This window comes from Malania oleifera, chromosome 8 (assembly GCF_029873635.1).
Source record: "Malania oleifera isolate guangnan ecotype guangnan chromosome 8, ASM2987363v1, whole genome shotgun sequence".
NCBI lineage: Eukaryota > Viridiplantae > Streptophyta > Magnoliopsida > Santalales > Ximeniaceae > Malania > Malania oleifera.
In genome coordinates this window covers 17,995,924-18,068,012 of record NC_080424.1, presented here as the reverse complement: position 1 = coordinate 18,068,012, position 72,089 = coordinate 17,995,924, and the positions used below count along the sequence as shown (strand labels likewise).

General features: G+C 36.1%; 1 protein-coding gene across 1 annotated transcript; it reads left to right on the top strand.

Moving 5' to 3' along the window:
• Positions 1 to 37,515: 37,515 nt before the first annotated feature.
• LOC131161828 (ras-related protein Rab7) lies at positions 37,516 to 65,817 on the top strand. The gene is made up of 8 exons (XM_058117811.1): positions 37,516 to 37,749; positions 37,953 to 37,979; positions 38,361 to 38,460; positions 38,551 to 38,697; positions 52,493 to 52,573; positions 52,649 to 52,794; positions 65,421 to 65,493; positions 65,661 to 65,817. The coding sequence occupies exons 1-7, from the start codon at positions 37,697 to 37,699 to the stop codon at positions 65,482 to 65,484; spliced, it is 618 nt and encodes a 205-aa protein (XP_057973794.1). The 5' UTR covers positions 37,516 to 37,696; the 3' UTR covers positions 65,485 to 65,493; positions 65,661 to 65,817.
• Positions 65,818 to 72,089: the final 6,272 nt, after the last annotated feature.

Sequence of the window (72,089 nt, the reverse complement as noted above, 5' to 3'; positions counted from 1 at the left end):
ATGTGTACACCCGATAAAGAGGGTGACCAATCTGGTGGGCATATAATTTTCAAAGAACTAGGTAAAACCTTTAATGTTAATGCTTCTGAAGAACTGCAGGTAATTATTCCGATAACTTCCTATCACACATTAGTTCGTAAAGAAGCAAATTTCCTGGAAATGATGCTAAATAAAGACCCTTTCTTGTCAACACAAGAGGGTCGACTTGCACACATTTTGTTTGGAATTTTGACACGCATTAATTTATCTGGGGTTGATTTTCGTGCAGGTTTGAAGATTGATCGATTTTGGCGGCTCAAATTTGGAGAACCGCCATTGCAATTTATATACCTGCGGCCACCAGACGAAATTCCTCCAGAGCCTCCACCAAGACAATTGTGATGTTTTTCTTTTCATTCTTGTCCTTTTATTTTATCTTATTTTATTTTTAGATAGTTTTCAGGTCTATTTTCTCGTAGTTCGATCTTTGTTTTCCATTATTTCGACACTCAGGTACACCTTACTTTTCCCGTGCACAGTATTTTCTATTTCCCCTATGCTTTCACATTGGGGACAATGTTCCACTTTAGTTGGGGGGGATGAGCATTCGCATGTGACACTATGCACGTACACGTATTGGGTTTTAAAAACAAAAAATCAAAAAAAAAAAAAAATCAAAGAAAGAGAGAAAGAAAGGAGGAGCATTGAGGAATTACATTGCACTATGTCATGCTTAACACTTTGTATAACCTTCACATACTTGCGTATAACTTAAGAATGACACACTTGAGTCAATTATGCATAGTTTCTCTTTATATGACTTTATGACTCCATGAAGAATCGATTGGTAGTACATTCGTGTTAATTTGACTATATAATTTCTTGTATTTATACGGCATCTCACGAGGCTGAATAAACACATTCACGTGATTCATTACACTTAGGGTTTCCTGTGAGCACTGAGAGAGCACCCGTGGCGACTATGACACCTTTGTGAGATATTCTTGAGCTATTTATCGTCCTTTTGAGCGTTAATATCAAATCAGAGTTCATAGAACTTAATTCTCTTTTTCTGGATGATTCCTTGTACACTAGTCTTTATTTTTTATTTGCTAGCCTAGAGGTGACACCTAGTGGGGAGATAGAAACCTAGGTCTTGTAGCCTACTCAAGATGTGAAGGCTGAGCCACCCCTAGAGATAGACTTAATTCATGAACTCCTATTCGAGCTCAATTCCCATTGATTATTTGAAGATTACAAAAGAAGTGTAATATTGTCCTTATTGCTCAAGAAAAGACAGAAAATAAAGAATGAGCAGAAAAAAGAATAAGCAATACACATGCGCATGAAATGAAATGTCAATGCCGGCCCAAATACATATCACAAAAAGTCAAGGACGACACATATTTTCCACGTATAAAGATTCTTCAATCGGTTAATGCCTCAGATGTATTCACGACAAGTTTGTGAATGAGTTGATTTAGGGTGGTCTCAGTTGGATATGGCGAGTAGGTGAGAAGATGTTAGGGTGAAGGACCCGACACCTCATAGATAGGCTAGATCCTTTCAAGACTAGTTCACTCCATATACCTAGCGTTTGTTCCTTTTTAATATGTGGGATGTTTGATCGTGACATTCTTCCTCACATATGATGAGTGAACCCATTTTCTTTGAGTGTTCTTGAGGGTATACTAGTTAGGCCGAGTCAAAGCGACCGTTCTGTAGGTGTCCACTGGCATCCTAGGTGTACTGAGTCACACACATTACACACACCTCGAGAGTTTACCTGTTTATATTCGAACTTATATGATTGCATTAACTATGAATGTGCCACTGATTAACTTCATGTGAGTATAATGCTCTTAAATGACATATAAACGATGAAACTTGCATAGGTGACGTGCTTTGGAGTCGTGTGCATTGAACATGAACGAGCTTGTGTGAAATTCAGTTATGTTCTTGTATGTGAAGTGGTATAGTTATATCGCATGTGCATTGACTTCATGATCACCGGAGTATGTAGTTGTAGACACCACCCTAAGATTCATTCACGTCATTTTCTAGAGACTAGCAAAACGTTAGTTGGGGGGTGTAATTACGCACCGAAACTGCGTAATTGGACGTTTAACCTGGGCTTTACGATTTTTATTTTTAATTAAATGTCCAAAATTGTCCAATATTTTAATAAAGTGCCAAAATCATCATTATTGAACTTTATTGCACAATTTATGAAGTTTTGGTAATTTTTTGTCGCAGGAAAATTCCCGGGAACCAAAACCAACACCTATTCGTATTTCATGAATAATATTTCCGTCCGAGCTCCGATTGAGACGATTCAAATTTTTGGAGAAAGAGGAAAGGATCATCTACAACTTTAGTGTTTTGAGTTTTGTGAGATACAGGCTCCAGAAGAGCAAAATTTGTGACAAACAGAGAACACAAAAATACAATAATTCGGGTCAAGTTGCCGGGTCAAGTTGGTTGGATCCGGGTCCTAGGGCAGCTTATTTCCTCCTTTAAATTTCTTTCTTTTCTTCCCCCTATTTGGCAGGCAGCCCTGAGGGCTCTCCTCGCCTCTCTTCTTGCTGTTCTTCTTCTTCTTCTTCTTTGGTTTTTGTTTTTTTTTCTCTTTCAATTGCCGCTTTGCCTTTCTCTACTTCCCTTTCTTTCCTCCCTTGTTTTCTTTAATTTCTTGTAGCCTCTCTCGTTCCCAGTTCCACTCATCCCTGCTCCTCTTCTCTCTCCAATCTCTCATCCGCTTATTCTCACTCTCTCCCTCTCGGTTAATCTTTGTGTCTTTGCAACATCCGGCCAAACAGTGTGCACCAGCTCCGCCGCAGCAACACAGCAGTTCTCTGCTGTCCAAAAACAGCAACACAGCAGTTCTCCTCCTCCACAGCAAACCGCCAGCAGCCAGCAGCAGTCCCTGCTGCCTGCAGGTCCATCTCCACCCCCGACCAGCTGCTGCAACCCGAGTAACACCAGCAGCAACGGTCACAGTAACACAGCAGAAAGCTGCAGAATTGAAGAGCCCTTCTCGGCCAACACTAGCACCACCGAGAGCCACCACCATAGCAGTCTTCCTCAGCCGGAATTCCTCTGTTTCACAGCCAACTCCAGCAACACAGGACTCCTCCCGGCCATGCTCTATTTTCTCTTACTCTCTCTCTCTCTTTCTCATCTTCTTCTTCTTCTTCTTCTTCTTGTTTTTATTTATTTATTTACTCTATGTTAATTGTTATTTTGTCTTTACTCATTGGATTTTATTAAAGACTTGTTTTTTTATTTTTATTTTTTTCCTTTATCATTTAGTTAGATGCTCTTTCAATTATAGTTCTTTTTAGTATTAAAGTTTATTGATTTTATGTGTTTAATTAATGAAGTCTAAGATAAAAATAAAAAATATATATATAGAAAACTAAAATAAAATACAAAGTTTGTGTTTTTATTTCTTGTGTCATGTTATTGTTTAGGTTGATTGATATTTTAATTTTAATTCGCATTCTTGATTCGTGTTAAAGATTCGATTTTTATTACGCACGTATGTGTTGATTGAGTTTCCATAGTGTGTGTTTTAATCCCATGTTCTAGGTTACCATCTTTAATTAGTGCGTGTCCCAATGTTTCTTCAAGTAAACTAGGATTTCTATTCTTGTTTTCTTTTATGTAGTGCATGTTAATTTCAGGGTTTAAATTGCGTGTTATTTAATTTGTCAAAAGTGAAATTGAACAATCTTGAAATCCCAAATCTGAACTGAGTTCAGTACATTTTTAATTTCGATTGGAAGAACGTAAAATCTGAGATTAAAACGCATTCCCTGAGGAGACGATCTAGCCCTTGGGCTTAATATTACACGACGTAACTCCTATACTTGGGATAGCTTTCGAGCTGCTCATTTTTTGAGTGAGTCAATAACTCTGAACAACGATAACTATGGGTAAATACCTTATAAAATGAGGATAAATAAAGATAAATGAGGGTCTAAAATCATGTATTTTAGGGACTTATCACAACTCCTAACTTACACTTTGCTAGTCCTCGAGCAAAGCAAAATCTAAGAAAACTATCAAATCTTACCTACATCCTGTTTTGCGAGAGACACGATTGCATCTATCGTATGCAACAAGGCTTTAAACCCATAGGTTGATCCTAGTGGAAGAGTTCTAGTCTCATGAGGGTTTTCAGGGCAATACTCACAAACACCAATTTAGTAAATAAAAGATGGAAACACATGCAACATAATCATACCATTTTACATATAAAGATATAACCTTCTTACATACAGATTCCTTCATACACTACTCCATTATACACACACTTTGCAACATTTCAATTATGCAAAGCTCAAGACAACACAACTATCTCAAGACACCACTCATAGAAAATCAACCCATGATTATAATTCAGAGTTAATATTAGCATATAAATCCCAGTATGAATAGGCCACTTCACAATGCATGTGTAAGGTGTATGATTTGTCTCACTCAGAATGCTCTGGGGCACCTATAGAACAGTCATCTTGACTCAGCTTCACTGGTTTATTTCCTTAAAATTCGCTTAAGAGAATGGGTTCACTCTCATATGTGACGAAGAGTGTCATGATCAAACGTCCCACATATTTGAAGAACTAACACTAGAAATGTGGAGTGGACTAGTCTTATAAGAAAGGAATCCAGCCCTTATTGAGGTGTCTGGTCCTTCACCCTAACATCTTTTCACTTACTCGCCATATTTAATCAAGACTACCCTAGAAAAACTTATTCCTAGACTAAGCATGAATTCAGAAAATGCATTGGTTAGAAGATCCTTCATATGTGTAGAATTGTAGTGTCGTATCCTTAGCTTGACCTCTTTATCTTTGGTTAAAGCAGGTGTATATTTTTGTTTTCATTTTTTTTTCCTTTACTCATGTTTTTCTTGTGACAACCCGAATAAAAATGGAATTTGAATAATTAATAGGAAGAGAAATAGAAATAGAAACAGAAGGAGGTCGTAAGCTTTGTCGATGACATTGCATTTGAGGGATAAAAATAATTTTAAGAGATTTACCAGAGGACTCGTCGACGAACACAGTGGATTCGTCGACGAGCGTAGAAGAAAATTCGTCGACGAAGATTGAATTTCGTCGACGAAGAAATACCAAGAGAGGTTTTTGAGCCGCTTGAATTTCGTCGACAAAGACTGAATTTTGACGACAAAATTATGAAGAATTTGTACAAGAATGACGTGGCTTGTCGACGAATCTGATTCTATATATATGAAAAATATGATTTTTAACTTCATTCTTAAGCCATCTTCGCTCTCTTTTTTTCCTCTTCAGCTCTCTCTCTCTCTCTCTCTCTCTCTCTCTCTCTCTCTCTCTCTCTCTCTCTCTCTCATCAATTTTGGGCTATTTTTACACCATATCGACAATCCAAAATCACCACGACGCTCCTAGGAAAGTTCTCTCCAAATCTACAAAAGCGGATCATTGGTGAAAGCAAGTGGGAAATCATCCCTGAGTTGAGGTAAGGCTTTCTAAGCCAAATTTGGTCTTGCAATAGTTATAGGAAATAATGTACGCATGAAAATACTAAGGTTTAATACTGAAAATTTTCATTTTCAGGATATTGATCAGGAAATCCTATGGGGGTCAGGCTAGGATATTTTAGGGGTTTTCTCAGTAGCCAGGTAAGGGAATAAACTAAAACAGTTATTTTCCATGCAAATTATTATTAATTATGAGTAAATCTATTTTCAGAAAAACATATGTTATATTTGTTTATTACGAATGAAATGTACGATTGGGAAAATACTACTATGATAATTAAAATGTATATGTATATATGTGATGCCAGAAAATCACGATTTTAAAATATGAAGTATGACTTTTAACAGCACATGTGTGGCATGAATATTATTTTATGTGGAATGTATTATGATATGAAAGATTTTATGAACGAAGCATGTTTTCAGGTTTCATGAAAAGATGAGTTATGTTGGGATGATTTTGATGAATATATGATAAATGATTTATTTTCAAAATGTGTATACCTGAAATGATTCTGGCGTGAGGCCATGTAATTTATGTTATGTTCGGCACGAGGCCATAATTTATGTTATGTTCGGCACGAGGCCGTAATTATGTTATATTTGGCACGAGGCCGTAATTACTATATTTTCGACACGAGACCATAATGATGTTATATATGATCATGTATTATATGTTATCACAACCAAGATGTTAGTTTAGTTCAGTTCAGGGGCTCGATACCGTAGCTTATAGATCAGATGTTTATGATCAGATTAGTGCTACCAATCCATGAGGGGGTGGGAGATGGATAGTCGATGTGGCTTTCAATAGAGTGTGGACGTCCACCTAGCAGTCCGAACTAGGGTGTGGCGGGCCCATCGTACTTATAGACATATTTGACTCAGTAATGGTCGGCCAGCCATTTTCAAGTCCCGCCTTCGGGTTGCACAACCGGTTATGGGGGGTAATACATGACACCAGCTAGCTATTCATCCTAGGTATATTTTCAGTATTATCAATATAACAGATGTTTACATGCGGTACGATTTACTAGCTATTATGAAATCATATGATTATCCAGTATGTTATGTTAAATGTCTACAGATATGTGAAATGTACTGTATATGTATAATTACATTAAATATTCATGTTACCACACAGCTGTATTTAGTTTATTTTCCCTTACTAAAAAGTGTCTCACCCTCGAACATTAAATTTCAGGAAATCCAGAGAGATCGACCGGTCAAGGCCACCGTTGAGTGATTGGAGCTTCCCTACTAGACGGGTAAGCATTGAACTAGGATTAGGAGATTTTTGTTGTATGATCCTAGTGTCATTTTGATTTTTTGGAAGAACTCTGGTATTATGTTTCATGGTTGGATGATTGTGATTTTAGTTTTCTGCTGCTTAGGTTTCCGCTTTGATTGACAGGTGTCCCTGTTACCCACAGGTTCGAGTTGAACATTTATTTATTAGATTTTATTTTATATTAAGGAAAATTTAGGGTCGTTACATTTCTTCCTTTTTCATTTTCTTTCTTTACGTGGTCACCTAAGACAATCATCATATTCTTATATTGTCTTTATGTTTCCTATGGGAATGTAGCTCGAACAGGATTCCATGAAAAAAGTCGGTCTCTAAGGGTGGTTAAACCTTCATGTCTTGAGCAAGATACATGTCCTAGATTTATATCTCCCCATTTGATGTCACCTCTAGGCTAGCAAATACAAGAGCAAAGACTAGTTGACAAAGGAAATCCAGCAAAAGGAGGAAGGTTGAGTTTTATAAACTCAAAGTTTGACGTCAAAAACTCAAGAAATGAATGAATGAATGAATGACTCAACAATACCTCACAAGCCATCATAGTCACCATGGTTGTTCTCTTAGTGCTCTCAAAGAACCCTAAGTGCTACAAATCACTTGTAAGTGTGTTTTTAGCTCCATGAAGTACCATGTAAATACAAGAGTTTACATCGCAGTATTAACCCAAACAAACCACTAGCCAACTACCTAGAGAAATATCAAGTTGTCAACCATGCTATGCAAATTTTACACAACTAATTCTGTTGACTCTATGATTCCAATCTGATTTTGATAATGATAAATCATTTGGTATTTGATCTGTGCATTGAGTTTGTGAACAGAAACCATATTAAGCATGCACGGAAGAATAAATCTAGCCGAGGGACTTCGGTCGCCTGAACTTGGAACTTCGGTCACCTGAAGTTACGACTTTAGGAGCCTAAACTTCACTTCGGTTGCCTCAACTTGTGGGAAAACTTAAAAATCTAATTTTTATTAAAAGGACTCGCGAACTATTTCTTTGATCCAACGGTTAAGATCAATTCTAAGGGTAAGAAACTATATATAATGAATATCTAAACCCTAGTACGTTAGCCAAACACAAGAAAATCAACGTAAAGCGAAGAACACATCTTGTTGAAAAGAGAACTAAGAAACTTGAGCTATTTGATATACGATTGTCTGCTCTCTATCTTCTACACTTTGTCTTTGGGCAAATCAACTCAGAATATCAAAAGGGATCTCGATTATACATCTTGTGTTTCAACATGGATTGAGGTTTGATTTATACGTTTTTTTTTAATCTCATATCAACATCTATTTTGAATATCCTTAGAGAAGTTTGATGTTGAGTTTTTCACATTCATATAAAGATTGTTTTTGACAAAATCAATACTTGAGAAAATTTTTATTTGGGCATTGATTAAAGAGTGTTCACTCAAGTGTGCTCTTAGTTTAAGGCTAATATTTTGAATACATCTAAACTATTTGATTATATATCCTTAGCAGTGCATAACAATATATATATATATATATATCGAAGGATAGTTTCTAAAAATCAATATATATATATATATATATATATATATATTGAAGGATAGTTTCTGAAAATCAAATATTAAGTTTATTGATCTTTGGTATTCTCATCATATAGATATATAGATATATACTTTAAGTCAAATATTACCAAGATCACTTTGACTCTTAAGCAACCCCGAGGTGTGGTAGAAAATGTGGTAGTTAAGGTGAGAGATTTCCATTACCTTTTTGATTTCATCATCTTAGAAATGGAGACTTCCACAAACCCGATCCCTATCCTTTTGGGACAACTATTCCTAGCCACGACCAACACTTGCATTCAAAGTAGGATAGGGATTATGGACATCTCATGGGGCCATAAGAAACATAGGCTAAACATATTTAATGTTTCCCAACATTCACTTAACGTTGTCCAAGATGTGGACGAATACATGATTGATAAAATTGTTAGGGAAGCAACTCCTTCAATGCTATGGAAATACCCTTAGGATAGTACGCTTTAGCTTAACAGCCTTACCATTGCCGAATTTAAGGACCCTTTTGAGCAATTTATAACAAAACAAGAGTGGGTCCCCAATTTTGAACATAAGTTGGAGGTATGCAACCCCGGGTGTGCGGAAGAAAAGAGAGAAGCCACTACTACTTGGGAACCAGAATGAGTCCAAATTGAGTTTCAATGCGTCTGGCTGAAGACGGTGAACTTAACGCTTCTGGAGGTAACCCGATAGTTTCTCTTTTCTTTTTGAGTCCTTAGGGCAATTAGAGTAGACTAACTAGGTTTTAGAGTCTTTTGAGCAGGATTTAGGATAAGTTAGGGGTGCACCCAAGAGGGCGACCATCATAAATACGAGTGACCAAGTTTTTTCCTTGCACTCTGCTGAGACTTGAAATACCGAAAGACTCGACCAAGGCAGCGGCCAACACTATGCACTGGTGTGCCCTGGTCAGCAAAGTCAAACTCATTTAAAATCCTAGGTCATCCCTGACGTTTCAACTCCCTCCATTGTTACTTTTGGTAAATCCTCATCACTCACCTATAAACCCTAGTCGCATGTCTCTAACCTTTACCTTCGTTTACCTACGACCTGTCCAACCATCATGTCAAGCTCCAGCAAGCACCTTTTGCTCGCATCACTGCTCCATGACCCAGGGTTTCACCCCTTCTTTCTTATCATCTTTTCCCTTTCCCAAGTCACACACCCAATCGATGGAGTTATGCTCAGGAACCAAGATCAAGGTGAAGCACGGCTTGCCCTCTAACACTCCGGCTCGGACTCACCAAACCCAACTACCTCAATAGAGCGCCTCCTCTACACGACGGATAGAGCATTTAGGGCGGACTCCACGAATACCTCACATAGTCCCACCCATGCCTACTAATGTACCACCCACCACTCTAGGCCTAGTGATTTGAGACGCCCTGGTTTAACCACTCAGGAAGATCGTCCGAGCTATAGCCAACCATACTAACCCTAGCTGTTCTACTGATAATTCATTCCATATTTCAGATTCAGATTCGGCATCTAGAGAAGAATGACCCCCCTATCACAGCCCACTTTTGTTTTTGCCTTCCTGTTATATGCCCACACCATGCTTTTGTCAGATTTGTACTAACAGCTCATTTTTCTAATCTTTGTACCTCTTAACTGAAATGTACATGGTGATTTTGGAATGCAAATATCCTTTGTACTACAGTGTGTATCTAAGCTTAATCTTGCATTTGCTGGTTTCTGTGAATACTACTGATGTAGGTACACTACTTGGTTTTCACTCCATATGTCATGCACCCGGGTTCTCTCTTTCCACACTTCAGTGAGGACACTGATGTTCTAAATGGGAGGGGGTAGCATGGCACCTTGTTTGGACAAAATGGACAAATTTTCACGATTTTCACAATTTTTAGACATTCAAATTTTTTTTCTCAGTAAACAGTCTGTGCTTCATTACATGATAACAACTATTTTACCCTTTACATACACCTATATAACTTAGATGTTACACGCCTAGGCCCATCTATTATATGATTCTATTATGCTCACTAACAATGTAGTGAGCCAATTGTGCATGGTTTCACATTAAACGACCTAATGAACTGTCATGCCACTCCAAAAGGGTCAATTAGTGATTCATTTGTGTTAATATTGCTGTGTGAAATCTTGTATTCAATGGTACTTCATGAGACTTAAAAAAACACTTACACGTGATTTGTCACACTTAGGGTTCTTTGAGAGCATTGAAAGAACAACTATGGCGACTATAACACCTTGTGAGATACTATTGAGCCATTCATTCATTGCTCGAGTTTTTGACATCAAACTCTGAGTTTATAAAACTCAACTTTACTTTTTTTTTCTAGATACCCCTTATTAACTAGCCTTTATTCTTGCATTTTTTGGACTAGAGGTGACATCAAGTGGGGAGATATAAACTTAGGTCTTGTAGCTTACTCAAAACATGAAAATTGAGCCACCTTAGAGACAGATATACTTCATGGACTCCCTTCCAAGCTGAATTTCCCATTGGTGGTATGAAGATGACCAAGTGTATAATGATTGTCCTAGCTTACCAATAAATGAAAGCATAAGAAAAGAATGAGCAGAAGATTAAAAAAAAAACCTGCTCCAGATGCAAGCAAAATGGCAAACTAAGGACATGACACCATGTTCTTACAAGCATCAAGAATCTTCAAGCTGACCAATGCATCTACGGTGTTTATGTCAAGAATGTGAAAGGATTGATCTATGGTGGTCTTAATTGGGCATGGCGAGTAAGTGAGAAGATGTTAAGGTGAAGGACCCGACACCACGCAAATAGGCTGGATTCCACTCTTATGAGGCTAGTCCCTTCCATGCTTAACGTTAGTTCTTCAAAATATGTGGGATGTTTGATCATGACATTCTTCCTCATATATGAGGGGGAACCTCTTTTCTTGAGTGTTTTCCATTCTGAGGGCATACCAGTGAGGTTGAGTTAGGACAACTGTTCTGTAGGTGTCCAAAGGCACCCTGAGTGTTATAGATCATGCACCTTACACATGCCTTGTGATGTAATCTAGCAATGCTTGAAACTACATGGTAATATTGGCGCTGAATTGAAATTGCTGGTTGATCCCCTGAGAGTTGTATCTTTGGTATAATAGTTATGCAATGTTGAGACTTGCATAAATGAATTGCTGCAGAGTGTGTATAATGGAATCATGAATGAATAGGCCTACGTGTAACTGGGTCATACTTTTGTATGTGAAATGGTAAGGTTCTTGTTACATGCAAATATTTTCTAATATTCACTGAGCAGGTGTTTGTGGGAATCGCCCTGGAAACCCTCACGAGACTAGAACTCGTCCACTAGGATCAACTTAGGGGTTTAAAACCTGGTTGTATACGATAAATGCAATCGTATTTCCCATGAAAGAGGATATAGGTAGGATTTGGTAGTTTTCATAGATTTTGCTTTGCTCGAGGACTAGCAAAGTGTAAATTAGGGGTTGTGATGAGTCCCTAAAATATATGATTTTAGACCCTCATTCACCTTTATTTATCCTCATTTTATTATATATTTGTCTGGAGTTATCATTGTTCAGAACTATGCAAGGTTTGTTTGTCTTTTCAGGAAAAACATGTAATAACCCCAAAAATGGTTATACAAGATTAGTGGGGTGATTTCAAAAATAATAATAATAATAATAATAATAATAAGGAAATTAATTAAATTAAGAAATCTGAGGATTATGTGTGTGTGTGGGTGTGTGTGTGTATATATATATATATATATGTATAAATATACATAAGGATAAGTTATTGTGTGTGTGTATATATATATAAGTATATAATAATGGTAATAATGGATAAAGGTAAAAAAAATAATAATAAAGGAAGTGAGAATCTTACCTGAGAAGGAAACTGAGAGTTTCCCAGTTGTAGAGTCGTCATCTCTCTTTCTCTCACTCCTCGTTCTCTCTCCCTCTCTCCTCAGTTTCGTGACGAATTCTCGCCTAATCAAAAATCGGAAGATACCATTAAACTACATTCTCCGCTGCCGTCATTTTTACCAAAGCAGATTGGTGGTAGGAGCGGCGTAGGCATATCTCCTGGGGTAAGCTAATTTTTGCTTTTACCTCAATTTCTTGTAAAATATAAGCCCAATTGACGATCAGATACCACCACGAGAATATAGGGATGATTCTCTACAAGTTTAGTAGAGCAAATTTCTCATGGGGTCGTCGTGAGCATAACCCCAAATTTGGGATAAGGGGGTTATTAAGGGGTTTATTATTATTTAATTAGTATTAATTTAGAAATGCTAGAATGTTGAGCATCTGAAGTTGAAGTAGGATTTTTAAAATTTAGGGCCCGAGTGAGTACCACGGGTGTAATTTGGGGACCCCGCAGGTGTAATTTACGAAATTAAGTAGGGGTGTTAAATAATAGTTTAAATGTTAATTTGGGGTATATAGAGTCTAGGGAAGCTTAGTTGGGTATTATTACAGGGGAAATGAGTTAATTAATCTGGGAAAAATGTAAATTGCAGGATTTGAGTTTCGGGCACCAAGGGCGTAGGATTTGAGTCCTAACGAGACTCTCAGTAAGTTAGGTAAATGGAATAAATTATAGCGGTATTTTTAGAATTACTGTTTAAATTAATATGTGAAAATGAGTATATGGTATTTTGTCTAGAAATTATTATGATATAAATATTAGATAAATTGTGTGGCATTTGAGTAATATTAAATTGTGATATTTTGGAGTGAAATTAATATATTATGAATATCAGATGAAAATTGTGTGCCATATGACGTATATTAAAAAAAATGAAATATAATGATGAGTAATTTCTGAGAAAATATTGAAATGAGAAATTATTGATGTGATTAGTGGAAAATAATGAAATATGGTATTTATATGTGAGTAGAAATTATTTGCATGAAAAATGAGATTTTACGAATTACTGATATGAGTATTTTGAGAAATGTTGAAATACATGAAACACGATATATATATTATTATGAGATGATAAAATGTGCATAGAAAATGATAAGAACATTTATATTGAGATGAATTGAGATATACTTGTATGAGATTAATGATGTATATTGATATGGAAATATGAATACTGCAATATGAAATTGAAATGTGATTGATGAAATGTCAATACCGCATAATGATTGCAAGTATGTGGTAGTGAACCCTGATGGATGGTTATGGAAACCCTAATGATGGGTTGTGATATTGAGCACGATACCGTTGCTAGTGGTGTAGTGCAACCACACAGACTCTTGGAGCGTGTGGCGTGACAGTCAACTTAGCCATTTTGTAGAGTTGTTAGGCCCCCTGAGTCCGAATTAGGGCTATAGGTTGACCAGTCGTACTACAGACGCGATATGTGATATGATATTTTGATCTAACTGGGTCGACCAATCGCGGTTAGATCCAGCCTTCGGGTAGCACAACCTTGACCATGTGGGGAAGCATAGCATGAAAAGAAAGATCCTCAGGGTGGCCATGAGTTACAAACACGATGTTGGTATTTGATACCAAGGATACTCATGAGTTGGAAAGTAAAATGGAAATGGAAAGTGAAAGAATGACAACATGGGCTAAAATAAGAAATGAAAGAAATAATGGAAATTGAGTAGAGAATGGTAAAATTGAGAAATGGAACTGTGTGAGTTAATAACATAAATAATTGAGGCGAAGTAAAACTCTCCGTCTGAGGGCTTACTGAGTAAGGTGAGTGTCCTGATAGGTATCAAATGTGGCCATTCTTGGTAGCATAACGTGTTAAGGCAAAGGGAAGCTACCTGTATGGGCGGGTAATCTTCCCTATTCTCAAGAACTTCGCGGGTTAATATGTGTTGGAAATAATTGAATTTAAAAAATGATTTTAAAGTTTATAAAAGCTTGTGTTGTATATTGATATGATTATGAGAATATGTTTATCAGTGTATTTTTCTCAGATGAAATGTTGATTTAAAAAGTAAAGTGTGTTATAACTGAACTCATATGGCCACACACTGTAAACAATTTATTCCTTCTTACTGAGATGTGTCTCACCCAAATTATCTAAATTTTTCTAAGAATAGGGATAGGCTAGGTGATAGAGCTCCGTGATCATAGGGAGCTGGGACCTTGACACACAGGGTGAGTTTTTGGACTAGGGGAGGTGTAATTCCCCTAGAGTTGAGTTGTTTTTTAGTCTGTTATGGTGATATATATATATATATATATATGTATGTATGTATGTATGTATGTATGTTGATACTCTGGGTATTGTATTCTAACTGATATGTACATACTGTCTGTTGGCCTTACAAGGCTTAAAATCTTGTTATCTTATTTTGATGCTAACAAACAAGTGAAATTTAATATATTTGTGTGAGTAATGATATTTCAGGGCTCATATATGAGAAAGCAAGGTTAAAATGCTCACAAGGATCAAGTGACGCTTAAAATAGTAAAAGCATGGATTTAAAGATGATATATGAAACCTTGAAGAATATGAGGACATGAATGAGTTGTTGAAAGCCAAGGCATATTAAAGCCCAAAGATCCAAAGAAAGGCAAAGTGAGAAAGCTCAAAATATATGGAAGCTTGAAGAAAAGATGAACTCAATCCAAGGACAAAGCATGAAGACTCAAGAACTTAGAATGTTAATATCTTAGAAGTCTTTATGTAAGTGCTTTAATGTTTAAAATATCGTTTGAAATATTTTGAAGTTCTTAGGCTAGTTTCTTAGACCTAGATACCTTTTAAAATACCTGAAAAATGATTTTATAAGGTCAAAGATTATTTTAAAAAGGTCAGAATCATTTTTGGAATAAAAAACACCAAAAAGAGTTTTCCCAAATGCTGTCAATTTTTATACAGCCGCATTGAGGTGAATTTTTATCTATCAAAACTTATTATTTTAAAAAGTATTCAACATTAAATTTTTAGGATTTTCTCTTAGTTTTCTTTTGACACCAAGAACACCCAATTTGGAGTTATACGGAAAAAGTTATGGGCAGAACACTGAAACGGGGTCACTGCTATCAGTCGTTTGAACACTATTCAACAAGCAAATTTTTTAAATTCTAATATTTTAAAATATAGCCGTTTGAGCTCCAAACTTTCTAAAAAATTGGGAAACTCTCTAAGGAAACTTTTTCAATATGTAAACAAGTTTGAAAGCCTATAAATATATGGTTTTGCAAATCAAAATAGATCCAAGAATTGATAAATCTGCTTGTAAAGCTGAAAGCACTCCTGTTCTTCCAAAGCTCTCTTGTTCACTCATTGCAAAACTATTTTGCTGAGATATTCTGAGGTACTAATCCTTTCTCCTCTGAATTTCTACTGCTAATCCCCATCTAAGAAGGATATTGGTGAATTCTACACTTGAGCTTCATTGTATTTCATATTGATATTTTACATTCAAGTATATAATGCTGAAATAGTACTAACTTGCTCTTTAAGAGAGTATACTTGTACGCAAATCTTATCTTGCATTTCTTGTAGTTCTTTGACCTTCCAAGGATTGTTTAGATTATTGGCTAAGCAAGGGGATATTGCTTAGAGAGGCGGGCTCTAGTCTAAAGGAGTGATCGAACGAGGGAATATCGTTTGGAGAAGGCGGGCTTTAGCCTTAACCAAGAAGGTTGTAAAGGTTTGTTCCACCCTTCAACGGAATAGGTTTAGTGAATCCTTTGGTGGTTCGCTAAGGGCGAGGATGTAGGCTGGGTATAAGCCGAACCTCGTAAAAATCTTCGTCTCATTCTCTCTTTCCCTTACTCTTTATTTTCAGCATATTTAAATTGTGTGGATGGTTTATTTGATAATCATATATACTACGTAATATTTGGAAATCAAAAAAAATTAAGGTTTAATTTTGATTTGGGTTACGGAAACCGAAAGGGAGTACGTTGGTTACACCATATCTTGCGGAAACCTCATGGGAGTATGTTACTTGGTTAACATCCCAAAGATAAATTTACCAAGAGTTTATTTGAGTTCTAAATATTTGGAAAGAGTGATTTGATTCATCTATACAAGACTTTACATCAGCAAGCATAAATTCTCATTCACTACAGGGCTTGATTCAAATTTGGAAAATATAAACAAACAACCATCTTGAGTTGTTATATTACATAAGTGTTGTGTATTGGCTTGTTTGTTTACTTTATAATTTTAGTTGATTGTTTTGGTTGAATGATTGGATGTTTGTATCGTTAAAAATTAAGTAAAGAAACTAAGTTCTTGAGTGCTTAACAAATTAAAAAAATCTGTCACGAATTGGTTAAAAGAAATAAAATAAGTTTAAGAATTCTAAAAAGGAATTAAAATAAATTTTAAAAGCCAATTCACCCCCTTCCCCCTCTTGGGAAGCCATTCCTAATTTCACTGTCTTCTGTTGTTAGGTTGTATAATGAAATAAATTTTAACCTGGTACCCAATGTGGGTCGGGTCATTTGAATGGTAATAGGGTGGTTGATGTGGCCGATTTATGGATATTGTTGATGACGAGTAAATATTTATTTATTATTGTAAAAAAAATATTTATACGAAAATCGAAGTGTCACAAAACAGGTTAAAACCATGGAGTTAGGCATTACAAGAAGCCAAGGAGGATTTGGAGGATTCAAAACTCGAATTCAAACATTCAGCCAACCTCTAGAAGCTTCAGATCATATATATACAAGAAGATGATGTTCGACCATGTGGCGCGACCAGCGAACCACAGGGGCGACTTAGTCTTCCACTGCAAACTCCAAGGTTCAGACTGAGATCAGAATGCTGCAAGGTTCGTCCAAGTGCATAACCAAGTAACACCCTAGAGCAACCACGTTGAGATACTAAGATAGAATTGAAATTCAAGAGTACCGAGAGTCTCGACGAAGTGGTCAACCAAGAGACCTTTCAGGGCGACTATGTCAAGATACTGAGAATTCCTGAAGACAGAGATATTGCAAGTCTTGATCATCAAGTCAACCATCAAGACCCTGAAGAGCGACGAAGTCAAAGACATTGATAATTCAAATCCCCGACTTCCCACAAGATCCGACTAGGATGCGCACAAGAATGACAAAGGAGCGACTTGGTCGACAGCGACGATCTTCGGCGCAAGATTTGCTGTAACCTTTCCTAATTTGTAAAACAAACCTTGTGAACCCTAGGGCTTATAAGTATTCGCTACGAACAAGAGCTCTAGGTTCTTTTTTGGCCTCTCTTAGGTGAGTGACAGACCTAGGAAGTCATTGAGAGCCAAAATAGAATAAGAATAGAGTAGTTTTGGTTTGTGCATGGAGTGTCTGACGGCTTGTGACAACCAGCAGCGTTCATACAACAGCCGTGTATTTTAGGATCTCCTCTTGTACTTCAAGCGTTAGTGACAGATGTTTGGAATGATAAAGGGATGACCTTTTTACTCATGTTTTCATTTATTTCTTTCAATTTATTACTTTCCATTTACTTGTTGTGTATTTGATGAAAAGTTGCAGATAAGGATAAACACTATTATGTATCAGTCAGAGGGAAATTGTGACGACCTCAAAATTTACATCATTATATATATATTAACTGTTCTGATACCCCCTGCTATGGAACTCGAGCCTTGGAAGGCACTGGGGTAAATCTGAATATAAAATCATAACTATGCAGCGAAAACGTAATCCATACATCCATACACATCATACAATACCAAGAATCTATATTTCTAAACCATAACTATATAATACATCTCTCTTCAAAATATTTATCCCAAAATACAAAACCTTACACAAACTTACCCTCTAAACCAGGGTAACCAATATACTCTCTATCTGCGAGCCTGATCTGCTTGCCCAGCTGACTCATCTGAAAAATGTTAAAGTCATGGGGTGAGTCGACGCTCAGTAAGTGGAAATATATTATTACTAGTGTGTGACAACTAAATTAGGAATACTGTTTAAATAACAATTGAACTATAATATAGTAGTAAATTTGTAAAGCATATCTTTCTTTTCACAATTTAAAATATAATTATATTATCTGTATTTTCTAATTTTCATACTACTAATATCATACTATACTCATCAGATACTATAAAACTGTATACATATACATAATTGTGCTTTATCCGTAGAACTCTGTATGTCATGATTTAACCCTTCATGACAGGGTTGTGTGGCCCGTAGGCGGGACTTAATCTGGTCAGCCCTCCAGATAAGTCAATATACTCTACACTACCTCAGCGCGGCCAAACTGCATACTCTCCTAAGCGCGGGACTGGCTGCTACCCAGTCAAACCGGCCCCCTCAACCCAGCGAACTGGGAAGCTGCATACTCTCCGAGCACGGTTGACGGTACCCACACACTATCTAAGATATGTGGTTGCACGCTATCTATATCTAGAAATGGTACCATGCTCTGTATTCTTTATCTGTATCTGTCTGTAATCATTCCTCAGGGATCTGATACTATATATATACATATATACTTTTTTACTGTTTTCATTATGTTTCCAAAATTACCATAACGCTATCTTTTGTACTCTAAATACTGTAATCTCTGTATGCTGTATCTGTAGCATCTTGATGCTATCTCTGTATATCTGTCTGTATACTCTGTCTGTATACACTATATGTTATGGTAATAGGAAACATAACATACTATAAACACTATATATACTGTTCTGAATAAAGTTGTAATATACTAATCTGAGTAAAACTGTAATATACTATTCTAAATAAATATTTGTGATATACTGATCTGTATAAAACTATAATATACTGATTTGAGTAAAACTGTAATATACAGTTCTAGATAAAAATTTGTAATATATTGTCTATATCTGTATAATCAGTATAGTATGATACACAGTAAAAACTATATAAGTTCTTCATCACATAAATATCTACTCAAGCCACACAAGCATTTAAAACTCATATTCTATAAAACTGGGTAATAAGCTAGTATATTCATATATGTAAAATCTCTGATAACATTATAAAAATTCTTAGCATAGCATATTTCCCTTACCTTATCTCTAAAAAGCCCCTACTATACTTTAGCCCTATACCCGCAGGGTTCTCCACTCATCACCCTAAAAATCAAATCCCCAAGAACAAAACATCAGTATTTCTTCGTGTATTGTATTCCTCATAACTGAGGGAAAGACAGATACTGAATAAAATGCCTTACCCTGAGATTGGGACGAAATCCAAACCAACTCCACCAATGATCAGCTCCAGCAGACTTGCAGAGAACTTCGTCAGGAGCGTTGTGGTGGCTTCAAATAGTCGATCCGGTGTGAAACGGTACTGGAATCGAAGAGAAAAGGAGAGAGGGGCGTAGAGAGAGAAAAAGGGGGTTTCTTGTGCCAATTTTACATTAAAAAAATTCTGGATTTTCACTATTTATATAGCTAGATTCGTCAACGAGACACGTCACCTCGTCGACGAGTCCTTTAATAATTTCATCAAAGAACTTACTCCCTCGTCGACAAATTTTAGACTATCCAAAAACCCTACTCGGTATCTTTTCGTCGACGAGGCATGGCTTCGTCGACGAGGTCCCCTTATGCGCTCATCAATGAACTCCCTGTGTTCGTTGACGAGGTCCTGTGTGTTACTTTCGGGTTATTCCATCCAAAGTGCAATGTCGTCGATGAATGTGAAGCGTTCTTCGACGAAGCCTACTGCCTCCTTCTGTTTCCATTCCCCCCCCCCCCCTCTTCATTATTTAAAAACCATTATTTTTTGCGTTGTTATAGAAATAGTTGGCCACAGAACCACGGAGGTGTTCGTTATTGTTGAGATAGGATATACTCCGGTTCTTGATTGTAATTTGGACGGTCGGTGCACCCTTGCTACCCTATACCCTTGATCGCCCCTCTCCCACCTTGGCCCGCCTCAGGTTAGTACTTGTGTGGAAGTCTGGATGAGCATAGTTAGAAGCATGGTGTCTAGTGTCTGATTTGGACCACAGTATTGCTTTGTAGGAGTAGGGTAGCTTAGAAATTTACCTACTTTATAGTAGTATAGATTTATTTGCTTTTGTTTATATGCTTTTTGGTGGTTTTTAGACAATCACCATTGCAAAATACCATCTTTCACTTCTTTTTCATACAAGGAATTAATAAACTAAGTCGGAAGCGGTTTAATAACTGTTCTGCAAGTCCCTAAGGATCAACACCCGACTTACCCACTTTCTACTAAACTTGGGATAGTTAGACTTTATAAATATTATTTTTTTGATAGTTAAGGACTCAAGCCTTGGCGAGCCTACCAAATATGTTGATTTCTGTGAAGAGTATGAGTGGGTCAACAATTTGAAAACTCTGTTAAGCAAAGAATTTGACATAAAGGATTTAAGTGCAGCCAAGAAGATTCTTGGGATGGAAATTCGTAGGGACAAAGCTTCCAAGAGATTATGATTATCTCAACGTAGCTATGTTGAGAGGGTGTTGGAGAGGTTCAACATGGATAATGCAAAATCGGTGAGTACATCTTTGGCGAATCATTTTAGATTGTCTACAACTCAGCACTCGAAGACAGATAATGAAGTTCAAGACATGTCAAAGGTCCTATATACTAGTGTAGTGGGGTTCTTGATGTATGTTATGGTTTGTACAAGATCGGACTTGGCACAAGCTGTTAGTGTAGTGACCAAGTTTTTATTAAATCCAAGACGACAACCTCGGGATGTAGTCAAGTGGATTTTTGGATACTTGAGAGGTACTATAGACTATGACATCATGTTTGGTAGACAATAGGGTGATCTTTTAGTTATGAGATATGTGGATGCAAATTATTCTTGGGACTTGGATGACAAGAGGTCTACCACATGGTATGTATTCACTCTTATAGGGGGCTATTTGTTGGAGGTCCATGGTTCAGTCTCTAGTTGCACTATCTACTACTGAGTTAGAGTATATGGTAGTAGCTAAGACTATCAAAGAAGTTTTATGGCTTACAGGATTGGTCAAGGAGCTTGGTATTCAGCAAGTTGAAGTTAAGTTGCATTGTGATAGTCAAAGTGTCATTTATTTGGAAAAGAACCAGGTATATCATGTGAGGACCAAGCACATAGATGTGAGGTTTTACAAGATCAGGAAGCTAATTTCTTCTAGTGAACTATTTCTTAAGAAATTTCACACTTCTAAGAATGCAACAGATATGTTGACAAAGCCTGTTACCATAGAAAAGTTCATGGCACTGCTTGGACTTGATTAACATCTCTAGATTCTAAATGGGAAGCATCCCAACCTATTATCCCAAGTGGAGCACCGGGTAATGTTTTCTTTTCTCATAAGGGATGAAAATTTACCAAGGTGGAGATTGTTGTAGTATGTGACTCATATCAAGTGGAACACATGTGTAAAGAAAGCAAGCTAAAGAAAACAAGGAAGTTGGTTTAAAGAAAAACCGTCAACGATTTGATGGTTACATTGACAGTTACATCAATAGTTTCGGGGATAAGCCAAATTAGGAAAAGAAAAAAAAACCATCGAAGGTTTGCATAATACATCAACGGTTACATCGATGGTTTCAAGCAGAAGCTAATTAGGAAGAAAACTGTCGACAGTTTGATAAAACCGTCAATGGTTTCGTTCGACGTTGTTTTTGAAATTTAAATTGGGAAGATCAATAGGTTGGGGATACGAAGGCAAATCCTCTGCGGATTGACACAGGGGCATGTGAGGGATTCTCTAATACCTCTATATAACCAAGGTTAGTATAAATACAATGTTGTAACCCTGATTTTGATGGATAGTGAATTTCAGCCGCCACTTGCTCCCATGGACGTAAGCATTTTGACAAACCACGTTAAATCCTATGTGTGTGTTTTATTGCTTTCCTTATTCTCCCTATGATTGTGTTTTCGTATAATTCATCGTAATTGTTGCACCGATCATTTTTGCACATTTAATTACACAACAAATTGGTATAAGAGCCAATCACAACAGAAATTTATTTTGTCCAACATGGAAAAAGGAGGGAATATACATTCCCATTATGAAATTTGGGAAAAGTTATTTCTTGTCAATTCCTTGTTACAGATTCATAAGGGAAAAAAAATCATTGTTATTTACTTATGGTATCAACATAATTTTTTGTTTTGGTGTTAACTATCAAAATCTTCTGATATAACTACTTTGTTTTTAGGAATAGAGATTCTGTGAACTAAATATAACTTAAGTATTATTTTTACAGTTGCTTATACTTAATGAATTAATTGCAAAATACCAAATGCTAAGAGATTAATTGATCTTTTTGTTTAAAAAATGATTAAGTAAACCTATTGTCAATATGTGTAGAATTGGGAATATTTTAAACCTAATGTAAGCTTCTATCCAATTTATTTAAGGTGAGTAGTGGTGTGAATCAGAGTTGAGTTTAAGAATATGGTTGTTTGAGTTAAGATATTGTCTCAATGCAATCAATTATCTTTGAAATCATTACCTTTTCTTTCCATATTGAATCCACATGCACACTTTCATGGTAATTGCAACATGCACAACTTATATCTCAAGCATTTTACATGGCCAACTCCAAAAGAGAGTTCAGTTGCAATTAACTAGTGTAAGCCTATTTAGATTTAAAGAAGGATAAAAGAATGAATAAATTTCTCTCAAGTTCAATATTCTTCTTTAATTAGCATGAATAGCTTTCAAAAATTAATCATCCTATATTGTTCCTGAACTTGAGAAAGGTTTGCACAATCCAGATTTTCTTTTTCTTATATGTTGGAATGCAACAAGAATACAATAATTATGGTATGTGTTCTCCCCTTTCTAGTAAAGAAAAATACATAATCCTTCATCCAACATTTCTTTCTTTTGAATCCAACAAAAAGTCAACCAGAGAATATGCCTTAACATGTGTTATAGAGAATAAACAAAGTATACACTTGAACGAGAAAATTTGACTGATGTAGTTTCGATATCAATAGGATTCAATATCAAAATTTCCAACCAGCAACCACTTTCCTATGTACAAAAAAAGACAAAGATAATCAACTTTAACAAATTTAAAGTAATAAGGAAAGTCATTTAATAGTACATATTTCAAGAGATTGTATTTGGAAAAGGTCCAATCAAAATCAAGATAATTTATAGATTTCTTGGTGGAAATTCCATAATATATATCTTCTATTTGACTAGATAATTCAATTTTAAAATATAAGGGAACTACACTAAAGTAGTAGTGGAAACATATGAAAAAATATAAATCTATCTATAAAAATAAAAATATTACAAAACATTAATGCAATCATAAAGATAAAGCAAGTAGTAATACATTGAGCATATCATGTGCATTTTGCCATTCACAAGACACTCCAACAGTCATCTTATGGCCATCTCATGACTTGAGATTATTATTCCTACACTTATCTTATATTACTATAACAATATAACCAATAAAATTCAAGTACTTTCAACGGTTAACAAATCTTAATATTCCTTGGTAGAACAAAATTTGGTTCCTTTAAACTTTCCAAACACTCTTTTACTTCATGACTGACAATTTGGAGTAAGCTTTATACTCTTAGTGGAATAAAGCATTGCAAAAGTAATGACTTTGAAGCTACTATTTTTGTAAATCTTAGTTCGATCAAAATAGAGACTCATGTTCGATGGTTTCATCTGACACACAGTCTATTTGAGAGCTTGTGTAATAATGTAAGTTAGCTCATTTCCTTCAAATTAGAATGATTCTATATATTGGTTGTCCTCTTTTGCTCCAATTCTACTTTATTATCCCCACAATTTTTTGGGTTGCATCTATATACCATGTTTAGAAAGTTAGAAGCAATTTTCTTTTAGGTAGCACCTAAATATGCATACACGAAATAATTTATTGCATTTTTTTATGAAAAATGGAAATTCCTTGATGTTAAAAACTTTAGTTATTTCTTGGCTAAACTTTACTAATTGATCTCCCCTTGAGCTAATATAGCTTTCCTTTATTCTTCTTAAGAGAAAAAAAAATTAAAAACCTATCAACCAACTAAATATCTCTCCCTCTCTTTTGAGTACTAGTAGAGACTCATGTGATATATGAAATATTATTTCAAAGTACACATTCTACATGTTTCTCATTACAGTTACTTTCTAGTATCATTTTTTTTAGCATTATCCATAAGCTAAATAAAGTTTAAATGTTCAAGTAACCCTTTTTAATTACATAATTAAAAATATATATTTGTTACATTGATGCCCATTCTTGATTGGATGTCTTTTAATTTGGTTTTGTTCACATAAATTGGATAACCCATGATTATAAGAGAATAAAAGTTATTTCGTATAAATTTTAGCCCTTTTTTTTTTTTTTTTGGATACGCCGGATTTCCTGGGCTTACATGCCAGACTAATCCCACACCTATGCCAGCCATGCCCTCAACCAACACGTAGGAGGTAAATCGCAGATGTGTGTTGCAGGCGGCAGGGTTAAGGGTTAGAGACCAATTCTATGAGTTTAAGTAGGAATTTTAGCTTATCTTAAGATTTTTTGCTTTGAATAAGCCTTAGTTTGCTTCCAAAAACCCTTAACGAGGAAGCTCCTATGTCTATAAAGGACATTTTTGAAAATAGGGATAATTTTTATCAAAACTCTAACTCTCTTATTATAAATAAGAACCTAAGGGAGAAGGAAAGGGGAAACTCACGTTGATTATTGAGGGAACAAGAATTTATTTTTTGTAGGGTTTGGTAGTTAGAAAAATAAGGGGAAAGATGTTATTACTAGAGGGGATTACACATTTAATTACTCAGAGATTGACGTTCACTACCTAGTGGGAAGCACACATTCAAGGGGGCAAAAGGAATCATGTTGATCTTATAGGTCACGTCTGGTTTTAATTATGATAGATACTCATTGTATCTAATGGCTATTTGAGACTTTGTACAAGAACCTAGAATTGTCAAGATCAAGATGCACATAAAGCAAGTGAAGATTGAAGACCAAAATTCCACTTGTGTTGTAATATATAATTCATTCATTTGGTCTGTAATAGTAAATTAGGGTGTTTTCTTGTAATAATCACACACCCCACATGCATAGTCTAATAGGTAAGCTCGGAATTCAATCATAACTAAAAATGGACCTAGAAAAGACTTAAGCCACTCACCCTTGCACTTATTTGTGATAGGCACTTGAATAGGGTGAATGCGTATTGAAATAGGACCAAAATGCACAAGTTATGCACTTTCGGTCGACTGACCTACACAAGTCATTTTGCCCTTGGTCGACCAAATCCGATTTGGGTCAAATGGTTGACCGTAGTTCGGTCAATCGAGCCATGATAGGTCATTTGACCCTGGTCAACCGAAACACCTTGAAAGTCAACAATTTGACTTCCTGGTCGACTGAGACCTTTTTGAACTACACCAACCAGGTCGACCAAGTTCCCACGTATAGAAACCCTATGGTCTGGTCGACCAACCAGATAGTTCATTTTCACCCTAGTCGACCGAACCGCACTATTTGGAAAAATCGCCCTTCCTGGTCGACCAACCGTGAAGCTCAAAATTGGCCCGGTCAACTGAGCCATATGAACTTCGGTCGACCGAAAGTCTTTTGGTCGACCAGATCTCTCGAGTTGTTTTGTATTTCTTACCATGGTTAAATATTTTTAATAAGGTTAAAATAATTAAAACGTCTTTAATATTTTCAAATAATACTAGGCTTGTCCCCCACGGTCATAATTCATGGGGTGTCTATATATACCCCTTCATTTGGGAAAATTAGGCAAAGATTAGCCAATTTGATTAATAAATTCTCTCTCAAGCCAAATACTCCCTACTGCTCATACTCTCACTCAAACCACTCAAACTTACCTTCTTCAAGTTTCAATATCTTCTGTAAGTGTATTGAGTGTTTGTGCAAAGAGGTTTGCTCTCTCATTGTTGTGTGATTGAATCGATTTTTACGAGAGCAAAGCCTAAGTGTTCTTAAGGGGCTTTGCTCATAAGCCTATCCTAAGAAGACTTATATTGAACTTTCGAGTGTTGCATTTTCATTGCAATATCTTAGGAAGTTTGTATTTATTTTGGGTTGCAAAACGTTTTCAAAACTTACTCAAATATCTTGTGGGATTTACATTTACATATTAGTGATAAGATATTAGTGTTTGTGATATTGAACTTTGTTGCAATATTTATTCAAATACATATCATTTTGCTGAATACAAAGATTGCATATCTTTTGCAAACCAAGCATATACACTGTTTGCGTGATTGATATATTCTGCTCACTGAAATATTTGAAACTTGCGTGATATCTTTGTTTGAATACCTTGATTGAGAATATCCTAAAATACAAAGATTACTTGTTGACACTCTCATATACTCATTGCATATATAGCATATATATTTGAGAGTTGAAATATTATACCACACTGAGCTTACATATTATATCTTGTTGGTGGTGTATATGATTGCGCATAACTGAGTACAAATTTGTTTTACTTGAAAGCATAATCACTATACCATTTCATTTATTGAGCAAAACTGTTGTATTCTAGGCACATGCCTGAAGAGGGAGACTAGCCCTTTGAAATAGTCCCGGATTGGCTTAGACTCGGTTAAGAAAGTTAGGTGCGCCATCCTGTTAAGGCGTGTAGGTTGAGGTTAGCCCCGCTAATTGACCTGGTTGTAAAGGTTGAGGTTAACCTTGTGCTAATTGACCTAGTTATAATCAGTGCCGCTCCACTCTTAAGTGAGCCTTTAGTGGAATCTTCAGGTTTGGGAGCTAGACGTGGGGACGTAGGCACAGTTGGTCAAACCCCGATAACATATCGTGTGTCTTGTTTATATTTTCACAAGTTATTTACCGCACATGTATGGTATGGTGTGAATGATGCTCTTGATTTAAACTTCCGCACACTATATTTATTGGCACATTTGGAATTGCATGGAAAGACCCTAGGCTGTATTATACAGGTATCAGGGCCTCGTTGCACTTGACTTAAATGTTTTTGCAAAAAGATGGCAATTGCTCAATTTGGTGTCTCCCCATTCGGTAAGGGACAGTCACCTTCTAGTCCTCCATTGTTTTGTGGTATCAATTACATCACCTGTAAAATTAGGATGAGCATATTTATAAAATCAATGGATTGGATGGCCTAGCGAGTGATTGTTAATGAGATTCATATGCCCTTAAATGAAAATGATACTAGGTTAATGCATGCAAATTCATGTGCCATGGACTTATTATACTGTGCTTTAGATTCTAACATTCTACTTGAGTTTGTGGCATGTCATAGTGCACAGGAAATCTGTGATGAATTAGAAAATAAATATGGAGAATCCCATGAGAAGGAGATCGTAACTCCTCCAAATGCTCCAAGCTCAGTTGATCAGGAGGAGGTAAATCATGAGCTTAAAATCAACGAGGAGGCATATGATATTCACTCTAGTTCATTTGATGATTCTTGAGCTGAATGCTGTGTTGTGACACATGCTGAATCATCTATTAAACATTATGATAATTCTATTAATATTACATGTGATGATTCATCTGTTGATTCCTATAATATATTTTGTGATGAATCTTCATAGGTTTCTTGTGATGATGATGGTATGAATGCATGTAATGATTCATGTTTTTTTAAATTTGATAAATCCAATGATGAATCATTTGATGAGATGCCTTCATATGGAAAACTAGAAAATACTTCATTTAAAATGCATAGAATTCTAGTTGAGATATCAAAGAAGAAAATATTTTTGAAAAATGAAAATGAAAAGGTGGCAAAGCACTTAAAAGATTTGGAAGAATATCAAGCCACTCTAGAAAGGAGAAAAATTGAGAAGGTTTTGAAATTCATTTGCTTAGAAAGAAAAATTAAAAATTATTCTAAAATGTCTTTCAAATCCTCAAATGAGAGAGATAATCTAAACAAACCCTTCGGACTTAAAAATAAAATTCTTTTCAAAAAGGTTTCAGGTTGTTTGCATAAAACCAACAATCTAACCTCACTGAAAAAAAAATAGAATAAATAAACACAATCTTTTATGTATATTCAATATCTGCTTATTTTGCAAAATTATGTGGCACGTATGGTTTAATTACTTACTTAGAAGTGTCAGAGGCTTAGATAAGAAAATGAATTGGATTATCATGATGGTGAATCTCTCGGGATCTAAGGAAGATCGAATTCTAATTGAAATTATATTTTAGTTAATCTTTCCTTAGTTTCTAGGTTTAGGTTTAGGGGGATGTGATGACTATAAGATTGGGAAGTGGTTGTCGCTTAAAATGAAAATCTTAGTATACGCACTCACTAAACATGATCTTGTTGTACTAGGAACCCTTATCCATTTCCAAATGAACATGGCATCTATGCTTGGTACTTAATTCTAAATGCTTAACCCATGCCAACATGATCACAAAGTTAAGCAACTGTGGCCCATTGCACAAAATTGAGTATTAGGGTTCTATCTTATATCATATATCACTATACCCTAAACTCACTTTTGAATATGTAAAGCCTAAAATGCCTAATAAAATAGTTAGTCATTACTCTAGGCTTAAAGCACTATTGATCATAAATGACTAATATATATATATATATATGTGTGTATATATATATATATATATATATATATATATTGAGTGCTTCTCATAGCTATAACCAAATTAGAGACATCCACTAGGGGATTGGTCCCTTTTGAGTTGAATTGTAAAACCTTTTATTTTGGTTTAATAGCTTCACAGGAAATACTCACCAAACCATGATCATATTCAGTGGAGCTTCACTTATTCCTCGGTACGTATCCTTGCTCCTCTATATCATCATATCTGAAGGATACTCACCAATCACCAAAGAGCATTGTTCATGAAAAGTCACATACTCCTTTGTGCTCTTTGCCAAAATAGTTAGGACTCAAAGAAAAGTGCAGTCAAAGTGAGATTATCCTCTAACTTAGTCTCTAAGTTTAGAGGTTGTAGTAATTGCAAGACTGGGAAGTAATCTACGCTCAATATGTTAAATCTTGGTACGTGCCTCAATTGTGTAATATCTCTTCACCAAGAATCCCTAAGAATCATGTTAATGTGAAAATATATGTAACATATCAAATATGAACCCAAGGGAGAGCTTTGGATCAAAATGAAGCCAAATCGGAGAAATTTTACTATGCTCGGTCGATCGAGCATTGACTGAGTAAAGGCTCTCGGTCGACCGAATACCCCTTGACTTTGACCTTACGATCGATTGAACTTTAGTAAACCTCTCTCCACCCCGGTCGACCAAACATGTTAGTTTTCCCTTGGTCAACCGAACATAGGCACAATACTCCACCTTGGTCGACTGTCTATCTTAGTTCAAATTCTCCTCAGTCGACTGAACTGTGTCGATTCGTGAAGAATCTGAACCGTCGGTCAACCGTATCTGCTCCTAGTCGACCAAACTGCAATATACTTATATTCTTCCTACGTTCAAAGTTCATTTGTGCGAAAAATCTTGAGAGCTCTTTCACCATTCCCCCAAACATTACCAAAATAACTTAGACCAGTGCCTAACCTCCATCATCTAGTACTTATGGATCGAGTTGAAACCCATGGTTTAGCACACACTGAGGATGAATACTTCTTATCAAAACAACCCAAGGTCACAAACATACAAAAGTTTCATCCTAAGGAGGCAATATTGGGTAAGATCTTAGATTTGGAATTCATGAATCAGTATTTTGGGAATGTAATGAACACGTTTGAATATCAAGGCTGGAAAACTTTCGTTTCCTATCATCCTGGGGGTCACTACCCAACGTACGTTAGATTATTTTACGTAAATCTGGGTAATGATGAAAATGGGTACTTCTCCAGAGTATTAAGGACTGATGTTCACTTCGATGCACAGTATCTTTTAGATGTCCTTGATATAGATCGTGGATATTTTGAGTGCCCAAACATGGTAAATTCCTGGATTCACGAATAGGAATTTACGGTTACCACATTTGCAAACTTGACCTTGTCTGATTCAGGTACTGCCAGCCAAAACTATCCCCCACAGTATAGGCAGTTTACGTTAGAAGCCAAAGTAGTGCACCATTTGATCACTTATAATGTCTTGCCCAAGGCAGGTTCTAGAGTGCACGTATCTTTCCTAGATTGCTTTATTATGTGGTTTTTATTTGCTCGAAAGAAGTTAGATCTACCTAGTTTAATGATTTGATGGATGATGGCCAAAACGATTGGCCATAGAATTATCATACCATATGGGGGGTTCCTGAACAAGCTGTTTCGATCTATAGGAGTCACACGCACAAATGTGGCTTCACTGAAGAGAAGACGACATGCTGATATATTCTCTAGCGTCACCCTGAGACTTATAAGGTATGAGCTAGTTGGCAACATCTGGTTGCCTTCTAGGGGTGCATCCGCATAGGGAGAGGCCCTGCAGGAGCCACCACAGCCCGCGCAACCATCGAACGTGGATCTTATGGTAGCCATCACCAGTTTATCTGACTCATTTGGATAGTTTCGAGGATCAGTACAGTTAGACCTACGAGATCTAGCATCGTCATCCACTGCCCTTTGTGACGAGTTCCGAAAGTTCTCCATCTCTACTGCTAGTCGATTCACAGATTTAGAAAGGTCCATGGCAGTCATCTTCAGTGAGCTATACGATCGTATCAGGAGATGTAGGACGGGAGAGACCGGATGACCATGGATTTTGACTTCGATGTCGGTGACGGTGGCGATGGTGGTGGTGATGAAGGGGAGTTCTAGATTTAGGAGAGTAGCTTGCAGATCAGATTTGGTAGCTTTGATTCATTTTATTTTATATCATCTGGTCTATACCTATATATAAAACAACTTTTATTTTTGTTTTGTTTTATCATGACAATCACATTCACCACATGCACGTAGATACTATGATATGGTGATTGTGCTTTTGATTATGATATATATTTGCAGTACTTTGATTTGTATATGTTTGTGCTTAAATGACTATTCTATTGAATTGCATGCTTAGTATAGAAAGCCTCCTGCATGGCGGATGCAGTTGATGAGAATTTTCTATTGGTAGATTATAGGTTCTCACATGCCTTACTCTTAAGATACTGTTTGTTTGAGAATCTTTTTTGTGTAGGTAAATTTTGGAAAATGTCCTGTTTACAACCGGCAAGCTGCCGAATTTTCTGTAGACATTTGCCCAAATGATTGAAACATTTTTTTTTTTGTGTGCAAATGCAATTTAATCTTAAAATCTAAATATTTTACGCTTGGCTCTTTTGCGTTGAAATTTTAAATTCCTTGGAGCTGGTTGTGCGTATATATTTTAAGTACTTGAAAATTGGCAGTTTTTTATGGAATTGATTACAGCTTCAGACAAAATGCTGCCCATTTTTCAAACTTCTGCACCTTTTTTAGGGGGAGTCACTTAATATTACAATCATTAGCCCCTAAGAAACAAATATATAATCTTCACCGTATATTTGTAACACTTGGTATTAGGCCGACATGCTCTCATCATACTATACAGTGCGCAAATACATGCATGTTTTGGGATACCGAAAATGATTATGATAAAATTACCCTTAAAATCTTTTTGAGAGGATGAGTGAAACCAAATGAAAATTTAGACCTCATCTTCACGTAATCATCAGATATTTAAGTAGTCTTGAGTAAAATTTACAAGTCTAACTACACTAAAATTGTTGGTATTTCTCATTGGATTAGACTTAGTAAAATGCTTATTCCGCGTGTGCACATGTCTTATATCTATAGCATGATAATATTGAATGCAATGAATATTGATTATTCCTTGTGATGCACACCTCTTTTGTCCTCTTCGTGATCATATTGAAATTTTATTTGATTGTTGGACCATACTGATCTGTTTAAGTAGTTGTGGATAAACTGTTAGGAAATATTTAAACTCAAACAGGTTACACTTAGATAGGATTTATTTTGGAAAGTCCGATTTATAAACAACACTTTGCCGAAATTTTAAAAATCATTCCAAAATTCATAATGTATAGCTGTAATACTTACCCATTGCCTAGAGTGTTAACTTTTATGACCCTTTTTGCTGTTGCCAAAAGGGGGAGTTGGAAAGGGGCAAAAATATTGGGTAAAGTAAATTGACTAAAATAAAATGGATGCGTATTGATAGGGGGAGCCTTCTTAGGCTTAAACCCATACTTTTGCTGATCGTATTTGTCATCATCAAAAAGGGGGAGAATGTTGACCTTATAGGTCACGCCTGGTTTTGATTATGAAAAATACTCATTGTATCTAATGGGTGAATGAGACTTTGTGCAGGAACCTAAAATTGTCAAGATCAAGATGCACATAAAGCAAGTGAAGATTGAAGACCAAAATTCCACTTGTGTTGTAATATATAATTCATTCATTTGGTCTGTAATAGTAAATTAAAGTGTTTGCTTGTAATAATCATGCACCCCACGTGCATGGTTTAATAGGTAAGCTTAAAATTCAATCATAACTAAAATTGGACCTAAAAAAGACCTAAGACACTCACCCTTGCACTTATTTGTGATAGGCACTTGAATAGGGTGAATACGTATTGAAATAGGACCGAAATGCACAAGTTATGCACTTTTGGTCGACCGACCTACACAAGTCATTTTGCCTCCAGTCTACCGAACCCAATCTGGGTCAAACGGTTGACCACAGTTCGGTCGACCGAGCCATGACAATTCCTTTGACCTTGGTCGACCGAAACACCTGGAAGTCAACAGTTTGACTTCCTGGTCGACCGAATTCCCACGTGTGGGAATCCAACGGTCTAGTCGACCGACTAGATAGTTCATTTTCACCCTAGTCGACCGAACCGCACTATTTGGAAAAATCGCCCTTCCTGGTCAACCGACCCTGAAGCTCAAAATTGGCCTGATCGACCAAGCCATATGAACTTCGGTCAACCGAAAGTCTTCTGGTTGACCAGGTCTCTCGAGTTGTTTTGTATTTTTTACCATGGTTAAATATTTTTAATAAGGTTAAAATAATTAAAACGTCCTTAATCTTTTCTAATAATACTAGGCTTATCCCCCACGGTCATAATTCATGGGGTGTCTATATATACCCCTTCATTTGGGAAAATTAGGCAGAGATTAGACAATTTGATTAATAAATTCTCTCTCAAGCCAAATACTCCCTACTGCTCATACTCTCACTCAAACCACTCAAACTTACCTTCTTCAAGTTTCCATATCTTCTATAAGTGTATTGAGTGTTTGTGCAAAGAGGTTTGCTCTCTCATTGTTGTGTGATTGAATCGATTTTTACGAGAGCAAAGCCTAAGTGTTCTTAGGGGCTTTGCTCATAAGCCTATCCTAAAAAGACTTGTATTGAACTTCCAAGTGTTGTATTTTCATTGTAATATCTTAGGAAGTTTGTATTTGTTTTGGGTTTCAAAACGTTGTCAAAACTTACTCAAATATATTGTGGGATTTATATTGACATATTAGTGATAAGATATTTGTGTTTGTGATATTGATCTTTGTTGCAATATTTATTCAAATACATATCATTTTGCTGAATACAAAGATTGCATATCTTTTGCAAACCAAGCATATACACTGTTTGCGTGATTGATATATTCTGCTCATTGAAATATTTAAAACTTGCGTGATATCTTTGTTTGAGCACATTGATTGAGAATATCCTGAAATACAAAGATTGCTTGTTCACACTCTCATGCACTCATTACATAGATAGCAAAAATATTTGAGAGTTGAAATATTAGACCACACTGAGCTTACATATTATATCTTGTTGGTGGTGTATATGATTGCGCATAACTAGGTATATATCTGCTTTACTTGAACGCATAATCACTGTACCGTTTCATTTATTGAGTAAAACTATTATATCCCAGGCACGGGCCTGAAGAGGGAGACTAGCCCTTTGAAATAGTCTCGGATTGGCTTAGACCCATTTAGGAAAGTTAGGTGTGTCATCCTGTTAAGGCGTGTAGGTTGAGGTCAGCCCCACTAATTGACCTGGTTGTAAAGGTTAAGGTCAACCCTGTGCTAATTGATCTGGTTGTAATCGGTGTCGCTCCATCCTTAAGTGAGCCTTTAATGGAATCCTCGGGCTTACGAGTTAAAGGCGGGAACGTAGGCACAGTTGGCCGAACCCCGATAACATATCATGTGTCTTGTTTATATTTCAGCAAGTTATTTACCGCACATGTATGTTATGGTGTGAATGATGCGCTTGATTTAAACTTCCGCACACTATATTTATTGGTGCATTTGGAATTGCATGGAAAGACCCTAGGTTGTATTATACAGGTATTTCATTTAACTTAGAAGATAAATTTTAAAATTCCAATTCACCCCCCCCCTCTTGGGAATATACCAATTCTAACAAATCATATGTAGGAAAGTTAGATAAGGTTTCTTTTGGGTATTTTTATTGGCTTTCGAACTAGGCATCACAAGGTACGTTTTCATTCTCTCTATTCTTAAAATTTTGCAATGATTTGAGGATAAGCATACACATACTCATCTATTACATACACCTTCATCATATGAACATGGAATGAAAAGTACTCATCTTGATTATATTAGCATATAAACACCTATGTTGGATTCAAGCTAATGCATGTTGCAATTTCTTTCATGTCTTTATTATCTTTTCTTTTCTATTCTCTCTTCTATGTGTCAATTCCCATTTTGACCCATGAGGTATTGCTTAGGAGTAGGGGTGAGCAAACGGTCGGTTTGGTTAAATTCGGGTAATTAACCGAATTAACCGAAAAATTCGGTTAATATAAACCATTAACCGAACCGACCGAACCGAACCGACCCCGACCGAATTGCCCATTCGGGTAATTCGGTTAACCGATTTTAACCGAAATCATTTAAAATTAATTGTTAGAAATATAATACAATTATAAATTTTTTTTAAAACCAAATCCAACTTAATTAAATACCTTATTTATTAATTTTATTAATGAAAATAATATTTTACCATAGAACAAAGAATCCAAATAGGTTAATTAAACTCCTTAATGCACTTACATAAGCAAAATTTATATTCATAAATTATATTTAAAATCTAATTAATTAGTAATTCGGTTAATATGGTTAACCGAAATTTTTTTTACCCTTAACCAAACCGAAACCGATTAACCGAAATTTTGTAGAATTATAACCAAACCAGGATTTTTACCCGAACTGAACCGACCAATTTCGGCCGGTTAATTCGGTTAATTTGGTTTTCACCGAATTTTGCTCACCCCTACTTAGGAGTATTAATAGAGAGCTTAAAAAGGACTATTTTCAATGGAGAGGACCCTTCAAAGGACTCACACATCTTATTGGGTTTAATTGAGAGCTCAAGGAGTCTCAAGGGGTCTCTTTGAAACTTCGAAAAGGATTTTTGTAGTCCAAGGGGTCCATATTAAATTTTAAAAAGCTCCTTATAGTCTAAAGAGCCCTAAGATTAGAGTCTAATCTATAACGTGCATAAATCATTTTTATAGAAATATGCATAAATTGGGTACTTTTTTGAATTTTCGCACATGTTCAAAATCATTTTTAGTAGACTCATTATTAAAGTTAGTCATCCGCAATGCATATTTAATATTATTACATTTTAATTTTTATGTAATTAATTAATTTCATATTGTTTATTTTTAGTATTTAATTATTTATCTTTGTATGTGTCTTCTGAATTTAGTTTTTATTTACTATAATTTATTATAAACTGTAGTGATTTAGACTTGTGCTCGCCGTACTCGATATTGAGTTTGAGTCATTATTAAAGTTAGTCGTCGGTGATGCAAATTTAATATTATTATATTTACATTTATATAATTAATTCTTACAATTTTTTGCTATTTTCATACGTTAATTATAAAATTTATATATATAATTTTAAATTTACTTTTAATTTGCTATATAAAGATTCTCATAAGTAGTAGTGATTTACTTTTTATCTGCTATAAGTTACGGTTGTAGTCATTTTGACTTGCATAGTCTTGTATTAATCACCATTCTTAAATTTGGATCATTATTAAAGTTGTTTAACATTATTTCATTTGCACTTTTATTAATTAATCTTATATATTTTATTTTTTATTTTTTATAGTTTAATTAATTTCCTAGGTCTCTAAAAATTACTTTCTATCCATTATTAATTATCATATTTTTTTTGGCAAAAAATATAATCAAGAAATAATGAATTTTATTTAAATACAAAAATTGTACAAAAATATATTGAGTTTGCTATTCATTACTAGAAAGTAAAGTTTTTTTTTTTGTTATCGTGGTTAAATAAACACTTGAATTTTTTAAATTTCAATAAAACTATTTGTTTGTTGGGTTTAGTAGAATTGAAATCAAATTTCCAACCAAAATTCGATTAATTTGAGAAAAAAATTCAAACCTATGTCGAATCATATTGGATGTATGTTTGATTAGTTTGATACTCTGATGGATTGGATTGGATGGGATTGACTCTACTAAGACTACTTTGTTCATGAATCAACAAGCAGTTAACTGATTGGTTCAAATCTTACGACAAAACACTTTGTCAAATGGACCATTAATTTAACTTTCCTACTGCACCACTATTATTTTATAGTTCATTTGGCATCATCGAAAATAATTATTTCATTTTAGTCAATGCACCTGAATCCACAAGCAATTCTACACCTACTACTCTAAATTGCAATATTAGTTTGTGATTCTCAATAGAACATAGGAGAGATGTAGAAAAATCGTCAATCACAAATAATTTTCCAGCATGGAGCACCTCGTTACAATGCTGATGCTTCCACAATATTTTTTTACATAGTTGTTAAGAGCGACATAAACAAACCATGTTTGATCCGCGCTGAAACATATTTTACATCATGATACTCGAGTTAATTCTTACAGTACATCACATTATAAATATTCATTTTCACTATTCATGTGTTGACATCACATTTACCACTTCGGAGTCTCTTTAACTTTACGGGTAATATTTTTAACTACATAACTTCGGTAGTTAGATGCTCTTTTAAGAATTTATCATAATAAATTTGGCTTTTACAAGAGATTATTTTATTTTAAAATTTTAATTAGATAATCGAATATTAAAATAGAAATGAATTATTATTTTTTTTATAAAAAGTATAAATAATTTTTATTACAATTTTTTATCTCATTAATTACCAGTCGCAGTTACCTGACCGGGACGACAGTGAATGTTCCAAGCTGTTCTCTGTAATTTCAGACTTTTACAGAGAGTAAAACAGATCCAAATTGGCGCCCCTTTTCTCCTGCTCTGATTCTCTCGCTCTCTCTCTATCCATCCTGCTCTTTAAGACGGTTCGAGAAATCGTTGAAAAGAAAAGCTTTCGTCCCAATCCCATCATTGCTCGCATAAAGCAAAAGGGTGGGATTATTTGAAAGCTCGTAAGCTTTTTCTTTCGCCATGTCTCTGCGTCGGAGAACCTTGCTCAAGGTTATCGTTCTCGGCGACAGCGGGTACGCTTCCATCTCTCTCCCACTATTTTTTTTTTTAAATTTAGTTGAATCTTACTTTCAATGCGTATAATAGTTGTGTTATCAGCGCAAAATTGTAAGATTGCAGAGAACCATTTGCTTTTGTTTTTGATTTTCGGTTATAAGAAATTGCAAACTTGACTTCTTGCTTGTTATTCGTTTAATTTATTTGTTGTCAATGTCAGGGTCGGTAAAACTTCCTTGATGAATCAGTATCCTTGAGCTAATGAATTGATCCGTAAGATATGATGTTGTTGGATCCTTGGACATTGGTGTTTTAATTTTGTGTGCGTTCAAGGTCTGTGATCTTTGAAATTCTTATCTTTTCTAAAAATGTATTTTTTGACTAAATTGGGAGCTCCGTTTTTCAAATTATCAAATATTTTTCGCGTGCCTCTTAATTTGATTTGCTTTTGTTCCGTGATGCTGTCGTGTGGTGCACTTCTCCTGGATCCAAATGTACGTGGTAATTATTGATACCGACGTTTGCCTTTCACAAGATAAATTCACGCACCATGATTAATTACTTCATTTTTTTTTTTAAAGAAAATTATTTTGCATTAGTGCCGCTTGGCCCTTAACTATTTGTATAGGTATGTGCATAAAAAGTTCAGTCAACAATACAAAGCTACAATTGGTGCCGATTTTGTCACTAAGGAACTCCAAATTGATGACAGGCTCGTCACTCTACAAGTGAGTTGAATTCTCCAGGACTGTACTTATTCCAGAGGACTCTTAATGGGTGTTTTTATTTGCTAATAGACTGTACTTTTGCACTGGTAGATATGGGACACAGCTGGGCAGGAGAGGTTTCAGAGTCTTGGTGTTGCATTTTATAGAGGAGCAGATTGCTGCGTTCTAGCCTATGATGTCAATGTAATGAAATCATTTGATACTCTGGATACTTGGCACGAAGAGTTTCTCAAACAGGTTCAGTGTCATGATGCCTTTCTTGACTCCTTGTTTCCTCAGTGATTCGTCAGCTAGTCATTTGCCATATTATCATTGATTTGCTGGTCTACTTTTCCTACAATTTTTTTTTTGTGATTTATTTTTCTGAAAATAAAGGCTGAGGTAGGGATTAAATTGTACAGTGATTGTTGTTAGTTACAGCTTGGATTCAAATAATTTTGCTATCCTAAAACACCCAATCTATTGTGGGCTGTGAGTTTGTAAACTTTTATGGATCTATGTCAAATTTATATAATTTTGGCCTGAGCTACTTACATCCTTGATAATATTGATTCTTTGAAGATTTTTCCCCCCATCGACATCTGTCAATGATGAAGAGAAAGTCATTTGAATTATATTTCTGATGTTATATATAGGAACAGACTCAGCATGTTTCTTGATCAATTGTATTGTCGATGTAGCTGTGAAATTTTGATTCTGTAGTCTTATGGAGGATGAGGGTTATGCTCAACTGTGGGTTCTGCTCAACAATGCCATCAGCCTCAGCCCCTGCTGGAGCTTGAGATTCAATCAGGAATTGTAGTAGGAATTGAAGTAACAAAGGATAAGTGAACAGTTGAAGTATAACAGTAAAGTGATGCCAAACCAAACTGATTTATGTTACATTTGTTCAGCTTGCTTCTAGGATATTTGAATTTTGTGGGACAAGAGACTGAGAGCCTGAAGTCTCTAGAATAATTCCCAGTCATTAGAGCTAGACTGAGTGAGAAGCCCAACCTTATCCAAATGTAAACTGTGCAGGATTGACAAGGTTATGGGTTCATAAGTCGTCACTTGAGCGAGACCGAGGAAGCAACTCATCTCTGTCTGCGTGTATCCATGCAGGATTGACAAGGTTACAGGTTCACAACAGTGATAATTGGGAAATATGCACTGAAATTTTCAGTCAAACTGTGGCTTAGAATGTGGAATATTCATTTTTCAGAACTGACAAATGCTCTAAAATGTTTAGGTCCTTGTATATTTAAGAGAGGATTTTGAAGTTTTTCTAAATTTAAAATAACTTTTTTTTTTTCAAGTAGATCAATAATGGCTTAAAGAAAATTCTAATGCAATAATGCTCCATTTTTACTATAAAAAATGCATAAAAACATAAGTGACAAGTAAAATACTCAGGTGAAACTTTGGATTGTTGGATTTAGCATCGTGAAGTGAAATGCACTGTGTTTTGGAATATTTTTACCAAATTTGTAAGTTGCTAAGGATCATCATGATTATTAAACTGAACTGAAATGAATTGAGTTGCTAGGCCTGGATTGCCATTAATGAGCTCAGATTGATGTACTCTCCTCATAGATCATTGTACTCTAGAAAATGCCATGGTCAAAGATGGAAGAGGAGCCTATAGCAATTGTTGGTGAGTGGGGGAAGAATCAGGTTCAAGACCATCCAAAATCTGAATTCTTAAGTCTTCTTGTAGCTTCTTGAGGATGGCTCAATCAGTTGTAAAGGGCTGATACATATCCAATTGACCACATAGATGGACTCAAGCAGCATTGTATTCTGTAAGGGATTTAGAATCCTTTTACAGCTCAAAAAACTCTATAGAGTACAATAAGTACATCACAAACTCTCTTAATATTATTTGCAGTAGAGAAAACAAGTAAGAACCCTAGCTTGGTCTCATACTTCTTTTGTAGAGGTCAAATTCGATTTATGCTAGTTCCAGGTTCAACATTGTTCCATACTTCCATACTATGGTCATAATCTAAGGCATCACCTCGAAGTTTGGAGATTTCACATCTGGCTCAAATTCATTCCTTAATTTATCTTTCAATAATATACTACTCATCCATCTAAGCATTCTCATCTCGGTAACTTTTACTTTTTGGATATTCTGTTTCTTTGTTGCCCAACATTTTAATCCATATAGCATAGCTGGTCTTATAGCTGTCCTATAAAACTTTCCTTTTAATTTTAAGGGTATTCTACAATCACAGAGCACACTTGAAGCACTTCTCCATTTTACCTAACCTGCTTTAACTCTATGCATTACATCATCTTCAATTTCTCCTTCAGTTTGCATAAAGATCCAAGGTATCAAAATCTACAAGTGCTATTTATTTTTTCATCATTAAAGTTTAATTTTGTCTCCAATATTCCTCCTACCATTACTAAAATTACATTTCATATATTCTTTCTTATTTCTACTTATCCTAAAGCCTCTAGATTCCAAAGCTTCTCTCCATAATTCTAACACAACCTCTACTCCGCCCCTAGTTTCATCAATTAATACAATATCATCTGCAAACATCATACACCATGGAATCTCATTTTGAATACTTTTAGTCAGTTGGTCTATCACTAAAGCAAAAAGATAAGGGCTCAAAGCAGATCCTTGATGTACACCTATGATGATTGGAAATTCTCTAGTTTCTCCATATATAGTCTTTACACTAGTCATTACTCCATCATACATATCCTTAATGATATCAGTATACCTACTACATACACCTTTTTTTTCTAAAACCCACCATAGAACTTTCCTAGGTATCTTATCATTTGCTTTCTTTAAGTCAATAAATATCATATGCAAGTCCCTCTTCTTTTCCCTAAACTTTTCCATTAATCTTCTTAAAAGATATATAGCTTCTGTGGTAGATCTCCCAAACATAAAACCAAATTGATTTTTTGAGACCTTCGTTTCTAACCTTAATCTTTGCTCAACTACCCTTTCCCATAGTTTCATCGTATGACTCATAAGTTTAATTCCACGATAGTTATTACAATTTTGAATATCTCCTTTATTTTTGTGTATAGGTATTTAAGTGTTTTTCCTCCATTCATCTGACATTTTCTTAGTTTTTATAATTGTATTAAATAAATTAGTTAACCATATAATTCTGTTATCACCTAAGCATTTCCAAACTTTAATTGGGATATTATCTGGTCCTATAGTTTTCTCATTTTTCATCTTTTTTAGTGCAAACTTAACTTCGTTTACTCTAATTTTGCGAATAAATCTCATATTTTTAGTCTTTTCCTCATTTGACAACTCTAAGTTTAAGCCTTCTATTTGGTTTTCATTAAACAACTTACTAAAGTAACTTCGTCATCTTTCTTTAATGTCTTCGTCCTTAACTAAGGCAATATCATCCTCACTTTTTTATACATTTTATATTTCGTAAGTCCTTACTCTTCCTTTCTCTAGCTTTTGCAAGTTTAAATATATCTCTTTCCCCTTCTTTTGTATCTAATCTATCATACAAATTATTAAATGATCTATATTTAGCTTCACTAATGGCCTTTTTTGCATCTTTTCTCATTTCCTTATACTTTTCAAAGTTATATATGTTTCTACATTTTTGCCACGTTTTATACCAAATTTTTTTTGTTTTTACGGCTTTTTGTACATCTTTATCCCACCATCAACTTTCTTTGCTATTTGAGAATCTTCCCCTTGATTCACCTAAAATCTCTTCTGCTATCTTTGTAATAGAGCTAGCTAATCTGCTCGAAAGAGTATTTGTATCTATCCCATCCTCTATAGTCCAATGCCCATCATTGATAATTTTATCTTTAAATTTTATTATATTTTCTCCTTTTAGGTTCCACCACCTAGTTCTCTTACACTGGTTTATTTTATCATTTTTCTTCCATTTTTTAACACATATATCTAATACTAACACTCTCTGTTGTGTGGTTAGGCTTTCACCTGGAATAACTTTACAATCCTTGCATGATAAACGATGTACCCCTCCTAGTAAAAAAAATATATATTTGACTTCTATTTTGTCTACTTTTAAAGGTTATTAAGTGTTCTTCTCTCTTTTTAAAGCAAATATTCATTATACTAAAATCATATGACATAGCGAAGTCTAAGATCATCTCCCCAGGCTCATTTTTGTCTCCATATTCATATCCTCTATGTATCCTCTCATAATTTTTATTATCCCTTCCAACGTGTCCATTTAAATCTTCTCCTATAAATATTTTCTCAGTCCCTAGTATGCCTTGTATAATACTATCCATATCTTCCCAAAATTGTCTCTTAAGAATTTCTGCAAAGTCAACTTGAGGAGCATAAGCACTAATGATATTTATTATCTCTTGTCCTACTACCATCTTGATTTTTATAATTCTTTCCTCTACTCTATTTACATCAACAATGCTATCTTTAAAGTTTTTGTCAATAATAATTCCCACTCCATTCTCATGTTTTTCTTTTCCAATGTACCAAAGTGTAAACCTTGATTTATCAATTTCTCTAGCTTTCTCCCCCACCCACTTAGTTTCTTGAAAGCAAATTATATTAATTCTTCTTCTAATCATTGCGTCCACAATTTCTATGCTTTTACCCATAAGTGTCCCTATATTCCATGTTACTAATCTAATCCTAGTTTTTTGAACTAATGCATTTACCTGCCCACATCCAGAATGATGTAGGAATCCTCACATATTTGACATCGTACCTGGGTGTCACAAGCTAAGCTTGTTCAGGGCATTATGCTTGCCTGTGACCACTTATCTCATGTGCTTGGGATGGATTTCCATCACGTAAATACTAGTGTAGGGTTATTTTCTGCTAGTAGAGTCTTTGTAAGCCAAATAAGGCAGTATGACTCCTCAGTCACTTTGATGCTTCCTAGTGCCAGGATGATAATTACATAAAAACCTCTTTAGGGGAGGGTGAGTGTTCATCAGTCATTGTAAAACTCACTAGCAATTATCAACGTGCTTAGCCTACTTGCCTCCCCCACTAAGTACACCATTTCAACGGAGGATTTGTTAATGAATTACGTTTGCTTCAATGTTTACTACTTGCTCGCCACGACTTTCATGAATTGATTACTGTTTCTGCTGCTATCTGAATGAATGTTAATGAAAGTGCTTCGTGGATGAATGTTGGTAAACGATAGGTTGGCTAGTTAAACAAGAGTGCTTTAGCTAGCGCCGCACGGCCCTTCACAAGGGTGTGAAAATAGTCGGACCGTGACATTTGGTATCAGAGCCAAGTCGGTGACACTTGGTGAGAGCCCAAGGTTGAGTTGCTACGTGAATTCGATTGCCTTCGTTGTTGGATTTGGGAAGCTTTGGTAAGTGACCATGGCACCAAACACTACTGAGAGGATCAGCGTGCTGGAAGCACAGGTTGAGACAACAACCAACACTATGGCCGTGGAGGTGGCCCAGATGAGAGAACTTCTTGATGAGGTGATGGGATCACAAAAATGTCAAGCAGGTTTGATAGGCGACATGTTAGAGGACTTTCGCCACACAGTTGAAATTTTGCAATCGCGGATTGTAGATCTGGATGCAAAGATGAATGTGATGGTTCTTGCTATGGGGAACTCCAACACTTCGAGAGTTAGCAAGACCAAGGTGCCAGAACCCAGGACGTATGGGGGTGCCCGAGATGCCAAGGAGTTAGAGAACTTCTTGTTTGATGTGGAGTAGTACTTTTGCGTTGTGAGGATGGCCTCAGAACAGGTAAAGGTGGATACTGCGACCATGTACTTGATTGGCGATGCCAAATTGTGGTGGCGTACCAAGCACAGAGAAATTGAAAATGGAAGCTGTGTAATTGATAGTTGGGCAGACTTGAAGAGAGAGCTCAAGGCCTAATTCTTTCCTGAGAATGTTGAGTATAATGCAAGGAGAAAACTGAGAGATCTCAAGCATACGGGGTCGATTAGCGAATATGTGAAACAATTTTTTGCTTTAATGTTGGATATTCGGGATATGTCGGAGAAGGACAAGTTGTTCTATTTTCTTGAGGGGATGAAACTGTGGGCAAGAACTAAACTTCATAGGCAAAGGGTTCAAGACTTGTCAACTGCACAAGCGGTGCAGATCGTTTGACTGACTACGCTGGTGATGATACTGCCTCGTCCGAACGGTTTGGCGGAGAGGGAAATAGTGGAAAGTCTTTCAAGAATGGCAAATCCAAGAGTGGGGGAGCCGACTCTAAATCATCAACCTCAAAGGAAGCTTCGTCATCTCAAGGGTTCAACACACCCAATGGAAAGGGGAAGAGTAAAATTTCATGCTACTTGTGTAGTGGACCTCATAGAGTTTTTGAGTGCCCTCATAAAGCATCACTTAATGCTTTACAGGCTTCCATTGCAGAGTAGGCAGTGGAAGACGATGGGGAAGAGGATGATGCCCCGAGGGTGGGTTCAGTGCGGCTGGTGAACGCATTGGAAAAGCAAGCAAAAACACTGAAAGTTACACGAGCAAAAGGGTTAATGTTTGTGGACTTGAGAATAAATGGGAAGAGTACTCGCGCTATGGTTGATACGAGGGCTACTCATAATTTTGTTTCGCAGTTGGAAGCATGGAGACTCAACTTATCCTTAGAGAAGGATACAAGACGCATGAAAGCAGTTAACTCTGTAGCCCAGCCTACTCTGGGAGTAGCCAAGCAAGTGGTTGTAAAGCTTGGACAGTGGGAAGGTCATGCGAATTTCACAGCGGTGTCATTGGATGACTTTCCAGTCATTTTAGGAATGAAGTTCCTAAAGGGGACGAGGGTAGTGCTGATGCCTTCGGCTAGTTCCCTGTGTTTGATGGGAGATCACTCGTGCATGGCGCAAGTCGTTGCAACGAAAGGAGATGATGGGAAATCCCTTTCAACCATACACTCAATGAGGGATTGGGTCAGGGTGAGTAGACACGTCTAGCCACGGTGGTGGTAGACAAAGAAGTAGGCCAAGAGCTGGAGCCTACGACCATCCAAGCGGTGTTGGATGAGTATAAGGAGGTGTTGCCGAATAAACTACCTCACAATTTGCCTTCACGTTGGACTGTGGAGGATGAGATCGAGTTGTTATCAGGAGTGAAACCACCTGCTAAAAGGTCATGTTGGATTGCGCCTCGAGAGATAGTAAAGTTGGGGAAGCAACTTGATGAATTGGAAGCGGGATGTGTTCGCCCTTCCAAAACACCGTTGGGAGCATCGGTGTTGTTTTAGAGGAAACATGAAGAGCATCTACGGAAGGTGTTCGACAGGCTGAGGGGAAACAGTGTGGATGTGGAGAAGGAGAATTTCTCTTTCGCTCGGCGAAGCAACAAATTCCTTGGTCAAGTGGTTGAACAAGGTCGTATCCGGACGGGTATGGAGAAGGTAAGGATAATTCAAGAACAGAAGATCCCCAGGACAGTGAAGGAGTTGCGTTCCTTTCTTCGCCTTACTAAATACTGCAAGAAGTTCGTTAAGGGGTATTCGCGGAGAATGACTCCAATGACAGAATTACTGGGGAGGTATTATTGGCCGCACACGCGGGATGATGTGGTTGATTATACCAAAACTTGTCTCAGTTACCAACAAGACAAGGGGGAGCGGAAGAAGTATGGTACTTTCATGGCTGCACCAAAGTACTATTCGGCAGAGGAGACGACACAATGTTCCTTGTGACTATTGTGAAACATTGGGGTGTTCCCCAAGTTATTATTTGTGACGTAGACTTAATGTTCATTGACAACTTCTTGACAGAATTTTTCAGGATATTTAGGTCACATATTGACATCTCTTCGAGTTCTCACCAATAGATAGACGGACAGAAGAAGAGATTCAGAGAGCTACTGGATAAGTACTTGTGTCATTGTGTCAACGACAACCAGAAGAATGACGTGCAACTACTTGATGTGGCTCCATCATGTGGCAATGCCCAAAGGCGCTCAACAACCAACAAGAGCCCTTTTGAGCTTGTTACAGGCCAGCTGCCGTTGTTACCTCACATAGTGGGCGATTCGTACAGACGAAAGAGTCCTAGGGCGTACATCTTCACCAGTGAAGGGAGACAGAATGCAAAGTTTGCCCAAGCCTATCTGGAGAAAGCTTCTGAGAAGACGAAGAAGTGGGCAGATCAGGAGAGAAGACCGCAGTTTCATGTCAACCGCCTCAAGCCATTCAACGCCAACACCATCAATGTGAGCAGAAGTCAGTCAAACAGCGCAGAGTTGAAGGCAGTGCAATTTGACAGACATGAAGTTGAAGAGATCCTTGCAGATAGAAAGTTCATATCCTTAAGGAAGAAGCGGCAGAAGTTCCTAGTGAAGTGGAAGTGCCTTGATGACAAAGAAATCAGCTGGATTTTTGCGGAAGATTTGAAGCCATTCGTGGACAAAGTTGAAGTGTACCTACCGCCAAAAAGTCTACGAGGACGTCGACCGCATAAGTGGGGGAGAATGTCACGAGCTAAGCTTGTTCAGGGCATGCCTGTGACTGCTTATCTCGTGTGCTTGGGATGGGTTTCCATCATGTAAATACTAGTGTAGGGTTATTTTCTGCTAGTAGAGTCTTTGTAAGCCAAATAAGGCAGTATGACTCCTCGGTCACTTTGATGTTTCCTAGTGCCAGGATGATAATTACACAAAAACCTCTTTAGGGGAGGGTGAGTGTTCATCAGTCATTGTAAAACTCACTAGCAATTGTCAACGTACTTAGTCTACTTGCCTCCCCCGCTAAGTACACCATGTCAACGGAGGATTTGTTAATGAATTACGTTTGCTTCAATGTTTACTGCTTGCTTGCCACGGCTTTCATGAATTGATTACTATTTCCGCTGCTATTTGAATGAATGTTAACGAAAGTGCTTCGTGGATAAATGTTGGTAAGCGATAGGCTAGCTAGTTAAACAAGAGTTCTTTAGCTAGTGCCACACGGCCCTTCACAAGAGTGTGAAAATAGTCGGACCGTGACACTGGGCGCCGACATGGCGCTTCGCTTCGGGGCGACGACTTAGCCCACCCTCGCCCACTTTTCGCTACACCCGAGTGGAACAAGTGCAACGCATCACTCTGAATTACGGCTTATTCTTCAAACTTGAAGAAATTCCCAATGAAAATAGATGTAACTTGAACAGTTAGCACAAATCACTTGTAATTAAAGCACTATAAAACATATAGTACTTGTAGTGAAAATGTTAAATGCCGAAATAGACCATGGAAACAACAAGGATCCTTCAACCTAACAACGAAAGTGCTCATGTTGGAAGACCAAAACACTTCCAAATGTAATAAACAATTGAGCATGACGAATTTTGTTGGACCCATGTGACACAGGACCAACTCCAACAACTTTAATTCTCAATTCCAATTCAAATGAAATCTAACTCATGCGGGGGCCTTTTATAAGTTTACAATGCTTATAAGATCCTAACAAACTATGAAACCTAATTGAGACAAAATACTAGTATCCTAAATAATAATAACCTATAAAACCTTGAAGATATAATCTTAATATATAGGCTTAAAATGCTCGGTAGATAAGGAAACTGGTTAAGAAACCTAATTAAGATAGAATACTAGTTCCATAAATAATAACATCTTAGAATCTTTCTTCCTAAATAATAATATCCTAGAATCTTGAAGGAATCACCGTGGTAAGAATACTCTAAATAAAAGAAACGAAAATACAATATAAATTAGGAAACTAAAGTCTTGTCTGCATGCTGCATCATTCTCCCCAAATTAGAGATGATTTGACCTTGAATTTTAAAAATTCTAAGGATGAAGAACCCAAATTGTGACCATGCTTGAGTGAGACCAATGTAATATGCTGGCTGTAGATCGAATAGGACCATATAAGTGAACAGCCATGAAGGTACAATTGATAAATTCATTTAGGATGGTGAAGTTAATTGAGGATTGGGCTCCTTGTGGCATCCACTGTTTCCTGTGTTGGTTATTCAATCTCAGTTGTAGCATCCCCAGGTACACCTCTTCTTAAATGGGCTGAAAAGAAGGCCCTTCTTTCATTTTACAATAACCAGGCCAAATGATTGATTTAAGCAGGTGAAGCATAGAATCAACCTTGTTCATCCTAGAATCAAACATTTTGAAGGCCAAGTTAAAGCTCATGTTTTTTTTCCTATTCTGCCTCGTTTTTCTTTAAAAACAAAAAAAAAAAAACAAAAAAATTCTGCTGTCTGGCTGGTTTAGTGTGCTCTGGCTTGCCTGAACTGATTTAGGTTGGGTCCGACTGGATTGGTTCAGTGCAATGGAAGTGAACTGGTTGGTCTGAAACTAAATTTTTTTTCTTCATATGGGAGGGTTTCTTCTTTAAGTGAGAATAGGCATTACTAGAACTGGTTTTCTTCTTCTTCTTCAAACTGAAATAGCATTTGGATGAGTGCCTGCTAGGGTTTCAATGAGCCTTAACTGCCGCTGCTTTGACAAGCAGCAACAACAGTCATGATCGATGAAGAAGATGTGGTGAACTCCAGTGAGTGGTGATATCTTGATGATAAAATGACCTGTGAGAAGCACTACATCAAGGAGAAAGGATTCACTGGAGATGGTGTGGTTTGACAGGAACCTCTGTTGTGAAAGATGGATTGAGTGGAGATGGCAGAGGTATTGGTTGCGGTAGCACAACGATTTTAGATAAAATCACGAACCTTACAAGTTTAAGTGAAAACTTGCAGACAACCTTGTCATACACTGACATTCGTGGTGATTTGAGTTGAAATTGGAAAACCTTGATGTAAGACCAAGGTCCAACAACTTCAATTCTCAATTAGCAATCAAATAAAACCTATTACAGAAGCCCTTTATAGGCTTACAATGTTTGGAACACAAAGGAAACAAATTTAGAAACCTAATAAACCAAATTACTAGTTTCCTGAATGATAATAAACTGTATCTTGAAGATAAAATCCTAATATATATACTTACAATGCTTGGAAGATGAAAATTTTATTAAGAAACCTAATTAACGCAAAATACTAGTTTCCTAAATGATAGTACCGTAGAATCTTGCTTCCTAAATAATAATTTCGTAGAATTTGAAGATATGGCCCTGATAAACATACCCTACATAAAAGAAACGAAAATACAGCTAGTAGCTCTTGTTTGTGTGCTATATCACCATGTCTGTAACTGTACAGATATATGTATGGATTCTATTGAATATGGATGGTTCACATGGCAATGATGCTGGTGTGCTGATAATCATCCCCCTATCCCCAATGTTGTATGGCTTCCTATGGTCTTTGCTGAAAAGATCCAAGTCTTGAGGGGAGGGCGGGAGGGAGGGATGCTTGGCTACTAGATTCACCTCTCTCAATATTGAGTAATTTATCTTTAGAAGCAAGGTCTTAAACTCCAATTTCGACTAAAATTTTGAAACTTCAAAAGTATGGAAATTCTGATTTCGATGTCAATTTTGATTTTGATTTTTAAAAAGTGATAAAAATGAGTAGTAAAACATGGAATTCTTTTATGAAGTGTTAGAAATGGTTAATAGGCATAATAATGCAACTTTTGGAACTAGCATATTATAAATTAATTACATCAATGACATGTATGTTGTGTATGAGATGCAGTAACTGTAATATAAAACTGAAACATATTCAGTTAATATAAATGAAATTCATAAATTAGTTAAATATTATTTCTTATACAAATAAAGATAATTTAGGCATAAATGGTTACATAAGATGTTGCTATATATAAGTTTAAAATTTTTTGTATGATTTCAAAAGCCCTTGTAATAATTTTTGGTTTCAATAAGGTGAAAAAAGAAGAAGATAAAGTAAAAGGAATTCCACTTTGTGTTGAGACCTCACAATTTAATTCAAGGAAATTTTATTCTATAGTTAAATTTCGACGAATTGCGCTAAAATTTTGAGATTTTGATAAATTTTTTATGATTTTTTGAAATTTTGATGGAAATTTTGTGAGATGGAAATCGATTACCATTTCGACTCCAAGGATGATGAAAAGCCGAAATGTTAATGGAAATTTCTATAATTTCATGGAAATTTAAGGCCATGTTTAGAAGTGACTCAAAAGTTGGTGACTAGGATGGAAAAAGTTTATCCAGGTTTTCCCATTGTATTTTGCTTGGAGAGTCTCTATCGTAGATTTGCATTTGTATTAATTAAGAAAGCAATAAAAAGACTGATATACCCTCAACTATAATAAACTTCTAAGATTGGCTGCTTAGAATCACCTCTCTTTGGGCAATTTAGTAACTCAAAAGCTAGTGAATGGGATGGAAAAGTTGCTCCAGATTTTCCAATAGTTTTTTTGGCTCTCTCTCTCTCTCATCTAAATGACATCAGGAGGCATTCAACCATCCAAGGACTAGTTGATCATTATATTCCCCATTCTTACTAGGCTGGGTTGGGAACCTTCAATTCTGGATTTTAATGGTCTTGGATGGTGGGGCCATTGAGCCGTCAACAAATCTGTAAAAATCAGTAGCAGACTGAAGGGGAATCATTTGATGTCTCCAAAATGGGTACCCATTTGGATTGTGAAGTTAGTCTGAGCAGCTGGACATGGGGGTGTCTGGTGCCACATGAAAGGTGAGAAGAAGTTTGATTTCAGTGACAGGAGAGGGAAAAATGAGAGAGGTGGATTTGAAAACTCTAGAGCTATAATACCATGTCCAAGAACCCATTCACCCAACTGCTTAAGCTGTTAGGTGTGCCCCCCAAAAGGGTTTTTATTATCTCAATTTCCCTCCCTCCTGTCTCCAAAGCTCTTCTCCTCTCAATCCTTCATTATCTCAAAGTGGGGTTTATAGAAGACAGGCCTTGAACTGAGTGGTCTCCATCTCCCAACTCCATATTGGGAGCGGATGAGATTTTTGGGCTTGGCTGGCCCAACGGGGGGCCATGGAAGGGCCCATATTCAAAACAAAAAAGGTGGAGTTTGTTATGTAATGTAAGTGGGCTCAGAGAGGTAAAGACAGCCAAATGTGCCAAGGATGTTTTTCATTTGTATCTCTATTATTGAAAGACAAGCAAGTCTAATAAAGTATCTAGTAAATTACATTGATCAGTTGAAACATCTAATTGCTTAACATTGTTCAAGATTAATATGATGATGTAGGACCAAGGTCCTCACACTAGATGATATGAAACCCTAAATTCCAATTAAATTGAATTGCTGAAAACTTAGTGTCCCACTACAATAGATATAAATGGGGCTGCTTTCTTTAAAATAAAGAAACTTAATTCTACTAAGAAACAAATTCTTCTCCTAAGATACTTTCTTGAGATAAAAGTTGCAAATTAAAAGGAATTAAGTAAAATTTCATGAATTTCTCATGCCTAATAGATGCATATTAAGAGTTGGAATGACCCTCCTTCCATTGTGGGTTACGCTTGTGCTTGTAATGAGTCTATTTCTGTGCGGCATGAGCCCTCTTCAAAAGAGTTGGACTCAAACTAGAAGGGGAGGCAGGAACTGATAATGGATGACCATTCCAAAGCACATTACAAGCTGATTGTGACTGCAACACTCACATCGCAAAACCAATTGCAAGAAATTCTTCTGCTCAGCAGAAATCGTGTGGTACTTGCACGGCCAGGGTTGCCCAAGTAAAATGTCCCTAGCAAGACAACAAAATAGAAAATCAACTTGCCTAACTGTAAATAAATTCTCACATTATGAGAAGTAAATTCCTCAATATCTGAATGGATGAGATGTTAAAGAGATTCGATGAGATCAGATTTGAGGTCATGCATATCCAGAGGAGATGGTGGCATGGGATCGGCCAATGCCTGCGCTTGTGGAAGTGTCTTCTTATACTGTGTCACATGACTTATTAACACTTTCAGGCCCATGAAAAGCTGGCTCAAAGCTTTGTATTAATATGTAATAATCTCGTCTCTCCTAATTTTCTTGCTCCTTCATTATTTTACATTTCATGCTTTATAAGGGTAATTTTGTGATGTCCGTTTTTACTTGCATTATTCTTCAAATCGATCTGCTCTTCTCCAATTTATGTTCTAATCAGATGCTTCTAATTAACTGGAGTCAATATTAACTTGGTTTCTGTTCTCCATTGTCCCAGGCGAACCCCCCTGACCCCAAGACATTTCCATTTATATTGCTAGGGAACAAGATCGATATAGACGGTGGAAACAGCAGAGTCGTAAGGATATTCAATTTGCAACACCTTTCTAAAATTTGTGCTTGTTTTGATATGGTCCTAAACATCTTAGTACAGGTTTCTGAGAAGAAAGCAAAGGACTGGTGCGCTTCAAATGGGAACATGCCTTACTTTGAAACATCAGCAAAAGAGGATTATAATGTGGATGATGCATTCATCTGCATTGCAAAAACTGCTCTAGCCAGTGAGCATGAGCAAGACATGTAAGTGCCTTGAGGGCTAGCAAGGGTTAATACTTAAAATTGTCAATGCTTATCAATTTTTGAATGTTGTTGGTTGTCTGATGTTGAGCATGTGCTATGATAAAGCTTCTATTCATGTTGCATATTTGTTTTGCATAGTTGTATAGGAAATCAGGGTTGAATTAGTTAGAAGTAGTTAGTAGTTAAATCTATGCAGCAGATTGTGCTAGGAAAAGAGTGCATATACTCATGGAACCATTTGCCCTTTTCTCTTATATGTTTAGTTAAAGCAGTTAGTAGTTAAATCATGGTTATTTTTAAAAGATGGATTTTTTTCCCTTGCTAATTGATTCTTCAGTTGCCCTTCCTATCCTGCACAAATTGGTAATTTTACTAATGGGCTCAAATCATTATAGAAATTAACAATGTGTAAATTAAGTGAATGTGCTCATCTTCATGATGTACTTGTTAACGCTTGATATACATTGTTGGCCCACAGCCTAACTGCTTAAACTATTGGGTAAAGTGGTAATCTAACATGTTACTAGAGTTAATTACCAGGAGGTCCTAGGTTCTAGTCTTGTTGTCCACGTTTATTATGTAATGTTTAAAAAATTTATTGTATTCCCAATAATGGGTGTTATCTATCATGTATTTATCTCTCCACGTGCTGTCGGGCTACATGTGCGGGGGAGTGTTAAAGCTTGATATACATTGTTGGCCCACAACCTAATAGCTTAAGCTTTTAGTAAAAGTGGTAATTTAACAGTACTCATCTCCTCTTTCTACTCATTGTAGAGGGAATCTATCTAATAAGATTTTTGCTTGTTTAGAAGCCTCTAAAAGAGGAAATCTTAGGAGCTCCTGATTTTTGTGGAGGTTCATGCACTTTTTACTCCTCACTCCTGGTTAGATGTTAGAATTTGAAAGGGTTTTGTTCTGGTCGTCATAAAATCTCCTCTTGTAGTTGAACAAATACAAGTGAACAAATCTATCATAATAAAATGCATTAGAATATAGTGTATTATTCTTTAATAATGACTGAAACTACAATTTTAATGTGATGATTCTCCACTTTTACCAATAAGTCATAAAAATATGTTTCATGTGAAAAATATTAAATGAAAACTTTGGATTGCTAGATTTAGGGTTCCAAAATGAAAATTAATTTTTTTTCAGAATGCTTGCACCAGTTTGCAATTTTCTAAGGTTTTAGTGTTTTCTGGGAACTATGTGCGAAATGACGAGAATAGGTGTTTTTTTTTTTAATGCCAATTTAGTCCTCCAGCCTAGCTTTTGGATACAACTGTTTTCTTGTCTTGCTTTAGTATTTCTCTTAACTTGTTTTCTAGGGGCATTTCTTCGAGTGACTTGCAATGTGAATGGAGGATTTTCTTGATGTAAATTTGTTTTGGTTTTGTGGGATTCATTATGTGGGATTAAAATGAAAGCATGTAACTGCAAGCACATGAATTGTTTTTTACTATTTTGATTAAATGTAAAATGTGTTGTCATTTTTACTCTCTGAAATCTGATGCCAAATATCCATAATTTTTTGCTTTCTTCTTTTTTATGAGGCTATAATGGTGAATGTTTAATTTATATGGTTCAAGGTCTAGTTGGAAAAAATAATTAAATAAAAGAACTTGAAATTTTATGCCCTCACTATGTGAATATCTAATGTTTCTCTTGCCTCATCTTTTTTTTCAATGCAAACTAGATAGGGTGCTTAGCTTTTGAAGTGCCTAGTCTATTAATATACTTTTCAAGCAAAAACTGTTGTCATGTTTTTATTTGATTTATATTTGAATTTATAGGAATTAGCACAATTTACACCAAAGAGGGAGAAAAAAAGTTTCCATCATCCGCATGCTTTTTTCTTACTATGCTGCTTGTCAGGATTCAATATATTAATTGTTCAGTCCATGTTCGCATATGATGTATCTGTGCTTTTTAGGGGGGAGGGGTTGGTTTTGTAGTTCTTTTATTCTTTTGTTTTTATTATTTTTATTTTTTTTTGGGGGGGTTGGTTTTGTATAGGGATAAAAAAGATATAAAGATATGGGTAGGGGTATAATCATTCTAAGTCGCTGGAACCTTTTTAATGGGAAGTGGCACATTACGAACGGAGTAGTTTTTTGACCAATTGTCTTAGTTTGTAATATTGGATACTCAAAAGAATATGTGATATGGTGCACGCAAATTGTTATGTAAGATGAGGATGTTAGGAGCATGCATTTTTTCTTCTGGGGTGGTACAGCTTTAAAAGTTGATCATTTTGCTTTAAACAGAGATAAATGACAAGCATCTGGCACCAAAATAACAAATTTCTTCTTTTTGCCCGGTACTCTAAAAGCTGCTATTTTAGTGTGAAAAAATCAGATGTAAATTATATATATATATATATAAGCATCTAACATGTGAAATTTGCATAATATTTTTGTAACATTGCCAAGCTCTTATTAGCTCAAGGAAATGAAATATGGAATCATCTTTTGTAATTTATTGGTTCTTGACTTCTTCATAAGTATCCAAATTTGTTTGACAATTCCCCAATTTAGTGCAGAACATAAGGGTTTGAAAAGCATTTTGAGACTTTAGGTGAGGAGGTTGTAAAAAAAGTTATTGCTTTAAAATGGTTTTGATTAGTTGCATGCCTTATGCACCAAGGATTTGTCAAAAGCTGTGATTTTGTGTCTGCAGATGCTTGGCTTCTCAATAATAATAATAAAAAAAATTCTAACTTTTCCATTTCATTTGGAGTGAACACACTCCTTTTATTATTTTGCTTTATTTAATGCTATTGTAATTATGTTTCTTTTTTTTTTTTCTCCAAATTGTTTAATTTTCAATAATGGTTCTTGATTGAACCATCCTTTGCTTGTTTCCATATTTTCTATGCATAGTCTACGTATATTTATCCTGAATAATGAGACATCAATCACTCTTCTTTGTTCAACTTAGTTGGTTTAATCATAGAATGTCTGGTGAGCTGGTTGTGTATATCTTAAATTTCTTTGCAATTTTTCTGTCTTAATTAATTTGACACATTAAATAGAAGTGCTAGTAAACAAAGGTTTTTTATCCTATGCATTTTGTTCTCTTAACAAAGTATTGTTATATATGTTTTCTGTCCATTTTATTTGTTATAGTGCACATTGTTCTGTTCGTGTTTGTGCATCAATTTCAAGTTCATCACTTTGTTTCTTAGCACACTAGATGGGGTTGCATGTAAAGGGGATTATTGAATAGTCTGATATACATAGTTGGCCCCCCACCGGACTGCTTGACCTTTTGGGGTGGTGATCTAAAATGATATAAGAGCCACACTTGCCATGATGTCTCGGGTTCTATTCTTGTTATCTGCATTTATGATCTTGTTAAAAATTATCTTATTCCCTATAGTTGGTGTTATTCATTGTTTGCTTACCTCTTGTCACAAGCTGAATATTTCACACCTTGTGAAGGGCTGTGCAACACTAGCTAAAGCACTTTTGCTTAACTAGTCAACCAAAGATTATCGAAGTTTACCACAAGAACGCATTCACAGCAGTTGAATGAAAAGTAAGTGGAAGCGATAAACAATTCTTGATTGAAAATGGCTAGCAAGCCGTAATTATTGAAGCAACGTAATTCATTATGAACACCTCCGTAAGCAACGCATGTTTAGCAAGGGAGGCAAGTAGGCTAAACACGTTTACAAAAGCTAGTGAGTTTTACAAGATTGATGTACACTCACCTTCTCCTAAAAAGCTTTATATGCTATTTTAGCTATGGTACTAGAAAACATCAAATTGTCCAAGGAGTCACACTTCCACTTTATACTAAGGTTTACACATATTCAAAGCATAAAACCTATACTAATATTTACATGATGGTAATCTATCTCATGTACACAAGGCAAGTGGTCACAGACAAGCATATTGCCCTAAACAAGCTTAACTCGTGACATTCCCACTTATGCAGTCAACGTCATTGTAGAATTTGACACTAGGTACCCTTCAACTTTGTCCACGAATGTTTGCATGTCTTTTGCTGAATTGATTTCTTCATCTCCAAGACCTTCGTCTTCACTAAGAACTAGTATCGTTTTTTCCTTGATGATGTGAACTTTTTGTTTGCAAGGATGACTTGTACTTCTCTTTTGTCAAGATGCTTTGTGTTTAGCAGTTCTCTGGTTGATTGACTTCTGCTTGGATCTGCAATGTTAGCATTGAATGGCTTAAGGCCCCTGATGTAAAATATGGGATGCACTTTCATGCAAGCAAGAGGATCAACCTCGTTAAAGGCTTTCCCAACGTTAGCCAAGATGGGGACTGGTCCTTCATATTTGCAAAGTAGTATCTTATCTCGACCCCGTAGTGACCTGTTTTGTTTAGTATGGATCTTAACAAGCATCAAGTCACCCACATTGAAGGGCAATGGTCTTCTCCCTTGATTTTCCTGCTTCTTCATCCGCTAGAAGCTTTCTATGAGTAGGCTCAGGCAATTTTTGCATTCTATCTCCATTCTTTGCATGCTCTTGGACTCCATCCTGAATAACTTGCCCACATGTTGTAATGACTAATGACTCTCTCTTAGCAGTGTCTTCCTCAAATTTCTAGCTCGAGGCACAAAGAGCTAGTTATAATTTGTCATCTGCAATCCATCTTCTAACAAGAACTAGTGTGCTTTGCCCTCTTCCGCCAACTTGATGAGGTTTTGGGCAATTGGATCTTTGGCAAGGTTCTCCTTGATGCAACCCCGCATTGTCGTGTTAACCTTACTGTCAAGTGTATTACCATCTATAAGGCCGCAAGCTCGGCCCTTTGCTTAGTGCATTTGCGACTTGGTTCATCTACCCCATCTTATGCTCAATATGAAATCAAACTCCATCAGGAATTCTTGCCAACAACTTTGCTCGAATGATAAATTTGGTTGTGTGAATAAGTGACTAATAGCCGAGTAATCTGTTTTAACCACAAACTTCGACCCTAGTAGGTAATTCCTCCACGCACAAAGACAATTCTATGTACTTCCCCTCCACTTCATTAAGCTTTTGGCACTCATATGAAATAGGATGCCCATCCTATAACAAGACTCCTCCAAAGGCATAGTCTGATGCATCTGTCTGTACCTCAAAGGATTTCATGATGTTTGGAAAAACAAGTATCAGATCTTGCATCATGACATCCTTTAAGTTGTCAAAGGCTGCCTAACACTTCTCTATCTAGTTCCACCTATGATCCTTCTCTAGTAGTTCTGTCAAAAGAGCAATTCTCCTCGAGTAACCCTCCACAAACTTCCTATTATAGTTGGTAAGTCCAACAAAAGAAAGCAACTCTGTCATTGTCATTGGGATCTTCCGCTCTTGAATAACTCTCACATTCTTCATATCCATCTAGATATGACCTTGCTTGATCACATGACCAAGGAATTTGATGCTCCGTTGAGCAAAAGAGCACTTCTATCTCTTCACATGAAGAATTTTATCCTTCAGTATACCAAACACCTTCAGTAGATGCTTTTTATGTTCCTTTAGAGTGGATCTATAGACAATTATGTCATCTAGGTATGCCATGACAAACTTATTGTGGTACTCATGAAATTCTTGGTTCACTAAGGTGTAGAATGTTGTTTGGTGCATTTGTTAATCCCAAGGGCATTACCAAGAACTTGTATGCCCTATACCATGTAATGCAATTTGTCTTTGGGGCACATCCCCATATGCTATCTTCACCTGATATTATTGATTTCATACTCCACACCCCATCATGGAGGCAAGTTGTGTAGTAGTTTCTTTAACATCACAACTTTACACTCATCCAACACAACTTGGATGGCAACAAAAACTTGCTCTTGGCCTATTCTTCATCTACCACCAGCGTGGCAAGATATGTCTATTCACCTCTCCTCAATCCTTTCTTGAGCTACATGGCCTAAAAGAACTTCTCATCTTCTTCTTTCTTTGCAACGATTTGCACCATACAAAGTTGGTCTCCTATTACACAAAAGGAACTAGCAAACGACATTGGTATCGCCTTAGTCTCCCTTAAGATTCCATTCCAAGAGTCATTAGGACATCATCTAACCAATTGTGAACTTCGTATGGCCCACCCACTATTCAAGCTTCATAGTCACTTGCTTGGCTACTCCTAGAGTAAGTTGAGTTGTGGAGTTAACCACTTTCATGCTTCTTGAGTCCTTCTCTAAGTTCAAGTTGAGTCCACTTATGTTTGTGAAACAGAATCATGGGCAGCCCCATTACCAACCATAGCATGGATGCTCTTCCTATTGATCTGTAGATCGGCAAGCATTCGCACTTCCACTTGGTTACTTTTGGTTTTTCATTTGCCTCGCCAACGTGTTGACTAACCACATCGTACCCATCCTTGTGGTTTCTCCCTCATTCTCATCATCTTGGAGTTCCCCCTCCATAATGGAAGCTTATAAGGCATTGAGTGATGATTTGTGAGGACAATCTACAACTTTGTAAGGGCGTATTGAGACAATGAAGCTTCTTTTGAAGTTGATACCTTGGTGTTGACTTCCCCATTTTTTTGGTTTGCCCTTCTTGGAAGATTTTTCGTTTTTTCCACCCACACCACTCTCGTTGGACATTATGGAACTCTCTCTAGCGTAGTTAGTCAAGCGTTCATCAACATCCTTTGCGGCAAACAAGTCTTGAACTCTTTGTTGATGAAACTCCGTTCTTGCTTATCATTTTATCTAAAACCTTAAGTTGTTAGGTTGTGAGCCAACAATGTATATCAAACTTTAACACTTTCGCACATGTGCAACCCAATAGCATATAGAGAGATAAACAAGATAAATAGCATCCATTATAAGGAATAGAATAATTTTTAAACACCACAGAGTTAAACGTAGGCCCCAAGACTAAAACTCAGAAACTATTGGTAACCACCTCTAAAACCATGTTAGATTACCATTTTACCTAAAAGCTTAAGCTGTTAGGTTGTGAGCCAATAAAGAACAACTTGTCTTTCTCTGACATGTCTCGAATATCCAACACCAAACCAAAAAACTATTTCACAGACTCCCTGATTGAACCATTATGCTTAAGGTCTCTTAGTTTACGTCGAGCATTGTTCTCAACATTCTTAGGAACAAATTGGGCCTTGAGTTGTTTATTCAAATCTGCCCCAACAATCAACCACACAACGTCCATTCTCAATTTCGTCATACTTGGTACCTTGACAACTTAGCATCACCAAACAAGTACATTATTGCCATGGATGCTTTCACTTGTTCTGAGTAGGTCCATGTTGAATAAGAAGTTCTCTTACTCCTTTGTATCGTGGGCACCTAACTTGTTCTGAGTTTTGCTTCCAAGTGCAGAAGTGTCAAGTTGTATCAAGGATGAGTCCAGGATCGTATTCCACAGGGACCACTGAGTATCAAAGTATTTGTGAAAGTTTAGTGAAATCCTGTTGCTGTAAAATGTGGTTTGAAAATCTTTTTGGTCTTCTATGATTTTGAAAACAGTAAACAAAGTGGGAGATGCTTGAGTAAACTATCAAAATGAGACTGAAATTTTATCAATTTTCCAAAAATGTAAATCTAATAAAGCAACCAAAAACTAAACAAATTATCTGAAATAATTTTACCAAACACTCAGGTTATGGGTTCAATGTCTGTTTGCTTCCACCGTTTACTAATTCCCTAGGCCTTACTCCTCTTCTTGTTAGTCCAATCAAGGCATTAATAAGATGAAATTTTATTACTAAAGTTCGAGTAAATTTGCCACATCCGAACGGAAGAAAATAAAAACTCTCATTAAGCATCAACCGAATTTCATGTAAAAATTAGTTGATGAAAATTTTAGATTAAATTAAGGTTTCGATGTGCCTAACATCAACAACAAAACAAGAAATAAGAGTTAGCGATTTATCAACGATGCCTTCAATTTTCGGTTTTAACCAAATAAAAGTTTATCAATAATATCATAGGAGAACTAACAAACCATGGAACGCAAACGACATTGACCCACAACCCGAGTTACCGAACTTAGCCCCTCATGCTTGTAATCCCAATTTTTCGGGGCAAATTAATTCCACAATAAACCATTGCAACAATAAAATAAAATAAAAACAAATTAAAAGAACAATATTCTAGATGTATACTAAAACTAAAGAACTAATTAATCTAACATTCCAAACATTAGGCTAAATGCATACTAAATAACAAATTAATTCAACCTTGAAAGCATTCAAAATAACAAAATAAAAGAACAAGAATCTAATTAAACCATAGACTACTCAAATAATAAAGTAAGAAAAAAAAATACTCAATCTAATATTAAACCAAATACTATATTGAAACAACAATAAAAAAATATTAAATAAAAGAGAGAGAGAGAGGAAGAGAATAACTAATAATAAAATAAAACAAAGAAAAGAAAAGATGAAACAGAGAGAGAGAGAGAGAGAGAGAGATGATTTGTGGCTTTGCATGTGGCCTCCGGTGGAAGCTGCTGGTGGTGTTTCTCTGCTGAAGATGGTGGCTGGCCGGAGGTTCTGTGGAGGATTGCTAGTGAGATGGTGGCAGAGGGAAGCCGGGGCGGCTGTGGTGTGGTTGCTACAGAGGCTGGAGAGTTTGAAGGTGATGCTCTCGGGTGGTTGGGCTGTGCCTCGGAGGGTGGCCGAGAGGCAGCTGGCTGGTGCACGAGGTGGCTGCTGGTGGGAGTTCACGGCTGCTGCAGCTGGAGATGTGGCCTAGAGTTCGTGGGGTTGCAGAGACAAAGACTGGAACAGGGGATAGGGGAGAGAAACTAAGGGAGAGAGCTGAGAAGGAGAAAAAGAGAATGAAAGAGAGAGAGAGAGAGAGAGAGAGGGTGCGCCAAAGAAAAGAGGATTAAATAAGGGAGGGGGATGAAGCCCTAAACCCGTGACCCGCAGCTGGATCCACGCATGCATGGCCGGGTCACATCAAAATACTTTAATATATATATATATATATAGATATATTTATTTATATATTTTCATTTTTTCTCTCCGCAATCATGGCCAATTTTGACCTTCCTAGAGCCCATTTCTCTCGAAGCTCAAAACACGGAAGTTGTAGATAATCATCTCGTCTTTCTTAGGAAATTTGAATTATCTAGATCGGAGTTCGGACGGGAAAGTTATGCGCAAATTACGAAGTGATGCCGGTTTTGGCTCCCGGGAATTTTCTTGCGATAAAAAACTGCCAAAAATTCATAAATTGTTCAATAAAACTCATAAATTATAAATAAGGCACTTTGTTAAAATATTGGACGTAATTAGGCATTTAATTAAAAATAGAAGTCCTAATGCCCGGATTAAGATGTCTAATTACGCAGTTTTAGCGCGTAATTAGCACCCCCATACGTTCTAGGTTATAGCACCTTTTGTCCTCTACACTCCATAGCATTGGAGTTTCCCATAGCATGAGTCATCAGGTTCATCTTTGCAATCAGATCCACCATCTGAGCTTGTAATGTTTCTATTATGCGTGCAGGTCCTCTGACATCTCCACCATAGAACCTTATTGTTGTTTTTGTGATCTCTCTGAAGCATCAACACGTTCAACAAGTTTTGCCATCTCCATGGCCACATTGTTGGTTTTATCAGCCAGTGCCTCTAGCGCTTCAGTTCTCTTGGTATTGGTTGGCATGGTCTTTTACCAACGCTTAATACAATCCCACAAAACAAAGGTAACTAAATTCATATACCAGTTAACCAAGCTCTAATACCAATTATCATGGGTTGAATATTTCACACCTTGTGAAGGGTTGTGCAACACTAGGTAAAACAATCTTACTTAACTAGGTAGCCAAAGATTACCTTTACCACAAGAAAACATTTACAGCAGTTGAATAAAAATAAGCGGAAGAAGTCAGTAATTTATGAAAGCAAATGGCAAGCAAGCGGTAAACATTAAAGCAACGTAATTCATCAACAACATTTCCATAAGTAGCATGTATTTAGCGAGGAAGGCAAGTAGGCTAACCAATTTTACAAAAGCTAGTTAGTTTTACATGACTAACGAACAGTCGCCCTCCCCTAAAGAGCTTTATATGCTATTTTAGCTCTAGAACAAGGAAACATCAAATTGTTTGAGTGATACCAAATGTTAAGACTGTAGGGTTTTATCGTGGATAAATTGGGGAAATAGTAAGAGAAGGGAAAATAGTAAGAGAAAATAAGGTTTGACCACTTAAAGGGGATCTGCGTCCAAATTAGCCAAAGGCTATGAATTATGTTATTGCTTAGATGGAAAACCCCCGTAGGGTTACATATATATAGGATAGGGAAACTTGCTCCTATTAGGAATGTAAAATATCCCAATCCAAGTCCTTAATGGACTCAACCAATTGATTTGGGATCCTAACACATTAAATAAAAATCCCAACATTAAATAATCTTAACATTAAATAGAATTCATTGGGAATCATACTCCCACTTTACACTAAGGTTTACACATACTCAAAGCATAAATCCTATACTGCTATTTACATGATGGTAACCCATTCCACACACACAAGGGAAGCGGTCAAAGGCAAGCATAATGCCTTGAGCAAGGGTGACACCCCTCCACATGCAATTCGGCCACACATGCAAGGAAGTCTTCAAGCTTGACATACATTGTTGGCCCACAATCCAACAACTTAAGCTTTTAAGTAAGGTGGCAATCTAACTGCGTGTATGTGGTGTCCTTTGCCCTTTTATAATGTTGTGTGAGTGGCTAGTTCTTCATATGTATTGAGTTTCTCATTGTTAATTTCTGTGATTTTCTTTCTCCATGTTATGCCTTATGTTTACTAAAACTTGAATTTCTCTATAGAATGTCACGTGAATCTTGAAGCTGCTAATATTTCACTAATGGTCTCTGCCTTGTGTCGTACCTAGTAAATACTAAACAATACTCAGCATTACCCTTTCACCTTTAGCAATGTTGGTTGGGAGACAATAATACTTAAGGTGCATTATGTTTCCGCCACTAATTTTGTCTTTTTCTCCTCCAAATTATGCCCGAAGCTCCCATCAACTGACTTTTGAATTTCTTTTCAGGCTGTTGTTTGGATTTTGAACCGCAACACAATGTTATTAAGATTTTAGTGTTAGGCGATTGATGGTCCTAAAGTGATGAAAACTCTAATTTGATGAGTTGATTTGAGTAGAAAATAATGTAATTTGGGAAGTTCATTTGTGTAGCACGGAATGATCAGGGTAGATGTTGAAAAAGGTTTACCATAGCATTCATGTTGAACAAATAGTGTGGCATGCATCGTAGTGGTTCTTACTTTCGTAGGGAGTCTAGGGATATCAATGTGCAATCTATGGTTGTAAATTTGGCAGTAGGCAATAGTGGCAGGGATGCAACTCCTTTCTAATAATGGTAAGTTGTTTACCTTGTATGTTTTTCTCAGTAATTATGCATGGGCAATATTGCTTGCCCAAAGCAAATGGTATTGTGGTACTTGATTTCTGATTGAGTAGAGATGCTATATAAATTTGTTGAATTGAAGAAGACAATTATACTTAATGTCAACTTCTTCAAGTAATTGAAGGTGTATATACGTCCTTGGTCAATATAGATTTTCAATTATGAATTTTTTACAATTTGTTTTGATTTTAGTGTTCTTGTAATTCTGGGTTTTCCATACGGTTGTACTTGTTATTCACTGGAAAATTTTTGGCTTTTATTCTTTCAGTTTTAACCATGTTTGAATTTGTTCACTAAGCCAAAATTGAAAATTATGTCATTAAGAGGGTCAGAACTCATTTTTGGATATTCTAGGACTCATCTAAGTCTCAGCGGGCATGTTGGACATCTTTTTACAGCAGTAACTTAAAAGAGTTTATCTTTGGAACAAGTTAGTGGGCATGCCTTCAGTGATTTCTCGGAGAGTTGATACTTGATGGTTTTTTGTAATTCTACTTGAACTTGGTTGATACCAGAAATCATTTTTTGTGATAACATTGTGTATATAGTCGCATTGCTAATTTGTCTAAAACTCTTATTTAACTTTTTTTTCTATGCACCCAAAATATGATCATTTGGTTTTAATGTAATACTGGTCCAATATGGTTTTTTGTAGACTTGGGAGTAATCTGTTTTTTACCTTGCCACTTGAAGACATGGGTTGTTGAATTTATTACATATGGAGCACTTAATATTTCAATCATTGACTGCAGCTGCATTTTATGGCACTTATATGGACATATTAACTTTATACTTCCAACTTGTTTGATAAATAAAGCACTCTTCTAAGTTCAATGAATTGATCTTATTTCCATGGATCTACAGTTTAGGATTGCGATTAATTGCATCAATGTATTTGTTTGAACGGTGAAGAAGTATGTCCCATGTTTTGCGCTCACCTAGTCCTTCAACCATTTGAGTGCAAATCTTTTATAGATTTTTTTTCTTCCTTTGGTGTTTTTTAAACTACTTTCTAGAGAGCTTCCATGTTATGGTGTACTAGAGTTCTTGCTTTTTTCCTTTAAAATTGTTTCTCCTTGTTTATAGGTGATAATGATGAACTTAATGCTTCCTTCAGATTTTTATGTTCTTTCTAGTCAGAATTTAATGATCCTTCAACATTTTTCTGATGTTGGATTATCCTGCAGATCCTAGTGTGAACTTTTCTTTTACATCTTTTTTAAATTGCTGTCCTATAGATATTTTCAAGGCATACCTGAGGGTGTGGCTGAATCTGAGCAGAGAGGTGGCTGTGCGTGCTGATTTCAGATGGTATGGGATTTGAGACTCATCTCCAACTCAATGGTTGTCTTATTAATGTTATATTATTATTGTTATTATTTGAGAGAGAGAGAGAGAGAGAGAGAGAGAGAGAGAGAGAGAGAGAGAGAGAGGGTTTGTTAGAGGTAGTGATTCATAATTAATTTTTTTTGTACCAGGGGTGTGCTACATCAAGATGGGTTTGAGATTTTGATCTATTGCCATTCTAGGAGTAGTCTCTTTTTTGTTAGCTTTTGTAGAAACTCATACTAGATTGATTTACTGTAACTTGCTTAGAAATTTGATCAGCAATTGAATGATCTTATGGTGGTGAAATTTGCCCTCTTCTAACCCTATTTCTTTACATCCCTTTTCCTTTCTCTTGTGAGATTTTGTATGGCTGTAGATGGTAGGAAGAAAAAGGGATCAAAAGAAAAAAAAAAAAAAGGAACTGGAAGGAAAATTTACTGTCTATTATTTTGATAATTTATAGGATATGTGTAGTCTGTATTTTGCTTCTGAGATATTCTCGTATTTGATAATCACACCGTTATATTTCCTGTTACAAAGGTTTTCTCTAACTCTTTAATAGTGTACTTAAAAACGCTGGACTTTCTAATTACAAATAATTATTTATCTACAACTACAATTAAGTCATTAAATTTAATGAATTTGGGTTAGGTACATGAGTGATTAAATAGTTTTTGAACAATATTGTTTGTATGTATCTAACAAAAGAAAATTGGTGTGTAAATTAAAAATAAAAATAAACTCGATGCGACGCCAATGCAACACCAATTCAATATTGTTCTCATTTGTAGGCTCCCTCTGTAAAATATAAAGTCAAAGCAATCCCAAAATTATTCAAGTTTCTTGCCCAAAAAAGGTTTTAGGCTTATTTTCTTAATTTAATATCAAAATTTTCCTAGGTATAAATGTGATGTTTTCAATATTGTATGTTATGTTTAGTAAAAAAAAAAATTACAAAGGTGAAGGAGATTAAAGGAAAGTATGGAAAATGGAAGGTAAAAAATTTTGATGCCATCTCTCTCCATCCATTCTCTCTCACTTCCAATTTTTTTTTTTTTTTAAATTTGGAAAAATAGAGGAATTAATTTTCTAGGCTAAAGAAAAACCCTTTTGTTTTCTTACTTATTTCCTATTATCTACGGCATGAAACAAAAAAAACAAAACAAAAAAAGGATTTTTCACTCATTACTTTTTCTTCTCTTTGCTCTTCCATCCACTCTCTCCTATGAATCACAAGGCATGGCTTGGAAGATGTGTCGCTTGTAATTTATTTTTTTATACTAAGTTTTACCTTGGTCTTTTTTAGGGTTTGCACTCACAAATTTCATGTTAGTAATCAAACAAAAGAAATTGTATAAAACATTAAATTTTTATTAACTCAAAATATGCGTGCAAAATCTTAAAGTGCATATTCTTTGCTAGGGAAGAAATGTTCCTTTTCAATCTCTCTACAAAAGTCAATTGAAGGTTAAGACAAATTGATCTCCAAAGTGCTTCAACATATACTTAAGAGAAGACTTGAAATCTTGACCTAAATTTCATAGGTGACATGCCACATGCATGTATGAAAAAATAAATGTCATTTTTTTTTCAACAAAAAAGCAAGTAATTCTTATTTCTTTTTCATTTTTTGTAACATTTTTTTAGTATGTGTAATATATAGACACAATCATAGTGACCAATATATGTTTGGGTATGATAGTCATGGGGAGCATTGCTTTGATAATGGGCATTACTTCTTATTAAATAGCAAAATTAAGGTAAGTTGCTTAAACTTGTTGCATGGAGTCCTAATTGTTGGAGCACTTGAAATTTAATCTAGGTAGTTTTTCTAACGTTCTTTGAGCTTAAGAGAATATGTGTATAGTTCCTGGTCATACCAATCATTTTCTACTTGTTAGAGTCTAATTTTTTATTAGAATGGTTGATTGCTTCCACAGGACAGCTTACACTAGTTGTTAGAGTAAAAAGTAAACCGTTAAAGTCTCCAAAAAGTAAGACCGCTTGACTACTCACTAGGAACCACTCAAGATTTCTACATAGGTCAGTTGACCTACCATCAGGGGGTGGTCAATTGCATACGCATTGTGCCTAGATTGGTTGACTGCCCCTCTGGGCCAGTTGTCCACCCTAGAAAGGTAGTCCGGCTCAATTTTGTGTATTTTTTGGTTTGAGTACATATATGCCAAGACTTGAATATTCTAAGAGATACACAATTTTAAATTCATTACAATTAAGAGAAATAAATACACATAATAAAACAAAAATAACAACTTCAAGTTCTCTCGATTCTTCAACCCTTAATGGCTTGAACATGTTGAATGGAAAATTTAAACACAAATATATTAGTGTAAAATAGTTTGTTATCACTAAAACCAAATTAAAGAAACCTTGGGGGCTAACACTAGTGTCACTACATGTCGACATAACAACTAATTAGGCAAGTTTTTTTAATTTCTTTTTCTATAGTCAAAACTTGCTTCAAATTTACGAAGTCATGCAAAGCAACTATTATAGGTCTGTTGTCAAAGAAGAGGAGTTACCTATTTATTGACATTGTCAGAAGGGTGTGAAATCGAGGAGTAATGCCTAAAGGTTTTATTTAATATCATGAATTTTAGGTTTTAGAATTGAATTCGTAAATTTGGTGTAAACCCAATACAATTTTTATATTTTGTCCAAATTCATACAAATTCAAATCCAACGTCTGAACTCCAATCCTCCAAACATGGGACAAGTGTGTTATAATCTAATCTTAGATCATAATTAAATTAAAGAAGAAGAAGGAGGAGGTAAGAAAATAAAGAGAACAAATCATGATTCAATTGTTACTTCAACCATGCAAATAATCTCCTACCTTTCCCTATTTATAAGTGCAAGTTTACAACTTGATTAAGAACACACCATGACAACCTCAATTAATGCAACTACTAAGTAAACCAATTTTCTCAATAAAACAATTGAAGGGAATACAAGAGTTAGACACAATCAAAATGACATCAACCTAGCCTCTATTCTCAACATCAAAGACCCCCATATTCTACCTTCAATTCATAGCATTCCCCTCCCTTTAGCCACATCTTTGTCCCAAGGGATGGAAGTGAGAGCATTAAAACATTATAATGTGGAAATGGGATATTTCTAGTTATCATAAAATCTTGCTTTGTAATTCAACAAATCCATGTGAATAAATATGTCATCATAACATGCATTAAAATGGAGTATATTCATCTTCGTAATGATTGAATATAGAGTTACATTTTGATAATTATCCACTTTTACTAATAAAAATTTGCCACATGAAAAATATTGAATTACAACTTTCAAATTTCTAGAATGAAAATATAATGTTTTCGAAATGCTTGAACCAATGAAATTGGGTAAGGTGTTAGTGTTCTCTAGTGGCTACGCCAAATGAAAAGAATGGATGTTGTTTGTTTATGGTGTGTGACTCTTATACTTTGGATTTCATAAACAAAGTAGGAAGAAAAACATAAAGGGGTAGCACAACGGAGACTCGACGAGTGCCCTATGCTTGTCGACGAGTAGATCCCGAGAGCAGAAAAATTTCAGAGATCCTGAGATAGCGAGAGCAGAAAATGGGCTCATCTACGAATGCCCTATTCTCATCGACGAGTGGCCTTCTATGGATCGTCAACAAATCCCCTATACTCGTCGACGAATGCGCCTGGACTACGAACAGTTTTTTGAATTTTGAATTTGAACATTGGGGTGGTTGGGTAATCGCAGGGAAACCTCTGAGGGACTATTATATATGTAATTTTGGGCGTGTATTAACAATGAGAGTAATCATTTAAGAAGTGTATTGTGTACTTTGTGATTTCCTTAGTGAAATTCTTGTTTCATTGCTTCAATGGATGTAGGCTTTTCTGAACCACGTAAATCTTGTTGTTCTTGTTGTTTATCACTTTTTGGTTGTGTTTCATTTACTTGTTGTATATATTCCGTTGTGCATCTTAATTATTCGATCCATATCACAATAATTTGGTATTAAATCGATTGTTGTTATGGCATTGGGATCGTCTTCTGCAAGATTTGACATCGTCAAATTTGATGGAACCGAGAATTTTGGTTTATGGCAGAGGAGAGTGAAAGACATTCTTGTACAACAAGGAATGGGAAAGGCTTTACTTGGTGTTCAACCGGATGGAATGGATGAGGCAACATGGGGAGAATTGCAAGCAAAGGCCGCTTCTACAATATGCTTGTATTTGGCCGACGAAGTACTCTATCGGGTGATGAAGGAGGATTCTCTAGCGGCTACATGGCGAAAGTTAGAGAGCCAGTACATGTCCAAATCTCTCAATAATAAACTTTTTCTTAACCAACATTTGTATTGGCTTAAGATAGTTGAAGGATCAAACTTAGATCAACATATAAATGCTTTCAATCAAATTATTACTGATTTGATGAGAGTTGATGTTAAGTTTGATGAGGATGACAAAGCTTTGATGTTGTTAAACTCTTTGCCCTCAAATCATACCTATGAAAATCTTGTGACCACTCTTACATAGGAAAAATAAACTCTTGATCTAGAAGAGGTAACAAATGCTTTGCTAAATTTTCATCAAAGATTGAAAATATGTGATGAAAGAGAAGGACTTATGGTAAAGGGTAATAATGAGAGAGGCAAGGGAAAATCTAAACATGGATCAAGTCAAAAATCCCGAAATCAATCCAAGAAGAAGAAAGAAATTCGGTGTTATAAATGTGGTAAAGAGGGGCATGTGAAACTAGAGTGTCCGGATTGGAAAAAAGGAAATTCTGAGAAACATGAGGGTACTTCAAAATTTGTGAATGTTGTTCAAGAAGGAGGTTCAGCGTGTAGTGATGGTGATGTTCTATCAGTTTCAGCGAGATTGGATAATCTAACGGACTCTTGGATACTTGACTCGACATGTTCTTATCACATGACTCTGTACAAAGGGTTCAGCACTTATAGGTTAGTGAATTTTGGATCAGTTCTTATGGGTAATGACGCTTCTTGTAAGATCATTTACATAGGAAATATAAAAATCAAAATGTTTGATGGTGTTGTAGAAACGTTGTGTAATGTAAGACATATGCCAGAGTTGATGAAGAGTTTGATATCACTCGGTACTTTGGATTGTAATGGCTTTAATTACAAGTCCAAATGTGGAATTATGACAGTATGGAAAGGTAATTTGACTGTGATGAAATGGCAGAAATTGGATGGGAATATCTACACATTGTAGGGAACTACCACTTTAGGTGGAGCTGCAGCCATAGATGTTGAATTAGATGAGACCGTCTTGTGGCATATGCACCTTGGGTATATAAAGGAACACAACATGAAAGAACTACACAAGAGGAAATTGTTGAAGGGCATGAAAATCATGTCAGCTAGAATTTTGCAGGATTTGTGTTCTTGGAAAACAGAACAGGGCAAAGTTCAGATCAGTTATACATAAGACAAACGATATTCTTGATTATGTGCATTCAAATATTTGGGGCCCAGTTAGAGTTGCATCAAAGGATGGACATGTGTATTATTTGAGTTTCATTGATGATTACTCACAGAAGGTCTAGGTTTACTTCATGCATCACAAATCAGATACGTTTGCCAAGTTTAAGATTTGGAAGGCTGAAGTGGAAAACCTGACAAGGAGGAGAATCAAATACTTAAGGTCAAATAATGGGACCGAGTACATTGATTTTCGGTTTATGGAGTTTTGTACAAAGCTGGGCATCAAAAGACACTTTACAGTTCGCCGGACACCTCAGCAAAATGGTGTGGCAAAACAGATGAATTGGACTCTTTCTGAAAGGGCTCAGCGTCTCATATTAAATGCAAGGTTATCAAAGAACTTTTTCGAGTCGAGGCGGTAAGAATGGTTTGTTTTCTGATTAATCGATCACCAAGGGCGTCATGGGAGGGTAGAGTCGTAGAAGAGGTTTGGACAGGAAATGCAGTAGACTACTCTAAATTGAAAGTATTCGGGTGTCCAGCCTATGTTCACGTATCTAGTGAGGAGAGGTCTAAGCTTGACCCAAAGTCTCGTTGTTGCATCTTTTTAGGATATCCAAAGGGTGTAAAGGGATATAAGCTAGGGGACCCAATGGCAAATAAGGTGGTGATCAGTAGGGACGTAGTCTTTGATGAGAAGGCTATGGTGAAGTGTACTCAAGAGTGTGAAGAGCAGAAACAGGAGCCAGAAAGCTGGGGCATTGATAAACATGTCGTGCAGGTGGAGTTAGAAGCTCAGGGCAATAACAATGATCATGGTCCTATAGTTGTAAAAAGCTCTAGCTCAGGAAACCAGAAAGTTGACGATATTCTTATATGGAGATCCAAACACACTATCAGACCTCCACTAAGGTGTGGATTTGAAGAGTTAATATCTTATGCTTTCCTTACTAGTTGCAACGATCCAACTACATTTCAATAGGCAGTGCACGACCAAGAGAAAGATAGATGGATGGTCGCAATGATTGAGGAGATAGAATCACTACATAAAGATCAAACTTGGGATTTGGTGGAGCGTCTAAATGGGAAGAGACCGATAGGTTGCAAATGGGTATATAGGAAGAATGAG

What these genes read in the sequence shown, in the direction of transcription:
- LOC131161828 (XM_058117811.1), top strand. Translation starts at nt 37,697, where the DNA reads ATGTCTCTGCGTCGGAGAACCTTGCTCAAGGTTATCGTTCTCGGCGAC. An exon ending in ATCGTTCTCGGCGACAGCGG is followed by an intron (nt 37,750 to 37,952) that starts GTACGCTTCCAT and finishes TGTCAATGTCAG; the next exon opens with GGTCGGTAAAACTTCCTTGA. An exon ending in ACAGGCTCGTCACTCTACAA is followed by an intron (nt 38,461 to 38,550) that starts GTGAGTTGAATT and finishes TTGCACTGGTAG; the next exon opens with ATATGGGACACAGCTGGGCA.